General features: G+C 45.0%; 1 long non-coding RNA gene across 1 annotated transcript; it reads left to right on the forward strand.

Moving 5' to 3' along the window:
- Positions 1–22,803: 22,803 nt before the first annotated feature.
- LOC120975422 (uncharacterized) lies at positions 22,804–25,370 on the forward strand. Its single transcript, XR_012180953.1, has 3 exons — positions 22,804–23,360; positions 23,441–24,027; positions 24,815–25,370. It is a non-coding gene; the product is annotated as an uncharacterized lncRNA (long non-coding RNA).
- The last annotated feature ends 46,719 nt before the right edge of the window (positions 25,371–72,089 follow it).

The following is a 72,089-nucleotide window of genomic DNA, read 5'->3' on the forward strand; positions in this document are numbered from 1 at the left end:
AGGAAGTAAGAATGTTGCATTTGAAGACGGAGGAGGTCCTGCTGTTTCTGCTATCTGAAGCCCAGGGTAATCCCGGTTCTTCTTTAGATACCAGTTGAAATTGTCATTAGATTATTGTACTTGCATGTTGTGTCATGTCTCTGAATGGATTATGCTGTAAGACCCCCTATGTTGTCCATGTGTGGTAATGATCCAAATTTTTTAGGCGAGGTATAATCCTCAGTACTTGTATGATTGACATAAGGTGAACTATTTTTCGTGTGAGCATATTGTATTGGATGAAATAACTGTTTGACTCAAAGTGTATCCAACCTACTGAATTCAAAGATCACGGCATTTCTAAATCATAATCATATATAAAGGTGGAATAAATCTTTGTTGTGGTTTTGAAGAAATAAATAACAAAACGTAGAATTATCTGTGGATATTTGTAATCGACTACAAATTGGATTTGAATTTAGTTTGCCAGGGCCCAGGGCAAACATGAATGCTAATTCTCCCAAGTTTTGAACGAAGCGGCTAAACACCCACTATAATTTGTGGGCTGCCCGAAGCAAGTGTTTGCGAGATGGAAATTACTGTCTACCCCTGACACTTACATCATTATCGACCAGATTCACACTGCTATTGATAGGGGTAGACTAGTAACTTCAATCAGACATGACACGACGGCCTCTGAGCCCATTCAGACACGGTGGGCGCCAAACGTGGGTGGCAAAACACATTTGATTCAAGCTCGTCCAAAATACATGTGTCTCTCCCTCCATTTCTCCATTCATACACGATGGGAGGCAAAACAAACTCTCCTCGTCCGAAATCAATGTAGGCTAATATTTTAAATAGGGGCAGATGTGTAACTTCCCTCAGACGTGACACAACCGCCCTACATGTCAGCCCCGTTCATACACCGTGGGCGCCAACCGTGGGCGGCAAAACACCCTCTCCTCGCCCGAAATAGTTGCCGGCAAATATTTGGGAGATGCAGGATTACCGCCCTATCCCCAACCGACGCAATGTCCGAAATTTTAAACGGGGGATAAGTTCGTAACTTTCCCACATTTCAGAGAAGCGCGTCCCAAAGTTTGAGATCCCCCCTCCCCTCCATTTCCCCATTCATACACCGTCGGCGCCATGACAACCTCCCCACTACGGCCAGCCTCCTCCGTCCGCCACCCCATCCTCCACCTTGCCGGAGCTGCTACCCCTACCCCGTCGTCCACTGCAAAGAGATGGACGTCTCTCATCCACGGTGCTGGACCAGGATCCTTTCATCGCATCCTCTCACTTCATCGGCGCCATTGTACACCTTGCCATTGCCGCTCCTACGACCGCCTCGTCCACTGCAACAGGATTTATCCCCCGACCCCGCCATCTGCCGTCTAAAGTCTTCTTCCCCGCCGCCGACAGCCATTGCACCCGCAACACCCTCAACGTATCAGCAGAGGCCTACACGGCATCGCAAGAGAGGTGGTACTCTTCCATATGTGCTTAAGTTATTGATCTCACCTGGAAAATAGATCGTAATTTGTTTACTGTACTTTTCTTGTCCGTACCAAATCGTAGTGGCTAGTTGAAAGCAAACATTGGTTGCGAAGTAGCTTTGTCCAGTTTGCACCTTCAGATCCGCCATGGCACGGGCACTATACTCGTAAAGCTTATGGTTCCCCCCTTTATATTCACTACCATCATCGTAGGTGCTTCGTGTCGTGCTAGCAATGCTCCTCAAGACCTCAACCCAAAGCTTATGTGTTGAAATACAAATCTGATATGATGCTCATATCACTAAAACAGAGAAAGTCTAATTGGTCATCTAATGTTCCTATATTCGTTTCGAAAAGCATGTGTGCCACCCACTGGTCCAGCTAGTTCCACTTTCCTGATTTTTCTCCTGATGCTTAGGGTTTCCCCTTTTATCTACTCTACTATGACCTGCGTAGGTGCTTTCTGTCGTACTAGCATTACTCCACCCTTCAAGCTAAACAACACAACACTCAAAATTCGAAAGCTTAGTTGTTCAAATATGATTGTGATATGATACTGATATTAGTTAACAGACACATTTAATTAGTTAGCTAAAGGTCCCACTTGAGTTTCCAAATGCATGTCGCGACATATAGAGAGATAGCAGAATTACATTTCTTTCTCACTTGTTGACTGTACTTTCTTGTCCATACCAAATCTTAGTTGTTATTTCAAAGCAAACATCGGTTGCTAACTACCCTTTGCGCGGTTTGCAGCTTTAGATCTGCCATCCCACTGCCACGGTCAACATTGTACTCATCATGCTTATGGTTTCCCAATTTTATGATGACCACGATCAGCCTACGTGGTTCGTGTCGTAATAGCACTGCTCCACCCATCAAGCTAAACAAGCTTAGTGTACAAATTCATATATGATATTATGCTGATATTAGTAAAACTGAGAGATGTTTAATTGGTCAACTAAATGTTCCTACTTTAGTTTCGAAATGCATGTGAGCCACATATGGAGAGACCGGAAAAAATAGTATTTCTCTGTGCGCTCTGGTTCATCATGGGTGGCCAACCGACATTGTATTGAAAGACTTGTAATATCTTCAATCTGCTTGCTCTTCTGCTCTTCTTTAAGATGATCCTCTTCTCTTGTGGTCGACTGTTCAGGTCGAGTTGTTCTCCCTTAGTATATTTTGAATCTGCCAGGTCATGTCGACTTGTTCTTCTTTACTATATGTTGAAGCTGTCATCTGCGAAGTGTCATCACTTCTGGAGCTCTCATATTTTGAGTAGTAGGCCACATTATATTAATGCACACACCAAATTACAGCATGCATGGCATCTCTTAAAAGAATTGCAGAGATAGCACAAAGGGATTTACATGGAGGCAGTATTGGATTAAAATCACTTCTGCATTACAAAGATAATCTCACTTGTTTTTATGTTTTCATGCATGTCAGATATTGAACATTATCAAAATGAATATGATTATGGGCGCACGAGAGCAATATTGAGGAACAATCCACTGGCTAACAAAATTGGCATGGTGGAGGATGGCCTATCTTATTCACCCATCAAGGTGCTTGCTCTAACTTGGCAAGGTTGTATTGGTCGCACATATTTTGCATCTGACCTCTTGCATTACTTCTACTTTGTTACACCATCTGCTTAGTTTAAGCATCATATATGAGTATATGCCATACCTATCCATTTTCTGTACCTATTCCATGTGTTGTCATACTATGGTTTTCCAGTCAAATGTTGTTCTTTGGTAATAGATGTCCAAAAGGAAGAGGGTGAGTGCACATCCTCAAGGAGTACAAACTAGGTATTTGGAAAAGGTAGTGATACCTGTTAAATCAGATAGATCAGCAGCCACAGAAAACACAGGCCCAACTGTAACACACTTTACCCCTACTCCAGTGGCTAAACCCCTATTAGAACTGCTGGGAGCCCAGCGTCAGGTACTGTCTATGATATCAATTCAAAATTTGAACTCCTAATTTTCTACATGTGCCTTACCTTCTCTCTTGTATGAAAACTAATTTCAGATGAATCTCCTTGCTCAAAGGATCATACGATCTCACAACAATACTAGGCTCTGCATTGCTCTTGTCAGTACCTCTCTCCCTTTTGCCTTGTAACGCTGTACTTGATTAATTGCTATTTGATTATGTATCATCAGTCTGCACCTGAGCTTCATTATCCTCTGTTTCTTCCAATATTATTTGATCTATATTTACTCTTTGCATAATGTAGAATAATGGCAACGCTTATAAAGAATTTCTTTGGGGAATTTATTGAATTATCCTTCCATCAACATGGAGAAGGGCTTTGTCCAGCCCGTGTTAACATGTAATGTAAGTTCATCCTTCTCAAGCCTTCAAACTTTGTTCTAGTATAGATTTGGATAGGCATCATTTCCTCCACTGCTGTTTGCTTTGCTATTTACATCTGATTGGATGTTTGCAACAACTACCAGTTTCAAATTGTAGTTGTAAAAACATGTTCCTTATGCAGAACAGATCCATTTATTTGCTTATATAATTGCGAAACCTGTTACGTGTCTCCTTGTTTCTCTTTCAGAGTCGTGTCTCTTATTCCAGGCAGAACTTTAGGGAAGATAGTGAGCCAAACCATCTTGAGTACAGCGAGATGACCCCAAGGTCCTGTCTTGATGAAGAGAGTGAGTTGAAGCTACTCACCAGCAGGTGTGAGACAACCTCTGTGCAGTCGCTGCCTCAATCAGTTCGACTTCTTCAGTCTCAACTTAAAGCGGAAAGGCTTGCTTCAGCTCAGCTCCGACTTGAAGTCAAAGACGTAATGAAGATGTCAAAGGACTGCCTTGCGCACCATCATGCCATATAGCTACGGGTGATGCATCTATCGTTGAGACAACTGAGGTCTAATCAGCTTGTTCGGCTGTTTGGGGGGGGCCGACCTTGCCAGGCCTAGTGCCTTCTGAAGTGCTCTCAGTTTTGTATATTCTTTTGTCGGCGCGTTTATTTGCACTGGTGGCGAACTTTGATGCCCAATGGATGTAATATGTGTAACAACCGTGATAACCTAGCGTAAGTTTGCTGCTTATTTATTTCCTTGTTGTCTTGTTTATTTGTTTGCTTGTAGTCAGTGCAGTTCTTTTTCCGCGGTTTGCTAGTGGCCGCAATAACCTATTTTTTAAAACTAGGCCACAATAACCATGGGCTACATATTTACTGTAGTGACACTGGGCCTCCTACGGGCCGTAGAAACAATGGGCCTTCTACGGTCCGTAGAAACAATGGGCCTTCTACGGGTCATAGAAACAATGGGCCTTCTACGGGCCGTATCATCAATGGGCCTTATACGGGCCGTATGATCGATTGGCCAAACATGGGCCAAAAACAGACCGCATTATGTCTGTAAATGGGGTAGAGTTGGAGTCGTCCGTTCATGGGCCGACCATAACGGGCCGTCATTAATAGGCCGTATTTGATGACACTATGAAAACGGCCCAACGTATTAACGGGCCACAAATGGGCTGACTGTAACCACGGGTTGAATTTGGCACACAAGCAAAAAATGGAAGTAACAGGCCGTAAGTAACCGAATGCTGGAAATGAGCCCAATAATAAATGGGCCCTGAGAAGGCAGAAAGATAACATGGGTTGCAAACGGCCCAATGGATTAATGGGCCGTTAATGGGTATAAAGTAATACACTGTTCATTACGGGCCAGTTTCACCATGGAAATTTAATGGGCCAAGAGTTACAAAGGGCCTCATATGGGCCGAAAGACGTCATGGGCCGGAACTTAAAATGGGCTGGAATCATATTGGACGGCCCAGATGACGCTACTGGGCCTAATTCAGATAGGTCGTAACGGGCCCTTGGTTAGTGGGCAGTAAATGGGCTATATGCGAACACGCCATTAATAGGCTTTCTGTGGGCCGGCCCGCCTCATTTTGACCAAGTCAAACGGGCCGGCCTTTTCACAGGAATGGGCCTCTGTTCGGTCGTGCCACGTGTCGACGTATCATAGGCGCATGCGGTCCAATGAGTGGATGACATCTGTCCCAACGGTGAGCCGACACATGTTTCCTCTAGCCAATGATGATTTTACACGTGGAAAATCCCCATTGGTCGGGGCTGTTAGTGGGTTATCGGATCCAAAACCGGACCCGATGGCTTAACAGCGTTCCGTTACGGTGGATGCCACGTGTCGGTCACCCTTGACAAAAGCACTTCTGTGACGCGCGATTTATCGTCATGGAAGTGGACACTTCCGTGATGATAATTTTGGTAATGTCATGGAACACTTCTACGATAGCACAGGTATGACTATCTTGATTCTTTCATAAAATCGTCATGGATGTACATGCATGACAAAAACGCGACCTACTGTGACAAACATGTATCATCACGGAAGTGTAATTTTTTTGTAGTGTGTCGTATATCGCACACACCTTGATCTGGCTGACCGTTTCTTTTGTGTTGCCTAATCACAAACAGTTCATCCGAGTGAACCGTATGCTGTACATCGCACACACCTTCATCTGGCTAACTGTTTCTGTTCTCTTGTCTCAACACAAATAGTTCATCCGAGTGAACCGCATGTCGTATATCGCACACACCTTGATCTGGCTGACCGTTTCTTTTGTGTTGCCTAATCACAAACAGTTCATCTGAGTGAACCGTATGTTGTATATCACACACACCTCCATCTGGCTACCTGTTTCTTTTGTTCCTCCTCATCGCAAATAGTTAATCAAACTGAACCGTATGCCCTGCATCGCACACGCAACTAAATCCGAATCGTGTTTGATGCATCCGTCATCACAAACGTTTTGCACCTTTTTTGACGGTTTTTTACACCACCGTTTGTGATTATTGCATCGCACACAGTTTCGTCGAAGGGTCTCTGGTCGTAGTGTCGCGTTAGCAGCATCCTGCAGTAGTGTACAAGGACAAATCACAATGCAAACTCTCAAAAAGAAAGGATCAAACTAAACTTTTATTCATCTAAAGCAAAAGATAACTATGGATCAAACTAAGATAAGTAAAGGCAAAAGATAGTGGGGGTGATACGATACCGGGGCACCTCCCCCAAGCTTGGCGGAAGCCAAGGGGAGTGCCCATACCCGATACTCAATTTTCTTTTGGTGATGAAGAAGGTGGTGGTGATGAAGTGAGGCGATCCTGTCCTTTATGATCAAGAGATTCTCCAATCTACGAATGACGCTCCGGAGGAAGATGATGTGCTCTTGATGCAGAATATTTTCACGAGTGAGATATTTATTTTGCACATGAATCATTTCAATGATTCGAAAGGCTTCAATCTCAGTCGGGGTAAGATGATCATAGTAAGGTTTAAGGATATCTTCTTATTCTTCCTCAGCAGGCCAGGCCTGCTCAACCAATGGCGCTTGATCTCCGGTAACCTCCTTGCTCTTGTCCCATTTGACGGCTTCTGCGGGCTCTTCTCTCTTCAGCTCGATCTTCATCAACCAAGCATCCTCTTCCACGTTGTTGGAGGAAGAAGAAGACATGATGGCTGGTTCAACAGATCTGACCGAAAACAGCAAGAAGAGAGAACAAAAGATTTCTCCGCGATACGGTGGTCAATAGGCTCGGGGGGTATATAAAGATTTTTTATCTTGGGAAATGTAAGTGCATCTAGTGCCACCCCAAGTTGGTTTTGGAGTATTGACGACAAACTTGGTTGAGGGACCAATGTGTTTGTGAGAATTGCAGGATAACACAGGTAGTAGTCCCTTATTTATTTGGTTTGCCTACCAGAGATGACCCCTAAAAATGTGTGAAGACATTGAATACAATGGTGGTTCGTGAAGACATTCACGATGAAGATTATGGCATGAGAATACATTCATATGAAGACTATGGAGTGCGAAGACATAGTTGTTTCATAGTTTCCTTTTCTTCTTTGTTGAGTCATAGGAACCACCGTATTGTTAAGTGGGGTCCTAGTGAACAAAGTCAGAGTGAATGAAGTGATGCTCAACCAAATCATATGTCTTCGAGCGAAGACAATGAGAGCAAATCTTATGCAGAGCTGGATGAGTCAGCTTTACTTGTAGCCCAAGTCAAGCCGCCGCGTGTGTTTGAAATCTGACCATTCGACACGTGTCGGTTCCTTAGTGACCCAGGGTCATTTTGAACAATTCAGGTCGGGTTGCCTCCTGGCTACAAATAGCCCACCCCCTACACCATAAATTGGTGGCTGCTCAGAGTTAGTGCAAGACTTTTGTCGTTTGAGAGCAACCCACCTCCCAAGCATTTGAGAGAGAGATCCTTGCGAGGACAAAGCCCAAAACACCCAGAGCCAAAGAGTGTTAGGCATCACTGAAGTCTTTCTATCCGCGTGACCTGAAGACTTGTTACACTTGAGGACTTTGAATCCTCCAGCCGGTTAGGCGTCACGTTCTGAGCATCCAAGAGCCATTGTGGATTGCAAGTGAACAAAGTCTGTGAAGGTTTGGAAGTCTACCTTGAAGACTTCCAGAGTTATTGGGCAAGGACTGGGTGTCCTTAGCTAAAGGGGAATAAGGTGATGACATGGTCTTCTGAGTTAAATCTCAGCCTCCCTAACCAGATGTACAATTATCACAGCAACTGGAACTGGTCTACCAAATCCTTCTCTTCACCAAGCAACTGGTTCTATCCTCCACTTCCCTTCTTTACAGTTTGTCTCCGTGAAGTCATTGCCTGCTTGCATGATCTGATTTTCTTCACTGTGTGAAGACTGTTTACTGTTTGGCTTCTGATGACCCACAAGTATAGGGGATCTATCGTAGTCCTTTCGATAAGTAAGAGTGTCGAACCCAACGAGGAGCAGAAGGAAATGATAAGCGGTTTTCAGTAAAGTATTCTCTGCAGGCACTGAAATTATCGGTAACAGATAGTTTTGTGATAAGGTAATTTGTAACGGGCAACAAGTAATGAAAGTAAATAATGTGCAGCAAGATGGCCCAATCCTTTTTGTAGCAAAGGACAAGCCTGGACAAACTCTTATATAAAGGAAAACGCTCCCGAGGACACATGGGAATTATCATCAAGCTAGTTTTCATCACGCTCATATGATTCGCGTTCGTTACTTTGATAATTTGGTATGTGTGTGGACCGGTGCTTGGGTGCTGTCCTCTCTTGGACAAGCATACCACTTATGATTAACCCCTATTGCAAGCATCCGCAACTACAAAAGAAGTATTAAGGTAAACCTAACCATAGCATGAAAAATATGGATCCAAATCAGCCCCTTACGAAGCCACTCATAAACTAGGGTTTAAGCTTCTGTCACTCTAGCAACCCATCATCTACTTATTACTTCCGAATGCCTTTCTCTAGGCCCAAACAATGGTGAAGTGTCATGTAGTCGACGTTCACATAACACCACTAGAGGAGAGACAACGTACATCTCATCAAAATATCGAACGAATACCAAATTCACATGACTACTTATAGCAAGACTTCTCCCATGTCCTCAGGAACAAACGTAACTGATACGTCTCCGTCGTATCTACTTTTCCAAACACTTCTGCCCATGTTTTGGACTCTAACTTGCATGATTTGAATGGAACTAATCCGGACCGACGTTGTTTTCAGCAGACTTTCCATGGTGTTATTTATGTGCAGAAACAAAAGTTCTCGGAATGACTTGAAACTCCACGGAACATCTTTTTGGAAAATATTAAAAATACTAGAAGAAAAATCCACGTCAGGGGGCCACACCCTGTCCACGAGGGTGGGGGGCGTGCCTACCCCCCAGGGCACGCCCCTGCCTCATGGGCCCCCTGACGCTCCACCGACCTCAACTCCAACTCCATATATTCACTTTCGGGGAGAAAAAATCAGAGAGAAGGATTCATCGCGTTTTACGATACAGAGCCGCCGCCAAGCCCTAAAACCTCTCGGGAGGGCTGATCTGGAGTCCGTTCGGGGCTCCAGAGAGGGGGATTCGTCGCCGTCGTCATCATCAACCATCCTCCATCACCAATTTCATGATGCTCACCGCCGTGCGTGAGTAATTCCATCGTAGGCTTGCTGGACGGTGATGGGTTGGATGAGATTTATCATGTAATCAAGTTAGATTTGTTAGGGTTTGATCCCTAGTATCCACTATGTTCTGAGATTGGTGTTGCTATGACTTTGCTATGCTTAATGCTTGACACTACGGCCCGAGTGCCATGATTTCAGATCTGAACCTATTATGTTTTCATGAATATATGTGAGTTCTTGATCCTATCTTGCAAGTCTATAGTCACCTACTATGTGTTATGATCCGGCAACCCCGAAGTGACAATAATCGGGACCACTCCCGGTGATGACCGTAGTTTGAGGAGTTCATGTATTCACTATGTGTTAATGCTTTGGTCCGGTACTCTATTAAAGGTGGCCTTAATATCCCTTAGTTTCCATTAGGACCCCGCTGCCACGGGAGAGTAGGACAAAAGATGTCATGCAACTTGTTTTCCATAAGCACGTATGACTATATTCGGAATACATGCCTACATTACATTGATGAATTCGAGCTGCTTCTGTGTCACCCTAGGTTATGATTGTTACATGATGAACCACATCTGGCATAATTCTCCATCACCGATCCAATGCCTACGAGCTTTTCACATATTGTTCTTCACTTATTTACTTTTTTGTTGCTACTGTTACAATCACTACAAACCCCAAAAATATTACTTTTGCTACCGTTACCGTTACTTCCATATTACTTTGCTACTAAATACTTTGTTGCAGATACTAAGTTATCCAGGTGTGGTTGAATTGACAACTCAACTGCTAATACTTGAGAATATTCTTGGGCTCCCCTTGTATCGAATCAACAAATTTGGGTTGAATACTCTACCCTCGAAAACTGTTGCGATCCCCTATACTTGTGGGTTATCAAGACTATTTTCTGGTGCCGTTGCCGGGGAGCATAGCACTATTCTTTGAGTCACTTGGGATTTATATCTGCTGGTCACTATGAAGAACTTGGAAGACTCTAAAACAAAAATTTATCCCTCAACTACGAGGGGAGGTAAGGAACTGCCATCTAGCTCTGCACTTGATTCACCTTCTGTTTTGAGTAAGCTTGCGACACCCAAACCTGCTTCTGCTATTCATTCTGATATGTCGCATGTTATTGATGATGCCACTTCTGCTATGCATGATACTTATGATGAAACTACTTCTATGCTTGATACTACTGTGCCACTTGGTGAATTTCTTGATGAAACTTGCTAGGGCTAGAGAGAATGAAATTATTGAAACTGATAATATCGATGAAAGTGATGATGAATACTCTCCCCCTAATAACTATGAATTTCCTGTTGTTCCTGAGGGTTATGTTCTGGAAAAAGAAGCTGCTAGAGCTATTTTAGCTTGCAACGATAGATACGAGCTCAAGAGGTAATTAGCTAAATGGAAGCAGCAATCTCTTAATGCTAGAATGAAACCTGACCCTGCTTTTGCTACTTCACCTATCTGTGTTACTGATAAGGATTATGAATTCTCTGTTGATCCTGATATAATTACTTTGGTTGAATCTGATCCTTTTTATGGCTATGAATCTGAAACTGTTGTGGCACATCTTACTAAATTAAATGATATAGCCACCCTGTTCACTAATGATGAGAAATCTCGCTACCTTTATATCCTTAAAATATTTCCGTTCTCCTTAAAGGGTGATGCTAAGATATGGTTTAATTCTCTTGATCCTGGTTGTGTGCGTAGTCCCCAGGATATGATTTATTACTTCTCTGCTAAATATTTCCCTGCTCATAAAAAACAAGTTGCTTTAAGGGAAATATATAATTTTGTGCAAATTGAAGAAGAGAGTCTCCCACAAGCTTTGGGGAGGCTTCTCCAATTACTTAATGCTTTGCCTGATCATCCTCTTAAGAAAAATGAAATACTTGATATCTTTTATAATGGACTAACCGATGCTTCCAGAGATTACCTGGATAGTTGTGCTGGTTTTGTTTTCAATGAAAGAACACCGGATGAAGCTGAAATTCTATTGAATAATATGTTGACAAATGAAAATAATTGGACACTTCCTGAGCCAGCTCCTGAGCCAATTCCTGAGCCTATTCCTAAACCAACTCCGAAGAAGAGGGGTGTTCTATTTCTCAGTCCTGAAGATATGCAAGAGGCAAAGAAATCTATGAAAGAAAAGGGTATAAAAGCTAAAGATGATAAGAATTTACCTCCTATTGAAGAAATACATGGTCTTAATTTACCGCCTATTGAAGAAACATATGCTCTTAATCCATCACCTATTGAAGAAACTCATGGTCTTGATAACCCGACACAGGTAGTAAAGGTAAATTCTCTCTATAAATTTGATGAAGGTGATATTCCTCACTATAAGCCTGCTAGACAATGCTTAGAAGAGTTTGATAATTTTATTGTCAAACAAGAAAACTTCAATGCTTATTTTGGTAGACAATTGAAATCCAATTCCGATACGCTTGAATACTTGGGTGATTATATGTCTAGAGTTAAAGGTGAACTTAAACTCATTAGTAAACATGCTTCTATGGTAACCACTCAAGTAGAACAAGTACTTAAGGCTCAGAATGATTTGCTCAATGAATTAAATAGTAAGAAAAATGATTATGCTGTTAGAGTGGCTACTAGAACTGGTAAAATGACTCAGGAACCTTTGTATCCTGAAGGCCACCCTAAGAGAATTGAGCAAGATTCTCAGAGAAATAATATTGATGCACCTAGTCCTTCTAAAAAGAAGAAAAAGAAAAATGATAGGACTTTGCATACTTCTAGTGAACCTATCGCTGAACCACCTGAGAATCCAAATGATATATCTATTTCTGATGCTGAAACACAATCTGGTAACGAACATGAACCTAGTGAAAATGTTAATGATGATGTTCATGATGATGCTCAACCTAGTAATGATAATGATGTGGAAATTGAACCTGCTGTTGATCTTGATAACCCACAATCAAAGAATCAACGTTATGACAAGAGAGACTTTGTTGCTAGGAAACACGGTAAAGAGAGAGAACCATGGGTTCAGAAACCCATGCCTTTTCCTCCCAAACCATCCAGGAAAAAGGATGATGAGGATTTTGAGCGCTTTGCTGAAATGATTAGACCTATCTTTTTGCGTATGCGATTAACTGACATGCTTAAAATGAATCCTTATGCTAAGTATATGAAAGATTTTGTTACAAATAAAAGAAAGATACCGGAAGCTGAAATTTCCACCATGCTTGCTAATTATACTTTTAAGGGTGGAATACCAAAGAAACTTGGAGATCCAGGAGCACCTACTATACCATGCTCCATTAAAAGAAACTATGTTAAAACTGCTTTATGTGATCTTGGAGCCGGTGTTAATGTTATGCCTCTCTCTTTATACCGTAGACTTGATTTGAATAAGTTGACACATACTGAAATATCTTTGCAAATGGCTGATAAATTAACTGCTATACCTGTCGGTATTTGTGAGGATGTGCCTGTTGTGGTTGCAAACATTACTATTTTAACGGACTTTGTTATTCTTGATATTCCCGAGGACGATAGTATGTCTATTATTCTTGGAAGACCTTATTTGAATACTGCAGGGGCTGTTATTGATTGCAACAAAGGCAATGTCACTTTTCATGTTAATGGTAATGAGCATACGGTACACTTTTCGAGGAAACAACCTCAAGTCCACAGTATCAATTCTATTGGAAAAATTCCATCGATTGTATTTGGAGGTTTTGAATTTCCTCTACCTACTGTCAAGAAGAAATATGATATTTTTATTATTGGGGATGTGCACATCCCCATTGAGGTAACATAGTGTTATTCGAAATTTCTCCGGTTCCATGTTAGTCAGAATGAGTTTGTTAACAAGACTTGAGCAACCTTGTTAGTGGATTCCTTTTGATGAGCATGAGATGGATGAAGTTAGAAGGCACAACCTTCTGTACCCTCTCTCTACTTTCTGTTATTTAGTTGAAATAAAGTAAAAATAGTATTTTTTCTGTTTGTTTTCTGATTTATCCGTGCAATATAAAAATACCCCGAAAATAAAAGTTCTCCAAATGCCCTGAAAATGGAATATGATTTTTTCTGGATTATTTGAGCATATCTGGCACTGAGAACACAGCAGGGGGAGCAAGCACCTGGCCACGTGGGTCCAGGGCGCGCCCACCCCTAGAGGGCGCGCCCCCCTGCCTCGTGGGCCCATGGTGGCTCCCCTCCACTTATTCCTGCACCCACACACTTCTTCTTCCTCCCAAAAAAATCACCATCCAGCTCAAGCACGAGTTCTAGCTCATTTTGCTGCGATTTTCGATCTCCTTGCTCAAAGCACCTCTCACAAAACTGCTTGGGGGATTGTTCCTTGGTATGTGACTCCTCCATTAGTCCAATTAGTTTTTGTTCTAGTGCTCTATTCATTGCAAATTTGTGCTTCCTAGGTGACCATGTTCCTGAGCTTGCATGTCAAATTTATATGGTTCCAAGTAGTTCGAATGCATGATATAGGCTCTAGGCACTTGTAGGAGTAGTTTCTATCACTTTTGTTGAGTTTGGTTCACTTTTATTTGAAGTTACTAAAAATTTCAGAATTTTTTAGAAAATAATGAAGAGATTTTTGAGGGGCTCATCAAGCCGAAGCTCGAAGGAAAAGCAGAGTGAAGAAGCACATAGGCCCAAATATAATCTGCCTCGCACCGCGGAGGTTCGGCCGTGTGAATGGCCTTCCGTTGACTTCTTGAGAGAAGCCGGGATTTATGATGATTTTTATGAATTGGCTGAGAATACGGGCCTCACCGACTTCCTCCGCGACCAACGGGAACAGTATCTCTTACTCATCAATACTTTTGTGCAAAACTTATACTATTATCCTAAGGAATCACCTCCTTCAGTAGAGTTTCATTTATATGATGTGGTTAAGAAGATGCCACTAGATGAATTTTGCAAGGTTTGCAAAATACCTTTTGAGGGTAGTTTAGAGGAACCACATCGTAAAGATGTGGACGGGTTTATTGACACTATTACTGTGGGGGAAACCAGGAAGGTTTCCGATGCAAAAATCACTAGCATACATTTTCCTGTTTTATGCTACTTTGCCATATTTGCTAGTCGTTGCTTAATTGGTCGCGGAAACTCTGGAAACCTTAGTATTCCTAATATTATCATTTTGTTCCATGGTTTATTCTGCGATAACACTGTTAGTATGGGCGGTATTATTGTGAAACGGTTAAGTTTGAACCGTACAAAGGGCACCATCTTTGGAGGTATTTATGCTTCACGCCTTGCTGCACATTATAACATACCTATTAGGCACTATGAAAAAGAAGAAAAATTGCTGCCCAATGTTATTTAGATTATAAGAGTATGATAGCGCATGACTTTATTGTTAAGAATATGGAAGGGGTTCTTAAATACAAATTATTCTTTGATAAACATCACCCTGAGACTATTACCTTGCCTGCTCCCTCCTTGTTTAATTTATCTACAGGTCTGTATCTTGTTCCATTGGCGGCTATTTACGCCTACCGGAACCCTACACCAGCCACGGAGCCGGAACCACAATTTGAGCCTCCACGACAGTCTAACTACCAGTGGGATCCGGAGATGATTTCCAACCAGTGGCAATCAGAGTCTTCTTCATCTCAGTACGACCCCGGCTACAACTATGGATATCCGCCAGGCCATCCGTGGCAATAAACCAACTTAGGCCAAAAGCCTAAGCTTGGGGAGTACGTATTTCCCACCGACATTACATTCATGTTCACACACACTCATTGCTAGATGTCAGTGCTCATACTTTTTCACTGTAATATCCATGCTAGTTTATTTTCTTTTTCTTGCTTTCTTCTTGCGTGTTTGATAAATCTTAAGAAAAACCAAAAAAATTAGTGTAGCTTTTAGTTAGTTTACCTTTCTTGCTGTAGTAGTATTAATTAAAAAGAAAACCCAAAAAGATTTCCTATTCTTCTTTTGCTTGTTGGGAGCTTTCCCGTGTAAATAGTTTTATTTCTTTTCTTTTCTTTGGGGGTCGATAGGAGAAGACCTTAATTAAATTGTTGAAGTGGCTCTTATATGCATTATTGTTGATTTAATCAGGAGCCCATATTACCTTGTCTTCTCCTGTTTATCGAATGCTCGCAGATTCCAGCTTAGTCCGATGCACGTGCACTCTTATTATTATTCACATCGTTCGGTTGTGCAAGTGAAAGGCAATTATGACGATATATGATGGACTGACTGAGATGAGAAAAGCTTGTATGAACTCGACCTCTCTTGTTTTTGTAAATATGATTAGTTCATCGTTCCTGATTCAGCCTATTATGAATAAACATGTTTGCAATGACAATTAGAGATCATAGTTGCTAGTGCCATGCTTGGTTAGCTATGAGTTATAATGGTTTACCTTGCGTGCCAACATGCTATTAAAATGGTTGTGATGTGGTATAGTGGGGTGGTATCCTCCTTTGAATGAATTAAGTGACTCGACTTGGCACATGTTCACACATGTAGTTGAAACAAATCAACATAGCCTTCACGATATTTATGTTCATGGTGGATTATATCCTACTCATGCTTGTACTCAATGTTCATTAATTTTAATGCATGTTCATGAATGTTGTCGCTCTCTAGCTGGTCGCTTCCCAGTCTTTTGCTAGCATTCACTTGTACTAAGCGGGAATACTGCGTGTGCATCCAATCCCTTAAACCCCAAAAGTTATTCCATATGAGTCCACCAATACCTTCCTATATGCGGTATCTACCTGCCGTTCCAAGTAAATTTGTATGTGCCAAACTCCAAACCTTCAAATGAAATTCTGTTTTGTATGCTCGCATAGCTCATGTATCAACTAGGGTTGTCCGTATCTTCCATGCTAGGCGGGTTATTCTCAAGAGGAGTGGACTCCGCTCCTCACTCATGAGAAAATGGTTGGTCACCAAGATGCCCAGTCCCATGCTTTATGCAAAATAAATCAAAATAATTGCAAACAAAACTCCCCCTGGGACTGTTGCTAGTTGGAGGCACTCGTTGTTTCGAGCAAGCCATGGATTGATGCTTGTTGGTGGAGGGGGAGCATAAACTTTACCATTCTGTTTGGGAACCGCCTATAATGTGTGTAGCATGGGAGATATCGCCATCTCTTGGTTGTTATGTTGACAATGAAAGTATGCCACTCAAAATATTATTTATCTCTATTTCAAAACCAAGCTCTGGCACCTCTACAAATCCCTGCTTCCCTCTGTGAAGGGCCTATCAATTTACTTTTATGTTGAGTCATCACCCTCTTATTAAAGAGCACTAGCTGGAGAGCGCAGCTGTCATTTGCATCCATTACTATTAATTTATATTGGGTATGACTATGATTGGATCTCTTTTACCATGAATTACAATGTTTAGTCAGTCCTTGATCTTTAAAGGTGCTCTGCATTTATGTTTTGCGGTCTCAGAAAGGGCTAGCAAGATACCATCCTATTATATCATATCATGATTGTTTTGAGGAAGTGTTGTCATCCGAGATTTATTATTATTGCACCCTAGTTGATTATGCCATTGATATGAGTAAACATGAGACCTAAGAGTTATTGTGAATGTGGTTAGTCATAATCTTTGCTGAAAACTTGAATGCTGGCTTTACATATTTACAACAACAAGAGCAAACAGAGTTTGTAAAAGTTTTTCTTTATCACTTTCAGTTTGTCAACTGAATTGCTTGAGGACAAGCAAAGGTTTAAGCTTGGGGGAGTTGATACGTCTCCGTCGTATCTACTTTTCCAAACACTTTTGCCCTTGTTCTGGAATCTAACTTGCATGATTTGAATGGAACTAACCCGGACTGACGCTGTTTTCAGCAGACTTTCCATGGTGTTATTTATGTGTAGAAACAAAAGTTCTCGGAATGACCTAACTCCACGGAACATCTTTTTGGAAAATATTAAAAATACTGGAAGAAAAATCCACGTCAGGGGGCCCACACCCTGTCCACGAGGGTGGGGGGCGCGCCTGCCCCCCCCCCCCCCAGGGCGCGCCCCCTGCCTCGTGGGCCCCCTGACGCTCCACCGACCTCAACTCCAACTCCATATATTCACTTTCGGGGAGAAAAAAATCAGAGAGAAGGATTCATCGCGTTTTACGATACGGAGCCGCCGCCAAGCCCTAAAACCTCTCGGGAGGGCTGATCTGGAGTCCGTTCGGGGCTCCGGAGAGGGGGATTCATCGCCGTCGTCATCATCAACCATCCTCCATCACCAATTTCATGATGCTCACCGCCGTGCGTGAGTAATTCCATCCTACGCTTGCTGGACGGTGATGGGTTGGATGAGATTTATCATGTAATCGAGTTAGATTTGTTAGGGTTTGATCCCTAGTATCGACTATGTTCTGAGATTGATGTTGCTATGACTTTGCTATGCTTAATGCTTGTGACTAGGGCCCGAGTGCCATGATTTCAGATCTGAACCTATTATGTTTTCATGAATATATGTGAGTTCTTGATCCTATCTTGCAAGTCTATAGTCACCTACTATGTGTTATGATCCGGCAACCCCGAAGTGACAATAATCGGGACCACTCCCGGTGATGACCGTAGTTTGAGGAGTTCATGTATTCATTATGTGTTAATGCTTTGGCCCGGTACTCTATTAAAAGGAGGCCTTTATATCCCTTAGTTTCCATTAGGACCCCGCTGCCACGGGAGGGTAGGACCAAAGATGTCATGCAAGTTCTTTTCCATAAGCACGTATGACTATATTCGGAATACATGCCTACATTAGATTGATGAATTGGAGCTAGTTCTGTGTCACCCTAGGTTACGATTGTTACATGATGAACCGCATCCGGCATAATTCTCCATCAGCGATCCAATGCCTGCGAGCTTTTCACATATTGTTCTTCGCTTATTTACTTTTCCGTTGCTACTGTTACAATCACTACAAAACCCAAAAAATTACTTTTGCTACTGTTACCGTTACTTCCATATTACTTTGCTACTAAATACTTTGCTGCAGATACTAAGTTATGCAGGTGTGGTTGAATTGACAACTCAACTGCTAATACTTGAGAATATTCTTTGGCTCCCCTTGTGTCGAATCAACAAATTTGGGTTGAATACTCTACCCTCGAAAACTGTTGCGATCCCCTATACTTGTGGGTTATCAGTAACTACTCACAAATCATATTCATGTTCATAATCAGAGGGGTGTTAATATGCATAAAGGATCTGAACATATGATCTTCCACCAAATAAACCAACTAGCATCAACTATAAGGAGTAATCAACACTACTAGCAACCCACAGGTACCAATCTGAGGCTTTGGGACAAAGATTCGATACAAGAGATGAACGAGGGTTTGAGAGGAGATGGTGCTGGTGAAGATGTTGATGGAGATTGACCCCCTCCCACTTAGAGGATCGTTGGTGATGACGATGGCGATGATTTGCCCCTCCCGGAGGGAAGTTTCCCCGGCAGAACAGCTCCGCCGGAGCCCTAGATTGGTTCCGCCAAGGTTCCGCCTCGTGGCGGCGGAGTTTCTTCCCGAAAGCTTGCTTATGATTTTTTCAGGGTAAAAGACTTCATATAGCTGAAGATGGGTACCGGAGGCTTGCTAGGGGGCCCACGAGGCAGGGGCACGCCCAGGGGGGTAGGGCGCACCCCCCACCCTCGTGGGCCCCCTGGCAGGCCTGGGTGGCCCCCCTCTGGTACTTTCTTCGCTCAGTATTTTTTATTAATTCCAAAAATAACTTCCGTGAAGTTTCAGGACTTTTGGAGTTGTGCAGAATAGGTCTTGTTGGGGATATTACCACTGGGCGTAAACCGGTCAGGAGAGGCCGGGTTAACCCCATAAGTAGTTCATCTGTATCTGAAGCCTATGAAGACAGGCGGTGACGCTTCATGAAGGCCCAGGGCCCAAAGCCGGTTTAAGGCCCGTAGACACAAACCGGCATTGATATGTAAACTTGTGTTGTAAGATCGAGGTAGCAGAGACCGATCCGGACACGATTATGAGCCGGCCTCGGAGTCTGTAAACCAACGGGCGTCAACCCATGTATATAAGGGGACGACCCGGCGGCGGTTCAGGGACAACAGACAACACCTCAAGACTCAGGCAAAGCGTATTCGCTCCCTGGTCATCGAAATCCCATCAATTCCATCACAACTAGACGTAGGCTTTTACCTTCATCGTAAGGGGCCGAACTAGTATAAAACTCTCTTGCGTCCCTTGTCTGCTCTAACCCCTTTAAGCTAACCCGTAGCGATGGCTCCACGACTAAGACCTTTCTCTAGGACATCTGTCGTGACAAAACCACGACAGTTGGCGCCCACCTTGGGGCGATCGCACGATGGTTTCAAGTTCTTGGAGGGTAACTTCGAAGGACTCAAGGATTACGCTGTGGGCCGGATGACCAAAAGTCGTCGCGGCAAGCTCTACATCGACGATGCAGGCTGGGGCCCCGAGGCCGGCTCAATCGAGTACGGGTACCGGGTCCCCTTTGGTGGCATACACGTCTTCATTGGCAAGATCGGCGAAACGGGCCCTGAGCCGGACATCTGCACCAACCTCGTCGAGACGGCTCAGCGTGCGAGATCTGCCCGGGTCAAGCCTGTCATGAAGCGTGCCTTCGTGGGAGTTATCCATGGCGGGGAATCTGAGGATGGATCGAAATCTGGTGGTGAGACTGTCGTTTATTCTGGCGACGAATCATCGACCGGAGAGACCGAGTCGTTATATCAGTTACAAGATGGCCGGATTGGGGGCTGTTCCGATGGCGACAGTATTCCGGACCCCTTTGATTTGCCAAACCGGGTTGCAATCTTCATGGCCGGCACGCAACCGGCGCTCCACTCTCCGAGCGCAGCGGCGATGATTTCCGGATCAGCAGCGGCGGCAGCCGCCGGGGCAGGAGGCCCTGTGCGACCACCAGCTTGGGTTCTATCTGATTTGTTTGACGCGTTGGCAGCGCTGATGGCGGAGGTTAACCCGGCGGATCAGGATGCACACAATGCAGAAATCACGAAAGTGAAAGATCAGATCACCCAGGCCAAAGCCGACTTAGCAGCTAAGGATACCAGGATAGCCGTGGAGCGGGCCGCTTTGGATGCACAAGCTTACCGGATTATGCTGGATCAGAGTGCGTCGAACGAAGTCCTGAAGAGGAGGTACCGATCTCGTCTGCCGCTGGTTTATGACGCTAGAAATCTCTTTAATACCCCAGGAGCAGGGACTAGTAATCCGCCGGTGGAAAACCGGACGGAGGCACCAGGGGCAGGAGCGCCGGTTCAGCCACGTTTGGTGGATCCGCCTCGTCAGGACAATATGTGGCACCGCATGTCCCCACACCACTGGGTCATTATTCTAACCCGATGGACAACATTGTCGCTGCCGCTTCACGGCTGGCGGCCATCCCGATCGAAGGCGATTCTCCAGCGGCAGTCGAGATGCGTCGGGTTAAGGAGCTTCTTCAGACAACCTTGATTCAACAGGAGGCTTATTCCTATAGTCGCGATCGGATTCATTCCACTCCCCGTCCAAGCAGGAGTCACAGCAGGCATATGGATGAACCGGCAGTGTCAAGCAATGCGCGGAACCGTGATCAGCCCCGTGGCAATAACCCGGCGGGTGGTGCTGGTGATGCTCAGGAGGTGGTGAACCGGGCTCGGGCATGCAGAGAGGCCGAGTTAGCGGCGCAGCATGAAGCCCGTCAGCTTACTCCGGTTCGTCCAACCACATCAGTGGAACCAGGAGTTACCTCTAGTTCCTTGGGAGTGCCATGTCTGGTCCCAGCATTACGCAATGTGCGCCTGCCCAAGGATTTCAAGGGCCCGCGCAAGGTGCCGAATTACACCGCTGATTTATCCCCAGAAACATGGGTCGAAAGCTACGAGATGGCCATGGAGATGCTGGATGTGGATGATGTGGCTTGTGCGAAATACTTCACCATGATGCTAGAAGGGACAGCCCGCACTTGGTTAAAGAGCTTACCGGCTAATTCTATCAGGTCATGGGCCGAATTGAGAGCCTGGTTTATTCAGAATTTCAAGGATACATGCAAGCAGCCCATGTCAATTGTGGACTTAGCTGCCTGTGTCCAGGAGGAAGGAGAATCAACAACCCATTGGGTGCGCCGCATTTCGGAGATTTTGCATTCATCGGACCGCATCAACGCTGACACCGCAGTTTTAACCTTGGAAGGCAATTGCCGGTTTGAACCCCTGAAGTTGAAGTTGGGATGGCTCAAACGTCATTGTAATGACATGGGAACCCTCATGGCTGCACTGGTGAAGTATGCCGATTCTGATAGTACCAAGGATCCCGAGTCTGACGATGATAAGACAGGGAAGGGAAAGAAGAGCGGCAACGCCAAGGGGCAGCACCACAACCCGGCGGGTCATGGAAACGGCGACAAGCGTAAAGCGGACCGCGGTTTAGACTTTGTGGCTAACACTAATACACATGACAAGGGCCAGCGGTGTAAGGGTAAGCCGCCCCAGCGCGATGGAAGGCCAGATCCTAATCCGGACCATTTGTCTTATCTGTTGAACCAACCCTGTCCAAAGCATGGGACGAAGGAGAACCCGTCCACGCACCTCTGGAAAGATTGTTACATCATGCAAGAGTTCAAAAATTCTGATTCTTTCCGGTTTGATCATGGGCGAGGAGGCAGTTCGGGCCCCGGATCTCATGGGTCGGGTTATGGTGGAGGAAATTCCGGCTCAGGCTTCCACGGTAATCAGGGTGGACATCACAATCAAAGTAATCAGGGCAATCAAGGTGGCTATAATCATCAGGGCAATCAGCAGCAGCAGCAGTCGGGTTACCAGAGCAAGCCGAAGTAGTTGAATAGCGGACAGTATCATGTATTCACCACTTGCTTGGACAAGCGCGATCAGAAGCTTCATAAAAGGGCGGTGAATGCCGTTGAACCGGCGGTACCCCGTTATTTACGTTGGTCCGAGCAGCCGATTGTGTGGAGTAGAGAAGATCATCCACCCCGGGTTGACAATCCGGGTCATCTGGCTCTGGTGGTGGCACCTCAGGTGGGAGGTTATAAGTTCACTAAGGTACTCATGGATGGAGGGAGTAGTATCAATATCCTTTATTACGAAACTTTCCATCGCATGGGGTTAATAGATAAAAAATCTTAAACCGTCCCATACGGTGTTCCATGGTGTGGTGCTGTGACGCCCCGAGACCGACGCTCCGATTGCCTTCCTTGTTTGGCGAGTCAGCTGTGTTTTATTTGTGTGCTGCATTCATCATCGCATCATTTGCATTGCATCGGCACTTCGTTGCCGCCATGTTGTAAAACTTGCATCCCCTCGTAGTGGCCGTGCCCCCCCCCCCTTGCTTCCGCTGACCCTTCCGAGACCAACCTCGTTCTTCGTTTTCCCTCTTGCTTAAACCGGAGTCCCTCTTTGCACAGTGCATCGCCCCCTCGCGCGCGTCCGAAATTTGTCCCGAACCCGAACCGGACTTTCGTTACCGTTGGGTCCGGATCATCCCCTAACATCTACAAAACATCACCGTTTTCTTTGTTGGACGCTCTAGCCTACTTATTCTCGACCGCCCGATTATAATCGGAGGGCCCGAGTAGCCCCTAAACTAATCTACCTGCTATATAATCAGACCAAACCCTATTTTCTAGGGATCCTCCCCTGTCCCATCCATCTCACCGCCGCCGCCACTGTTCTCTCGGGATCCATCCCGAGCCAACCGCCGTCCCTCCTGCCCGATCCATCCATCCAGCGCTCCCCACTGCTCCTCCTCGATCTAGGTGCCCGTGCCCCCGATCCAAACTCCCTCTCGAGCTCTCCCTGCCAACTAGTGCCTCCCCTGGATCCCGTCGTCTTCACGTGCCACGCCGGAGTTCCACCTCGCCGGAGCACAGGACCCCTCTGCCGCCGGTGAGATGCCCTGCTGCTGCTCCACCATTTTCCCCTGCACCTCCCATGCCTCACATCTCCCTCTCGACCTCCTAATGCAGCGCCATGGATGGCTGCAGCCCAAGGCGCGTCCTCGCCGGGTCTCTCGCGTGCCCGAGCTCCAGCTTGCCTGTCCGTCTCCTCGTCCTCGTGGCCGAAGCAACCGAACAGGAGGCCGAGCGCCCAAGCCCAGCAGCCGTGCGCCTCCTCCCTCGACCAGCCGGAGCTTCTTCCAGCCTCGCGCGCCCGAGCCCCCGAGCTCCTCTGGTCGCGCACGAGCTTCGTGACCCCCCAACGGCCACTTCATCAGCCTCGTCGCCGTCACGTGCCCCCTCCTCCCGTCCTTCTCCTGCTCGTCTTCCCCTCTGTCTCTCATCCCTCTCGTTTTCTCTCTGACCAGGAGAACTAGCTGCCGCCAACATCGCCGGAGATGGACCCCCGACGCCCAGATCCGCTCGCCTTCACTGCCTCGGCGCCGTCCCTGTCGCCGTCGTCTTCATCGGTTCCTGACGAGGACGGCGCCCCTCCAGTTCGTCTCGAGCGCCATTCTTTGCCCGATCTGGTCCCCGTTGACCGCGAGCATTGGCTGGGTCACAGCTGCGCAGGCCCTTCGCCCGCGAGCCCAGCTCCGCGTCCCTGCAGGCCCAATGTGAGCCACAGCCCAGTCCCTGGCCCAGCAGTGTGCTAACTCAGCCCGTGTTGTGTTTTTTTCCTCTGGACGAATTTGTCTATTTATCCAGGGAATTACTGTTTTACAGAAAACCCCTTGCACTTCATGCATTTAATAACTCCACAACCGTGCATCGGATTAAAACAAACTAAATATGTAAAATGCTTAGAATTTTGTGTAGTTTAATAATATGCCACTTTCACCCATGTTAAAATTGTTTAAAATGTTGTTTGATTAAATTTGCTCGAATAATATGTTAAAATGATTTATTTCATAACTAAATAACCGTAGCTTGGATTTTAATAAATTATATATGTAAATGGGGTAGAAAAATGCCTAGTTTAACTTGGTGCACTTCTTTTTGCTGTTTAACAACAATAAAATATGGGTTTAGGCAGAACAGTACCAATCCCAAAATATGCATATGAGGATTTTTCGGAAATTGTTGTTTGTTGTTCCGGCCTCATTTAAATTGCCTAAAATAGTTAGTTTACTTATGCTTCACCCCTTGCCATGTTTAATAACATTTAATATTGTTGGGTACATAAACAAGAGCGAACTAAATAACTGGAATGTGGTGTTTCGTCAATTTGCAACTCGTTGCATATTGAACTCCACTTAATTTGTAGTGTTGTTTGTTGCACTTTGCCTTGCCTTGAATCATTAAACCGGACATGCATCATACTTGATTGTGCATCATGCCATGTTTCTGTGTTGGTTGTTTTACTATGTTGTTTGTTTCTTTCCGGTTTGCTTCTCCCGTTAGCTTCGGTTTCGTTCCGGAGTTGTGAGGATTTGTTCGACTACATCTGTTTGTCTTCTTCATGGACTCGTTCTTCTTCCTTGCGGGATCTCAGGCAAGATGACCATACCCTCGAAATCACTTCTATCTTTGCTTGCTAGTTGTTCGCTCTATTACTATGCTGCGCTACCTATTCACTTGCTCTTCAAGCCTCCCAAATTGCCATGAACCTCTAACCTTTGTCACCTTCCTAGCAAACCGTTGTTTGGCTATGTTACCGCTTTGCTCAGCCCCTCTTATAGCGTTGCTAGCTGTAGGTGAAGATGAAGATTGCTCCATGTTGGATTATGTTTATGTTGGGATATCACAATATCTCTTATTTAATTAATGCATCTATATACTTGGTAAAGGGTGGAAGGCTCGGCCTTATGCCTGGTGTTTTGTTCCACTCTTGCCGCCCTAGTTTCCGTCATACCGGTGTTATGTTCCTTGATTTTGCGTTCCTTACGCGGTTGGGTGATTTATGGGACCCCTTGACAGTTCGCTTTGAATAAAAGTCCTCCAGCAAGGCCCAACCTTGGTTTTACCATTTGCTACCACCTATCCCCTTTTCCCTTGGCTTCTGCAGACTCAAGGGTCATCTTTATTTTAGACCCCCCGGGCCAGTGCTCCTTCGAGTGTTGGTCCGAACCGAGCAGCCTGCGGGGCCACCTCGGGGAAACTCGAGGTCTGGTTTTACTCGTAGCTTGACTTATCCGGTGTGCCCTGAGAACGAGATATGTGCAGCTCCTATTGGGATTTGTCGGCACATCCGGGCGGCTTTGCTGGTCTTGTTTTACCATTGTCGAAATGTCTTGTAAACCGCGATTCCGAGACTGATCGGGTCTTCCCGGGAGAAGGTTTATCCTTCGTTGACCGTGAGAGCTTATAATGGGCTAAGTTGGGACAGCCCTGCAGGGTATTATCTTTCGAAAGCCATGCCCGCGGTTATGTGGCAGATGGGAATTTGTTAATGTCCGGTTGTAGAGAACTTGACACTTGACTTATTTAAAATACATCAACCGCGTGTGTAGCCGTGATGGTCTCTTCTCGGCGGAGTCCGGGAAGTGAACACGGTTTCTGGGTTATGTTTGACGTAAGTAGGAGTTCAGGATCACTTATTGATCATTGCTAGTTCACGACCGTTCCGTTGCTTCTCTTCTCGCTCTCCTTTGCATATGTTAGCCACCATATATGCTTAGTGCTTGCTGCAGCTCCACCTCACTACCTTTTTTCCTTCCTATAAGCTTAAATAGTCTTGATCTTGCGGGTGTGAGATTGCTGAGTCCTCGTGACTCACAGATACTTCCAAAACAGTTGTAGGTGCCGATGAGACCAGTGCAGATGACGCAACTGAGCTCAAGTGGGAGCTCGATGAAGATCTTGTTCATTACTATGTTTCTTTTCATGTTGATCAGTAGTGGTGCCCAGTTGGGACGATCAGGGATCTGGCAGTTGGGTTGTCTTCTTTTCTTTTGGTTCCGTAGTCGGGCCTATGTGTGTATCTCTGAATGATGTATGTTTTATTTATGTATTGTGTGAAGTGGCGATTGTAAGCCAACTCTTTATCCCATTCTTGTTCATTACATGGGATTGTGTGAAGATGACCCTTCTTGCGACAAAACCACAATGTGGTTATGCCTCTAAGTCGTGCCTCGACACGTGGGAGATATAGCCGCATCGTGGGTGTTACAGGTGCCTGGTAAGTCGGCATATCCTGTTGGTAAAATAGCTCTGGATGTGGCTTTTGGAGATGAGCATGACTCGAGATCAGAAACCTTGACCTTTGAAGTGGTGAAAATCAGCAGCCCGTATCATGCCCTATTTGGACGGCCAGCTTATGCTAAATTTATGGCACGGCCTTGTTTTGTTTATCTACAGCTCAAGATGCCGGGTCACAAGGGAACTATAACCGTGCATGGAAGCCGCAAGATTGCTCTGGAGTGTGAAGAAGGTGATGCGGCTTATGCTGAGTCGGTTTGTGCAACAGAAGAGTTGAAGTATTACAAGGACAATGTTGATCCGGCAGATATGACTTCATTGAAGAAACCAACTACAGAGCATGATACGACCCTGAAGTTTAAATCGGCTGATGAGACTAAGCTTATTGACTTCGTGCCTAGCGATTCGTCCAAGCAGTTTAGCATCAGCGCTAACTTGGATCCGAAATAGGAAAGCGCGCTCATCGAGTTCATCCATGAGAATCGGGACATCTTTGCGTGGAAGCCTTCTAACATGCCAGGTGTACCGAGAGAACTCGCTGAGCACACTCTCAATGTTGATCCCAAGTATAAACCGGTGAATCAGTTTCTTCGCTGGTTCAATGAAGAAAGACGCAAAGCTATTGGAGAAGAAGTAGCCAGGCTCTTGGCGGCTAGATTTATCGTTGAAGTATTCCATCCTGAGTGGTTGGCTAATCCGGTGCTGGTCCTCAAGAAGAATGGCACTTGGCGTATGTGTGTGGACTACACAGATCTCAACAAAGCTTGTCCAGCAGATCCTTTTGCCCTTCCCCGTATTGATCAAATTATTGATTCTACGGCGGATTGTGAGCGTTTAAGTTTTTTGGATGCATATTCTGGTTATCATCAGATCAAAATGGCAGTTAAGGACCAGGAGAAGACAGCTTTCATAACTCCCTTTGGAGCCTTCTGCTATGTATCCATGCCCTTTGGGCTCAAGAGTGCCCAGGCAACTTATCAAAGGTGTGTGCAGAATTGTCTGCACGAACAGATCGGCCGCAATGTTCACGCCTATGTGGATGATATTGTGGTAAAATCAAGGAAAAAGGAGACATTGATTGATGACTTGAGGGAAACCTTTGATAACCTGCGGGTTTATAAAATGATGCTTAATCCGTCCAAGTGCATCTTTGGTGTACCTGCAGGCAAGCTCTTGGGTTTTTTGGTGTCTAACAGGGGCATTGAAGCTAATCCAAAAAAAATCAAAGCCATCACCTCCTTGGCTAAACCGAAGTGTATCAATGATGTTCAACGCCTGGCAGGCCGGATTGCCGCATTGAGCCGGTTTGTCAGTCGCCTTGGCGAGAAGGCCATCCCTTTATATCAGATGCTGAAGAAAACGGATAACTTCGTCTGGAGTGACGCTGCTAATGAAGCATTTGAGGACATAAAGCGGCAGCTGGCTAATCCGCCAATTCTCGCTGCTCCAGTGGACAAAGAACCATTGTTGCTATATGTGGCAGCTAATGCTCAGGCTGTTAGTGTGGCTATTGTGGTGGAGCGCAAGGAGGCAGGAAAGGAATATCCGATTCAGCGGCCGGTTTACTATATCAGTGAGGTACTTATTGAGTCCAAGCAGAGGTACCCGCATTGGCAAAAATTGGTGTATGGGGTTTTCATGCAAGCCGGAAGCTTAAGCAGTATTTCCAAGGTCATCCCATTACGGTGGTCAGCTCTGCTCCTTTGGGGGATATCATCCAGAACAGGGAAGCAACTGGTCGAATTGCTAAGTGGGCTATCGAGCTCGGGCCTCACGGGTTGAAATACATATCCCGAACGGCGATCAAATCTCACGCACTTGTGGATTTCATTAATGATTGGACAGAATTACAAGCGCCAGAGGAGAAGCCGGATCACACTTATTGGACTATTCATTTTGATGGGTCCAGGCAATTGGAGGGCTCAGGGGCTGGAGTCGTATTAACTTCCCCACGAGGTGATAAGCTTTGTTATGTTCTCCGTTTAATGTTCCCTTGCACTAACAATGTAGCTGACTATGAGGCTTTACTCCATGGTCTTCGGATGGCTAAGGAGATGAACCTAAGCCGAGTTAAGTGCTTTGGTGACTCGGATCTGGTGGATCAACAATTGTCCGACACTTGGGATTCCAAGGACCCACTAATGGCAGCATATCGTCGTGAGGTGGATATTGTTGCAGGTCACTTTAAGGGTTATCAGGTGGATCATGTAGACCGGCGGAAGAATGAAGCAGCGGACGCTTTAAGCCGCCTGGGTTCCCAACGTAAACCGGTTCCACCTAATGTCTTCCTGGATGTTTTGCATAATCCGTCCGTCAAGCTCCCTGGTGAAGAGGATTTGGCTGTTCCTGATCTGGAGGCCCAGTTGGTGGCGGCTCTTCATGTTATCCCGGACTGGACGGTTCCATATCTGGCATATATAAACTAGGGCAAGTTACCAGAGGATGAAACTTTGGCCAGGCAGATAACCCGGCGATCCAAGTCCATGACTATTATCAATGGAGAGTTACATCATTGTAGTGTGACAGGGGCGTTTCAACGCTGTGTGTCTCCTAAGGAAGGCCGTGAAATTTTGTGTGAGATCCACGAAGGAGATTGTGGTCACCACGCCGGTTCAAAATCTTTGGTGGCCAAGGCGTTTCGTCACGGTTTCTATTGGTTGACAGCTCATGCTGATGCCGAGGACTTGGTCAAAATATGTGATGGTTGTCAGAAATTCTCAAGGCGCGCTCATGTACCAGCTCAAGAATTGAGGATGATTCCAATCACCTGGCCGTTTGCAACTTGGGGGCTGGATATGGTTGGGCCTTTCAAGAGGTCCAAGGACAAGAAGACCCACCTTTTGGTGGCGGTTGATAAGTTCACGAAGTGGGTGGAGGCAGAGCCAGTAGTAAGTGTGATGCAGCCACGGCGGTTCAATTCATCAAAAAGGTGATCTTCCAGTTTGGCTTTCCACACAGCATTATAACAGACAATGGTACCAATCTGTCTAAGGGTGCCATGAAGGAGTTCTATCAACGTGAGCACATCCGGCTTGACATGTCATCAGTGGCTCATCCTCAGTCCAATGGTCAAGCGGAGAGGGCCAATCAAGAGATCTTGAGAGGCATCAAACCCCAGCTTATGGTTCCTTTGCAACGGACGCCGGGTTGTTGGGTTGAGGAGCTACCTTCAGTGTTATGGAGCATCAATACCACACCCAACAGATCGACAGGATATACACCGTTCTTCATGGTTTATGGAGCGGAAGCGGTTCTTCCTAGTGGCATCAGTCATGACTCACCTCGTGTAGCGGCATACGTTGAAGCTGACAACGAGAAGGCACGGCAGGAAGCTCTTGACCTGTTAGATGAGGAGCGTGACATGGCGGCAGCCCGTTCGGCGATTTATCAGCAAGATCTGCGTCGTTATCATAGCCGCCGGCTTAGAACCAGAACCTTTCAAGAAGGTGATTTGGTGCTTCGGCTCATCCAGGATCAGATGGATATGCACAAGCTATCCCCCCTTGGGAAGGACCCTTTGTGGTCAGCAAGAATCTACAGAATGGGTCGTATTACCTAATTGATGTTCGAGAGCGCAAAGACTCACGTAAATCGGAGGAGGAGACCAACCGGCCATGGAATATTGCTCATCTTCGGCCCTACTATACTTGAGCTACAGGCTCTGCTTATGTACATATTATGACATTGTATATATTATGATCAATATAATAAACCGGAACCTCAGCTAAAGCGGGGTATCTGTTATTTTCTTATATCATGTGTGGTTACATGGAGCTTACAAAGCGGCGTCCGATTCACCCCTTGATTTAGCCTCTCAAAGCTTAATATTAGGTCACTTGGGGGCTTGGTCGTATCCGAACCATAGCTACACCTCTTGATCGGCGTAAGGCCACAGCATCACTTGGGGGCTTGGTCGTATCCAAACCATAGCTACACCTCTTGATCGGCGTAATGCCACAGCATCACTTGGGGGCTTGGTCGTATCCGAACCATAGCTACACCTCTTGATCGGCGTAATGCCACAGCATCACTTGGGGGCTTGGTCGAACCCGAACCATAGCTACCTCTTGATCGGCGTAATGCCACAGCATCACTTGGGGGCTTGGTCGAACCCGAACCATAGCTACACCTCTTGATCGGCGTAATGCCACCGCATCACTTGGGGGCTTGGTCGAACCCGAACCATAGCTACACCTCTTGATCAAATTTGGGGCCTGGCAGCCCGTGAAAAGCCTCGACTACAACGATTTTTATTTGCCTTTTGCTGAGTTTTCTTCGTTCTCATAACATTTGTGACGTTTTCAAACTGGTGTTTTTCAACCCGGTTAGGCTGGCAACTACAAGTTGTCAGTACATGATCAAGTTATAATCCGGAGACTATCAGCCCGGTCTGGTTTTGACTCATAGTCACCAGTAGGAATAAACTGGTGTTTAACACAACCCGGAACGGTTTTATTGTAAACTGGCATCATATAACAGGAGTTACTTATACTCCGGATTAGGGCTATTACCCTCATTACAAGGTTGGTTAGCCAACACTATGTCTATAGGTCACAGGTATCATATATTTCCATACTTGATTATCTTTTACAACCTTGGTTATAAACCTTGGTCATATATGTATTTGGGTATCGTAACCCGCCCGGTGGTAAACTGCCAGGGCGCTTTAAGCTTCTTATCTGCAGGAATAGCTTGAGTAAATAGTTATGGATTATGAACATCATATCTTAAGCATGGCTAACACGCATCAGTTGCAGATAAATATGCACGAAGGCATAACAGACAAAGTGTTTTAACTAGCCTATTACAAGGCATTTCAGTGCCCAAAAGAATAATTGTTTCTCAGTAAGCATTGCAGTAAGTGAAAGACTAAACCGGCCCCCAGATTACGATTGCTTGTCAGCTTGACCTGACGGCTGTGGATCATCTTGCACTGGTTCATCTTCTTCGTCTCTACCCAGCGGCTGGAAGTCAACAGTTGTCCAGTCGATCCCAGTTAAAGCTTGGAACACAGCTTCGTCGCTTATAAGGGTTGACGGTTCAATATCAGGGGCATAAGTGTGCTTACGGATTGGAGGGATCAGATTTTGCGCTTCTGGAATTGGCGCCGCAACCCGTCTGTTCTTTTCATCATAGCTTGCCTGATAGTGTGAGAGATCAACTTCTTCAGCCAATTGACAAGCCAGTGGACGTACTTCCCGGTTTATGGCGCGGAGATCCTCCTGGCCAAATTCTGATCCATCTTCTTTTAAGCTTGGGAAGCCTTTAGCCACGTCCACCGGATCAAGATCAGGCACCCACGCCTTTGCCCGGGTTAGAGCGGTCAGAGCGCCAGCCCTTGCAGCAGACCTCTTTAGCTCTTCTACCCGGGCAGGTAGCATAGATAGCCTGTCTAAGGTATCCTTGTTTGAAGTCGGGGGCGGCTTATTGTGAGAAGCGGTGCAGATAATTCGTTGAGCACCGGTATACAGTTGTTCTATTAGCGTGTAGGCAGCCTTCAGCTTCTTCTGAACATCAGAGCCCAGATGACTAATGCGAGTTCCTGCATCATTGCAAACATCAGTAAACCGGCAACGCATGGGAAGATATGTTAAAAGTATTAAGGAAAAGATGCTTACCAAACACAGCTGCGGTCATCGCATGTACTTACCACTTTACACCAGTCAGCTCGTCTACCACCGGTTTGAGAGCTGCTTCTGCGTCCTCAGCTCTTTTCCGCAAAGCGGATGTCTCTGTGTTCCAATCCGCCCGTTCCTCGGCAAAGCTCTCTTTTAGCTTTTCCATAGCGGCTAAGGCGCTCGTCAGTTCATTTTTTTGCTTTGGATGTTTCGGCCTGTTGGGACTTGATGTTCTCTTGCAGATCAGCGGTTTGGCTTTCCTTCTTGCTCAGCTCAGCTTATAAACAGACAGATACATAATGAGTTGACAATACATAGTTCAAGTACCAAGCACATAACAAGTTATCCCCTTGATACTTGGGGGCTAATGCATATTTTCTCCTTATCAGACATTTCTACAAGTCCCAAGCACAATACAAGTATTAATCTTGGCACTTGGGGGCTAATGTGTGTTTGCTCAAAAACTGTTGGTATGGGAATTCTTCTACAGTCCCGGTTCATCTTTATAAAATTAAACCGACCCTTGGAGGATATACCGGTGAAAGAGCAGTATGGCAAATTTTAAGGAACCGGTTCATCTAAAAAAGGTAATCCGGTCCCTGGAGGCTAAAACATGCAAGGTTAAGTTATGACAAAAGTCCCGGTTTAGATTGGAATCATAAACCGTCACTTGGGGGCTACTAGGAGTTGATAAACTGCAATTGGACAAAAGAGAAAAATAGTAGTTACCTCATATCGCTCCTTCATCAAGTTTACCAAACTAGCTTCATAATCACGGCTGGTATACAGACGGTTCAAGAAGCCAGAGTGAATGTCTTGAGCATTGAGATTAGCGTAGCTTGATAAATCGGCATTCCACTTGCCTTAGCCGATAGCAGAAAGCTCCTCCTTGGCGGTATGCTTTGACAAAGCGACAGGGTTGCCAGGAGTGGTGTGGTCAGTGCCAGTAATCATAACGTCATCATCTTGGTCATTAGCAGCCTTTGATGGAGTTGGCGGTTTATGAGTACCTTTAACCGGGCTGGCCGGTTTGTCATCAGTTCGGACAGGGCTGGTTGGCCAGCCTGCATGGATGGTAGTGTCAACTTGCACTTGTTCGGCAAGGAAGTCATGGTCTTGAGGCGGCGGATCATTAAGCATGTCGTCAGCTTCGGTTTCTTCCGGATCTGGAGTTGCTTCCGGTTCAGCAGCTACATTATCATCAGCCGGTTTGTTTAACTGAGCCTTCTTGATGGGTCTTGGCTTGGCGCTGAGAAAAGATAGACATATGGATCAGTACAGTATGTAAAGATAACACATCGAGAATAAAGACATGTGCATAGCTCACCCAGGAACTGTTTTGAGGGGTGGAAGCTGTGTGGCTGATGATTTGCCAGAGGATGAGTGAGAAGTACCCTGATAATTTGAATCAGATGGGTTAAGAGGATGGCGAAAACAACCTGCTTTTGGGCATGAAGTATCAATGGGATAAGAGACCTCTGATCAGCGTTTCTGAACCGGACTGTTCGGTAAACCGGCGGGGTAACTACCTGGCCGCTGTGCCGGGTTGTACGGCGAGCCTCGTGCTGCTGCGTCTTCAAAAGAAAGTTTGGGTCCAAATAAGCAAGAGGGTGAGAAAATTTTACTTTCCGGTTTGCTTGATGAATTTTTTATGTTGGCAGAGGATCTGAATCGGAGGAAAGAATGGTTACCTCTACGTCCTCAGCATGACTGCCTTCAGCGTCGTCCTGATAATAATCATTGTCAATGAGATGTACGAAAAATGAACCAAGAGAGTCAAGTTCTACCTCTAGTTCTGGATTACCCACATCATCATCAGCTGGTGGATCGGAGGATGCAGTAGTCCTTCTCTTGGCAGGTTTTTTAATAACCTTGGTCTTTGGACGAACTGGCTTGACCGGTTTGTCTTGCGGCTTCGCCGGTTTGTCTTGTGACGGTTTCTTGTTCCAGAACGGATCGTCACCCTGTCAGAAAATAATCACACTTTCAGAGAATATTTGGACAGAAGCAACGTCATGTAAAAAGATTATATGATTCTTACAGCTGGCGGTTTGTTGAAGGTGCAGAAAGGGAGTAGCCCGGTTTGGGCACAGACAGCCTCCGGTTCATTCAGTATCTTTTTTACAGCTTTAGTGACTTCAGCATCTGTGAGCTGAATGTCAATATGCCGCTGAGCATCCTTCAAACTCCCCGTGTACTCACACATCAAACCGGGGCGCCGGCTTAAGGGCAGAATACTCCAGCTTATCCAGCAACGAGCAAGATCCACTCCTGTCAAACCGTTCGCCATGAAGGTTCTAAGCTTTGATAATTGGGGAGCATAGTTGGCCCTTTCTCTTGCTGTCAACCTTTGAGGAAAAGGATGTGTGTTGCTAAGGCGTTCAGGGCGGTAACCCGGTAGGGGGTTCTCATCAGATGGAGATGTATCCATGCAGTAAAACCAAGTCTGGTTCCACTCTTTGGGGTGACTGTCGAGTTTGGTATGAGGGAAGGTGACTTCCTTCCTTTTTTGAACCGCCATTCCACCCAATTCCGTATTGGGTCCATCTGAGAATTTTGTGCGACGGTTAAAGTGAAAGAAATCCCTAAACAGTTCGACTGAAGGTTCCTCTTGCAAATAAACCTCACAAAAGACTTGGAAGTGGCAGATGTTGGTCACAGAATTGGGACCGATGTCTTGAGGGCGCAGCTGAAAATTGGCCAGTACATCCCAGAAATTTTTTGAACCGGGAGGGCTAAAACCTCATCCAAGATGATCAGTGAATACGACTACCTCTCCATCCTTGGGTGTAGGAGGATTTTCCGGGCCAGGGACCCTCTAGTGGATGACATCTTTCTTAGCTAAAGCGCCCGTTTTTACAAGGTTGCTTAACTGCTCCTCGGTTACTCGAGAGGGAGCCCAATTGCATTCATAGACTTGCTTGGCCATGACAAGGGAAATCTGAAACATGATTATTGCCGGTTTAAGAATTACAGTGGACAACTATACAACGGTATGAGGATACAAGCACATTGACAGACCGGATTTGGTTATTCATAAACCGGAGTCTGACAATGGAAACAATGTAATGCGTTGGCGGTTCAACAGGGGACTAATGGTATCTACTGGGTCATCATTTGGTATATAAAGTTAAACCGCCCAATCTAGTGTTAAGGATGTATAAGTGAAGAGAAAACATGTTTCACAAGTTGGCATTGTAATTTTGGATCTACCGCATGTCAGAAAATGAAAATATATTCAGACCTAAATATTGGTACCGAAGCAGTTGATGAAGATTCAGTTGGGATTTTCTACTTAAACGAGATGAGTTGGATATCAAACAGGTGCTAAAACTACCACCGCACGAGATCTATGTGGTTCTTGGATCTAATCCATGGATATAAGTAAGGATAAAGAAGGTTCGGGCGAAGAACACTGATGAACGACAGAAACCCTAAGTGCAGATCTATGGTGAGAGAAGGGGAGACTTATGGAGTCTGTCGAGCAGCGGCGGCGCGCGGAGGAGCTCTGGTACGTTCAGGTCGATGCAGCGGCCAAGGTTGGTGCAGCAGTCGAAGGTCGACAGCGGCGGCTGAGGTCGAATGCTCGGGCGTCGCGAGGATGACGATGATGCGAAGAGGTACGAGGGAGAAAATGGAAAGACCCCCAGGCCCTATTTATAAGGGAGATAAACGACAGGCGCGAAAATCGAGGAGCCGAATTTTTTTTGAGGCGGAGCTGTCGCCTCGATTGTCAGAGGCTCATTAATGAAGGTGGATTATACAGAGTTTTAAATAGCAGGTGACGTCACGGCGGTTTATCATGATCCTAGAAGATGACATCACGATGGTTTACAAGATTATATGAAGATGTTGAAGAAGCAAATTTCTTAAGTATTGAGGATTGACATGAACCAGTTCAAATCAATCTGGGGCCTAATGTTGGGGATATTACCACTGGGCGTAAACCGGCCAGGAGAGGCCGGGTTAACCCCATAAGTAGTTCATCTGTATCTGAAGCCTATGAAGACAGGCGGTGACGCTTCATGAAGGCCCAGGGCCCAAAGCCGGTTTAAGGCCCGTAGACACAAACCGGCATTGATATGTAAACTTGTGTTGTAAGATAGAGGTAGCAGAGACCGAGCCGGACACGATTATGAGCCGGCCTCGGAGTCTGTAAACTGACGGGCGTCAACCCATGTATATAAGGGGACGACCCGGCGGCGGTTCAAGGACAACATACAACACCTCGAGACTCAGGCAAAGCGTATTCGCTCCCTGGTCATCAAAACCCCATCAATTCCATCACAACTAGACATAGGCTTTTACCTTCATCGTAAGGGGCCGAACTAGTATAAAACTCTCTTGCGTCCCTTGTCCGCTTTAACCCCTTTAAGATAACCCGTAGCGATGGCTCCACGACTAAGTCCTTTCTCTAGGACATCTGCCGTGACAAAACCACGACAGGTCTCTAATATTTGCTCCTTTTCTAGCCCAGAACTCCAGCTGCCGGCATTCTCCCTCTTCCTGTAAACCTTGTAAAATAAGAGAAAATAGGTATAAGTATTGTGACATAACGTGTAATAACAGCCCATAATGCAATAAATATCGATATAAAAGCATGATGCAAAATGGACGTATCAACTCCCCCAAGCTTAGACCTTGCTTGTCCTCAAGCGGAAGCCGAGAACGAAAAATATGTTCACATGTTTAGAGATAGAGGTGTCAATAAAATAAAATACGGACATGAGGGCATCATGATCATTCTTATAACTGCAACATATATGGATATTTTCATACGATTTATTATGCTCAGGTAACAATCTATTCACAATGTCAAGTATGAATCAGAAACTTCATTGAGAACTAACAAACTATGATCTCGGTCATTGAAGCAATTGCAATTTATCATAACATCGGAAAGATTCAATATAAGAGCTTTTCAGCAAGTCCATATACTCAACTATCATTTAGTCTTTCACAATTGCTAACACTCACGCAATACTTATGGGTATGGAGTTTTAATCGGACACAGAGAAATATAGGGGCTTATAGTGTTGCCGCCCAACCTTTTACCTCAAGGGTAATGTCAACAATAATAGTTCATGCTAACTTACATCCAATTGGATATATATATATATATATATATATATATATATATATATATATATATATATATATATATATATATATCAGGATCTTTCCAACACAAGGTGCTTGCCAAAGGATAAAATGTAAAAAGGAAAGGTGAAGATCACCATGAATCTTGCATAAGGTATAAGACAAAAGTAAAAGATAGGCCCTTCGCAGAGGGAAGCAGAGGTTTTCATGTGCTTTTAGGGTTGAAAGCATGAAATCTTAATGCAAAAGAACGTCACTTTATATTGTCACTTGTGATGTGGACCTTTGTTATGCAGTCCGTCGCTTTTATTTCTTCCACATCACAAGATCGTATAAAGCTTATTTTCTCCACACTAATAAATCATACATATTTAGAGAGCAACTTTTATTGCATGCAACATGACAACTTACTTGAAGGATCTTACTCAATCCATAGGTAGGTATGGTGGACTCTCATGGCAAAACCGGGATTAAGGATATTTGGAAGCACAAGTAGTATCTCTAACTGGTGCAAAGAATTTGGCTATCATGAGAGGGAAAGGCAAGCTCAACATGTTGGATGATCCATGACAATATACTTTATTTCGGATATAAGAAAACATAACCCATTACGTTGTCTTCCTTGTCCAACATCAACCCTTTAGCATGTCATATTTTAATGAGTGCTCACAATCATAAAAGATGTCCAAGATAGTGTATTTATATGTGAAAACCTCTCTTTCTTTATTATTTCCTATTAATTGTAACGATGACCAAAACTATGTTTGTCAACTCTCAACAACTTTTATTCATCATACTATTTATATGTGAAGTCATTACTCTCCATAAGATCATTATGATCTCTTTTATTTCTTTTTATTATTTCTTTTATTCTCTCAAGATCGTAGCAGGATAATCAAGCCCTTGACTCAACACTAATCTTTATTATATATAGCTCACGGACTCGATTACATAGGGGGTCATAAAGCAAAACTCAAAACTAAATCATACCAAAACTTTATTCTACTAGATCAAGATATTACTAAAAGGATCAAACTAAGAAAAATGGTAAAGATAGGAGTGTGATGGTGATACGATACCGGGGCACCTCCCCCAAGCTTGGCAGTTGCCAAGGGGAGTGCCCATACCCATGTGTTTATTGCTCTTTCTACGGGGGTGGTGATGTGATATTCTTGGCGATGATGCCCCTCAGGATGCGATTCTCTTCCTCGAGCTTATTGACTTGTTGCTTGAGATCCATTACTTCCTTACGGAGCTTACCCGTGACGGCTAAAGCTCCTTGCACCCATGGATGTTGCATAGCTACGGGAGAACAAGTAACACTCTTTTTCATATTTTCATAAGAGAGAAATTTAACATTGGAGGGGATGACCGAGTTTGGAATAGCTGAGCTCTGTAGTTCCCCCATCATGAATCCGGCTCGGAAACGGGACGTAACTTCTTGATTCTCCTCCATGGCATCTATCCTTTTCAAGTCGGCCTCCATCTCCTCCGTTGATGGCCCAAAGTGGTCAGCATCACTGTTTGCTCTTGGCCCCAGTGTCGGATTAGACACCCGGCTCTCCCCGACTGACTCTTGAGAAGACATCTTGCTCTAATCTGCGGCAGAAATAGCTCGAAACAAAAATAGGGGATATTTTTGTGATACGAGGGTCAAAACCTTCGGGAGATTATATAATGAATTTTTACCGACCAAAAGAAGTATCGTGCAAGGAAACGGAGTCCGGAGAGCATACGAGGTGCCCACGAGGTAGGGGGGCGTGCCCAGGGGGTAGGGCGCGCCCTCCACCCTCGTGGACGCGTTGTGTCCTTTCCGGACTACTTCTTATTTTCATATTTTCTTAAATATTCCAAAACGGAGAAAAATTGCCATTAGAACTGTTTTGGAGTCGGTTTACTTACCGTACCACATACCTATTTCTTTTTGGAGTCTGAAACGTTCCGGAAAGTGTCCCTTATGTATTCCTCCGGGGTTACGGTTTCAATAACATTGTTTTCAACATTTATAGGATTACCTGAGATATAGTGTTTGATTCTTTGACCATTAACCACCTTTGGATTTGTGCCTTCAAAGTTTTTGATTTTTATGGCACTAGAACGATAGACCTTGAAAGTGCTAGTTATCGACTAGAGGGAGGGTGAATTGGCGATTTTTATGAAAGTCTTCAAAACACGGGAGTTTCGAAGACAAACAATAGAAATGAACCTATTGATATGCAGCGAAAGGTAGACTACACTAAGCAAGCCATAGTCAAGTATTCAATGAAGTGAAAGCACGAAGACTAATAGCACCTAGGTAGTGAAGATCAGGATGGAAGATAGTATGAAGCCAAACAACAATAGTAGTCACACAGTGAAGTCAAACAGGTAGTGCAAACAGGCAATGACTTCACGAAGACAAACTGTAGGTAAAGAGAGGGAGAGGATAGAACCACTCACTTGGTGAGGATAAGAATTTGTTGGACCAGTTCCAGTTGCTGTGACAATTGTATGTCTGGTTAGGGAGGCAGAGATTTAACTCAGAAGACCGTGTCTTCACCTTATTCCCCTTGAGCTAAGGACACCCAGTCCTCGCCCAATCACTCTGGTAAGTCTTCAAGGTAGACTTCCAAACCTTCACAGACTTCGTTCACCGGCGATCCACAATGAATCTTGGATGCTCAGAATGCGACGCCTAACCGGCTGGAGGATTCACAATCCTCAAGTGTAACAAGTCTTTAGGTCACGCGGACAGAAAGACTTCAGTGATGCCTAACACTCTTTGGCTCTGGGTGTTTGGGCTTTGTCCTCGCAAGGATTTCTCTCTCTCAAAAGCTTCGGAGGTGGGTTGCTCTCAAACGACAAAAGCCGTGCACTAACTCTGAGCAGCCACCAATTTATGGTGTAGGGGGTGGGCTATTTATAGCCACTAGGCAACCCGACCTGATTTGTCCGAAATGACCCTGGGTCACTAAGGAACTGACACGTGTTCCAACGGTCAGATTTCAAACACACGTGGCAGCTTGACTTGGGCTACAAGTAAAGCTGACTCATCCAACTCTGGATAAGATTTGCTCTCATTGTCTTCGCTCGAAGACATAGGATTTGGTTGAGCATCACTTCAGTCACTCTGACTTTATTCACTGGGACCCACTTAACGGTACGGTGGTTCCTATGACTCAACAAAGAAGAAAAGGAAACAATGAAACAACTAAGTCTTCGCGCTCCATAGTCTTCACACAATGTCTTCTCTTGTCATAGTATTCAATGTGAATATCTTCACATAGCACCATTGTCTTCAATGTATTCATACATTTTTAGGGGTCATCTCCGGTAGGTAAACCGAATCAATGAGGGACTACTACCTGTGTTATCCTGCAATTCTCACAAACACATTAGTCCCTCAACCAGGTTTGTCGTCAATACTCCAAAACCAACTAGGGGTGGCACTAGATGCACTTACAATCTCCCCCTTTTTGGTGATTGATGACAAACTGGTTGAAGTTTTCAACGGGGATAAAAGTATGTGAAATTGTAAAGGATTAAGGTATTGTCTTCATAAGTAGCAACAGGCTCCCCCTGAAGATGTGCATATAAGTAATTTGCTTTTGGAATGCAAATGCACATGGCAGGTTGTACTTGTGGAGATCCTCTTCAACTTATGAAGACAATTCATCATGCATGATTTGATATAACGAAGATAATGAAATGCATAATGAAAAATGGACGTCTGCAATATGACTTCATGCGGGATTTATCATCGCACATGCGGAATTTATCATCGCATCACAGAATAGCAAACAAGTAGGAGACGACCATCAAGTTTTAGTGTTACAACTCAAAGAACCAAATGTTTCAAAAGCGAGAGTTGTAAACACTAGGCAAAACATAAAGCAACCGCCCATGTGGACCCGCTTGAAGACTATCAACTCATATGCTTCTCCCCCTTTTGTCAGTAAGGACCAAAAAGGTTTGAAGACATAGAGCCTCTACTCATTCCCAGAAGGAGTAGGTGAAGCTGTCGGGACAGCGTCGGGGTTTGGCGGTGCAGAAGAACTTGGCGCAGTGTCGACACGCGCTGAAGTTGGAGGAGGTGAAGTAGCATCATCTTGGTCATCTATGACTCTGGCATTCACCATTGCAGCTAAGGAGGAATAGTCGGAGTCTTCAAGAGAGGGAGTCCGACGCAAGACAACATTCCTGGGAGGAGTGGAGTCAAACTTGAATCGTTCAGTGAAGCCATCGTCTTGAAGATCTTCTTCAGCACTCAGTAATGTCAAACTCTTCCATGACCTCCAACAGGTTTCATGAGTGACAAATGCATTCTTGGTGGCAAGATTGCGAATGCGATTGATGTCCACCAAGAGGCTTTGCATCTGCCGCTTCAGCCAGTAGTGATGCTTATCCTGTTTCTGATGCAGGGCAATGAGAACCTCTCGGTCATTGAGAACATGAGATCGCTTCCAAGGCCTTTGAGCAATAGTGCTTTCAGTGGCTTCAGTATGGGCACAGTGAGGGCCACGAGTATTGCCAGCCAAAGGATAAACACGAGTGACGGCCTGAACTCCTTCAATGGGCTGGGTGAAGCTTTGGTGATCAGCATTGTGAAGATAAATGGGCTCCTTGGCAGGCTCTGGGTATATGGCTTCAACTGACATATCAACCTCTGGCAAAAATATCAGTTGGTTGCAAGCAGAAGGCAGATAGTTGACAGTTGAATGCAGCTTGATAAGTCGCATAACCCATGGAGCGTAGAATTTTAGACCAAAGAGGTCAGAGCCTGATGCAGCCAATTGCCTGATAAATAAGTCTTGAGCATTGAAGCTGATGCCATTGAAGATATAAAAGACCAATGTCTTCATTGCTCCTTCAAGATTCGCTGCAGAAGAATGTCCCTTGATGGGCCATAGAGTTCGCCTTATGATATGATAGATCATGCGGGGCAGATACTCTTGGTCTTCAACAAAGAACTCTCTTGGGTATTCAGCTTCGCGTGGCAGAGGCTTCATCATGCTTAGCATTTGGCTCATGTTGGGCTCTGGCTTCTGAAAGATGCTCTCTAATGCATTGCGATGAAGCTGACAACCAGGCTCGAAGAGTTCACCTGGAGTGGGCAGGCCAGTTAGCTCAATCATATCAAGAGCTTTGGCTTCATGATGGATATTGCATGTCATCCACTCAAGGACCGAAGTCTTCGGATCCCTGTTGTAGCCGCGAATGTGGAGGGTAGCATAAAATTGTAGCAGAAGCTCTTCATTCCAATGCTCCTTATCAGTCACAAAGTTCTGAAGTCCAGCATCACGCAAGCAGTCAAGGGCTTCTTCAAGGCAGGGCAGTCCAGCAATGGCTTCACAGTCTAGACACATATGTGGGAAGATGCGCCCTTGGTTATAGAGAACACAGGAATAGTAGCTGCGCCGCTGATAGCTCTAGAACCGATCAGAAGAAATCCTTGGCTTGGAATAGGGGTTCTTGGCACTACCAAAGAAAGTGTTGTGCCCAATGAAGCCATTTACATTGAATGACCCTGGTGAAGTGGCAGTACCTGGAAACCTGGGCAACCTTGGCTTAGGCTTCTGGACCTGAGGCCTGTGCTCGACATGATAGTCAAATTGCGGACCAGCAGCAGGTGGAGGAACTAGAATGGGCCATCTGACAGTGACCAACTGACCATGATCAAATGCTTGCTCGTGGTGTGTCTTGGAGGTGGTACAAGAGAAGTGGTAGTGGCAGTGACCTCAGGCTGTAGATTTGCATCAGGTGTAGCATTGGCTTCAGGTGCAATCACTTCGGGCACCACATTAACTTCAGGCGCCACATTAGCTTTAGTCATGACAATGTCATTGGCTTCAGTATTTGTGTTGGTGGTCGCCTCAATGTTATCAACCTCCACTCGAGTAGCTGGAGGGTCGGACACGTTCTCCTCGAGAACACTTCAGGGTTGGTTGGGGGTGTAGCAACACATTCTTCTTCATCTCTTGGTTCTTCTTGTTCATCGCCTGATGCAGACGGAATATCTTCAGCCACTTTGGCTTCAGACTCGGGGATGTTCGCAGTAGGAGAGGCTTTAGGAAATACTTGGCGTGATACTGATTGGTGCTCTTCTCCTTCTGGAACACTCGACAGAGTGACTTGTGGCCTTGGTCCTTTGCGAAGCCTGCGGAACGCTGGCGATGCTTGTGGAGATGGAGTAGGTTGGGCCTCAAAGTCATCATCTTCAAGCACCAGAGTGGTGACTTGAGTTGGGGGAGTAGTTGGTGATTCTTCTTCACGGGGGGAGTTTTGAGGGTGATCATCCCATGAATCATCCTAAGCGATTGGCGTCAAAGGACGACCAATGCTGATGAGTTCGCTGTTCGTGAGAACAGGTGATGATACCACATTGTGCTCGATCTGAGGAAGGACTTCATCATCTTCTACATTGTCTTGGGGACCAATGTCTTCAGCTGCGGTGGGGTTGACAGCTGGAATGTCTTCAGCTTCTTAGGCTTCGGTGGTGCAGGCGCTTCGTTAGAATCAGCTTCATCTGTGGAGTGATCCACGGCTGTCCCTTGAACCATAATGTGAGTGATGAGACCTGCTAGGTTGTAGAAGGGCCCAACAAGACTGGGTTCAGCTTCGCGTGTGCCATCGGCATGAGGAGCAAAGGGACCGGGGTTGAAGTCTAATCCCCGCGACTTCTTGTTCTCTTTGGCCGAGTTCTTGGCAAACTGAAAGTTGCGCTTGAACAGATTGTCGTCACGACACCAGAGCAACGAAGATGGGTCGGCATCAGCAGGCTGTGGTCCACGGACCATGCAAGGGTAGAAGCCTTGAGCAATGGCTTCAGCTCTGGACCTGGGTGGAAGATTTTTGTACAAGATGTCTCCCCAGGGTCGCTTGATGGCATTCTTTTCAGCATATTCCTGGGTCACGAACCTATACTTGTACCATTGTTCTGCCCAATATCTTCGAATCCATTGGATTCGAGTTTTGCGCTGATTGTAATCCTCCTCTGGATCTGTCTTGTATAGCTCATAGAGATCGGGTGGCAAATCTCTTGATGTACCCCCATGGTGCTGTCTGCCTCCCTTCCTTGCTGACTTATCTGTGGCCATGTAGTTCAGACTGAATGGCTTCAACACTGTCAAAGGCTTCCGTCTGCTGGTCAGACAGGAACTGGCTTCGGGAGAGTTGATATGATGCTGTAAGAATTCTGCAAATGAATGCAGACTATGAGAACCAAGGGATTCTCCCACGGACATGTACCTATGACAGCATTAGAGATGCGAGGGAAGGGGAGGATGTCATATGCATTCTCAGAAGATTTTGAAGATAAATCAGTTTAGAAGACATTGACCTCATAGCGCGAAGACATTCACTTATATGTTGAGAGTTGGTTCCAGATTTGTACGAATCTAAGAATAGGTACAAGTGAGGAATCTAACTACGTGTGAAGCATAAGTGAATATACTAGCCATCATATGAGATGCAAAACAGGATAGATCCAAATTTGTGGAGACAGAAACCACTTTTGGTAGGAAGGATGGATCTATCGGATCAAAAAGACAGAAAAAGAGAGTTTTAATATACCACACAGATGAACTGCTAGACGGAGTAGAAGATGAGGCCGAGCAGTTCGATCTTCCGTGCCCTAACTTGGTGACGGAGGACACCTATGGCGGCGGTGGAGAAGACGATGTCCGCGGCCGGCGTGAAGACGGCGTCGGTGAGGTCGCGGCAGCTAAGCGCTTCGTTGCCGGCGTCGTCGAGAGCTAGCGGTGGTGCTAGGGTATGTTGAGGTGGAGAGGTGGAAGAAGTATTTTGATCGCGATGTGATGTGTATTTATAAGGAGGGGGACGGCACAGCGCAATTAGGCAGGTGCCCCTGGCGGTTCCCATCTGAGGGACACGTGGCGAACATGCAACACATTGGAAGTTGTTCCATGTTCCCACGCACGCCTGGACTGCCGGGTAGTCGTTCCGGCTTCTCCGGGTTTCAGGCAATAAGGATTGAGCATTTAAAACAGATTTAATGTTTGTCTCTGTATCTTCTACTGACGAGGACGCAGAGAAGACGTTCGACGGTTTCAATAGAATGCATATGATTTGGATAGATAGATTTGAGAGGGGAGCATAGAGAGGTTAGGGTCCGATCACATCCACTTAGTCCAAAAGATTAAAATAAGAAGACATAGCTATAAGTGAATGCTGTAGAGGACAGAACACTAATGTAAGTATATATCAGAATAAGACCAAATCAACATTGTGAAGATAAACATGAAGTCATGACAATATTGAAGACAAACCCAATGCAAAGACTTTGCAAATGTAACGCCAAGTGAAACACGTCAAACAAGATTTTGGTGGTGGCGTTACCCACCGTATAGGAACCCAGACACGGCGCACAATTATCGTGGTGCTCCGAAGTCAAATTCCGCATTAATGTATTCACACTCAGAGTGTAAGTCTTCATTGATTGAAGATATACATTACTTTGTGTGTTTCACATCTAAGTCATCAACATGCATAAGTGTTAGGACGTGTACCTGATCACAGGACATTCGAGGATTCCAAGATATTTAGCTCATACCGCAACTTGCAAAACCTTTTCTCATCCAAGGGCTTTGTGAAGATATCTGCCAATTGCTCTTCAGTGTTGATGTGAATGATATCAATATCTTCCTTCATAACATGATCTCTGAGAAAGTGATGACGAATTTCAATGTGCTTTGTCTTCGAGTGCTGAACTGGGTTGTTGGCAATCTTGATGGCGCTTTCATTGTCACAATAGAGTGGTACTTGTTTCAGATGGATGCCATAGTCCTTGAGTGTTTGCTTCATCCATAGAAGCTGAGCGCAGCAAGATCCAACAGCAATGTATTCAGATTCAGCAGTGGAGAGTGATACACAGTCTGCTTCTTTGAAGACCAACAGACAAGTGATCGTCCCAGAAAGTGACATGTGCCTGATGTAGACTTGTGATCCACCTTGGCACCAGCATACTCAGCATCCGAGAATCCAACTAGATCAAACTCTGAGCCCTTTGGATACCATAATCCTAGTGTTGGGGTGTAAGCCAAATATCGAAGAATTCGCTTCACAGCTAAGTGATGCGATTCCTTTGGTGCCACTTGGAATCGAGCACACATGCAAACACTAAGCATGATATCTGGCCTAGATGCACATAAATAAAGTAAATAACCAATCATGGAGTGGTATACCTTTTGATCAAACTCTTTACCATTAGCGCCAGGACCCAGATGACTCTTGGTTGGCATTGGCATCGTGTAACTTTTGCAGTCTTGCATTCCAAACTTCTTCAGGCAATCTTTGAGATATTTCTCTTGATATATGAAGATGCCATTGCTTTGCTGACGTATTTGAAGACCAAGGAAGAACTTCAGCTCACCCATCATGGACATCTGATATTGCTCTTGCATCATGTGTCCAAACTCATCACTGTATTTCTGGTTGGTGCAGCCGAAGATAATGTCATCCACATATATTTGGCACACAAATAGTTCACCATCATATGTCTTGGATCTAGGGAATCCGGTTTGAAGCCTTTGCTCTTTAGGAAGTCTTTGAGTGTGTCATACCAAGCGCGAGGGGATTGTTTGAGGCCATACGGTGCCTTGTTAAGCTTGTATACCATGTCAGGATGTTTTGGATCTTCAAAGCCAGGAGGTTGTGCAACATACACTTCTTCTTCAATCTTGCCATTGAGAAAGGCACTCTTCACATCCATTTGATACAGAAGGATGTTGTGATAATTTGCGTAGGCTAGCAGTATGCGAATAGCTTCAAGCCTAGCTACAGGAGCAAATGTTTCATCGAAGTCAATCCCTTCAACTTGAGTGTATCCTGGGGCAACGAGACGGGCCTTGTTTCTGACGACTTGACCATGCTCATCTTGCTTGTTGCGATATCTCCATTTTGTGCCTATTATGTTGTGCTTGCGAGGGTTAGGACGCTTGATAAGTTCCCAGACATTGTTCAGCTTGAACTGTTGAAGCTCTTCTTGCATAGCTTGAATCCATTCAGGTTCCATGAAGGCTTCAGCAACTTTCTTGGCTTCAGAAATTGAGACAAATGCAAAGTGCCCACAGAAATTTGCTAGCTGTGTTGCTCTTGAACGAGTGAGTGGACCAGGAGCATTGATGCTATCATTTATCTTCTCAATCTGTACTTCATTTGCAACACGAGGATGAACTGGACGAAGATTTTTGCACTTGCTGATCATTGTCATCGTTAGGGGGATTGTCTTCGGGCTGACCATTGTCTTCAGGTTGATTAGGTGCAGAAATGATAAGTTCCTCTTCAGGCTGTGCTTTAGACGGTATGATTTCTCCAGTTCCCATGAGCTTGATGGATTCACTAGGTGGAACTTCATCTAGCACATTTGGCAGGTGCTCTCTTTGCGAGCCGTTAGTCTCATCGAACCGCACATCCATAGTTTCAACCACTTTATAGTGAAAGAGGTTGAAGACTCTGAAGGAGTGCGAATCCTTTCCGTAACCAAGCATAAAACCTTCATGTGCTTTCGGTGCAAATTTTGAAGTGTGATGTGGATCCTTGATCCAGCACCTAGCACCAAATACTCTGAAGTAACTTACATTTGGATTTTTACCAGTTAGGAGCTCATAGGATGTCTTCTTCATAAGCTTGTGAAGATAAACATGGTTGATGACATGGCATGCAGTATCAATAGCTTCAGTCCAGAACTTTCTTGGAGTCTTGTATTCATCAAGTATCGTCCGAGCCATCTCAATGAGTGTTCTGTTCTTGCGCTCCATGATGCCATTTTGCTGAGGAGTGTACGGAGCTGAGAACTCATGAGTGATCCCCAATGTATCCATGTAAAGGTCGAGGCCGGTGTTCTTGAACTCTATGCCGTTGTCACTTCTGATATGCTTGATCTTGACGCCATAGTTGTTCATCGCACGATTGGAGAAGTGTCTGAAGACATCCTGCACTTCAGTCTTGTAGAGGATTATGTGCACCCAAGTATATCTTGAATAATCATCAACAATGACAAAGCCATAGAGACAAGCACTAGTAGTGAGAGTAGAGTAGTGAGTAGGACCAAATAAGTCCATGTGTAGCAGCTCGAAGGGTTGAGATGTCGTCATGATTGTCTTCGAGGGATGCTTGGCCCTTGTCATCTTTCCAGCTTCGCAGGCACCGCACAAGTGATCCTTCTAGAACTTGATGCCCTCGATGCCTATGACATGCTTCTTCTTTGCGAGAGTGTGTAAGTTCCTCATGCCAGCATGCCCTAGCCTCTGATGTCAGAGCCAGCACTCTGAAGCTTTTACAAGAAGACATACGGCAAGCTGTGGTCCTGCTGAGAAATCTACCATGTACAAGTCATCCTTTCGATACCCTTCAAAGACTAGAGACTTGTCAGATTCCATTAGTACAAGAGAACGATATTTTCCAAATATCACAATCATGTTCAAGTCACAAAGCATTGAAATAGACATTAAGTTGAAACCAAGGGATTCAACAAGCATCACTTTATCCATGTGCTGATCTTTTGAGATTGCAACTCTACCTAGACCCAATACCTTGCTTTTACTAGTGTCAGCAAATGTGATGTGACTCTTGTCAGATGGACGTAAGGTTGAGTCCATGAGAAGACTTCGATCACCAGTCATACGATTAGTGCATCTGCTGTCCATAATCCATGTTGAAGCATGAGGTGTCATACCCTACAATATAGTTAGGGGGATAGGCTTCACCAAGAGTATTGTGAAGCATAAACATTTGACGCACAAGAGGATTGTCAAAGCTCGGATCAAGATTAGGACTGATAGGATGATTGGCAGGCGACTCAGGAACAAAATACATAGTGAGACCATTTGGGCATTTTATCTTGCGCCCGACAAGATGTTTTAGGTCCCCAGAAATAGCATCAGACGCCTTTGATTTCCGGCTGGAGACCTTTCCCTGCAAAAGAAAGTTAATTCTTCTTAACCACCCACATCTTCAGGGGTGGCTTAGAAGCAATGAGTCTAAGTGCAGCATCTGAGAACTTCGGCTTTGGAGCCCTAGCAAATAGCCTTGCAGGAGATGAATGATACTCATATGAATAAGCAGAAAAGTTCTTAGTTTTATGAACATAGCGGTTTGAAGAAACACGCTCATATTCATAAGTGCCTTTGGACCATATGAAGCTTTTGGTCTGGGATTTGTTTTCTTCCCTGGCGGTGTCATGATGACATTCACAGGAAGATTCTCAAGACATCTTTTGAGAACCCAGATCTTCTTCATAGGTGGCCCATTCCTGCAGTTAGTACCAATATACCTGGCAAACACTTCACCATTCTGATTCTTAAACAGTTTATAGTTTGCATCGAAGGATTCATCAATGATAATAGGGTTAGCACAAGTGAAGCCAGATAAGGTGGATGGATCCACTGAAGGTTCCTTTGCAGCAACCCTGTGGTTTTGGGGTACTGCTCAGGCTTCCAGTAAGAACCATCAACATTCATTTTCCTCTCGAACCCAACACCCTCTTTCCTAGGGTTTCGGTTCAGAATCTGCTTTTTGAGGACATCGCACAGTGTCTGATGCCGTTTGAGACTTTTGTACATCCTTGTTTCAAGCAATGTCTTCAACCTAGCATTTTCATCAGAAATAGTGGTGGCACCCTCAGTAGAGGGGTTAGTTACCACATAAACAATCGAAGATATTGCAACAGTAGCAGCAGTAGAACATTCAGCAACAGAAGTAGCGTTATCACGCTCAAGACATTTTAGACATGGTGGTTCAAATCCTTCCTGAGCGGTACTGATCTGTTGAGCGCGAAGTGACTCATTCTCCTTTTGAAGATCTTCATGAGCCGTTCTCAATTTCTCAAGATCTTGCTTCCTTTGAAGAGAATCATAGGAAGCTTTTCATGAGTGGTTGAGATTTTGTCCAACAGGTCATCGCTTTTGTCTAACAGTTTTTTAGTGTGTTCCATAGCTTTCTGTTGTTCAGTTGCAATTTTAGCAAGTGTTTTGTAGCTGGGTTTGGATTCACAATCAGAGTCATCTTCACTTGATGTTTGAAAGTAAGCATCGCGTGATTTTACCTTGGCACCACGTGCCATGAAGCAGTAGGTGGGAGCAGAGTCGTCCTTGTCATTAGCATCAGCGTTGGTGATGGGGCCATTGTCTTTAGTGTTGAAGATGGACTTGGCCACGTAGGCTGTAGCTAGAGCCAGACTTGCAACGCCAGAGTCGGATTCCTCCTCAGGCTCCACCTCCGCCTCCTCAGAAGCAGACTCCTCCTCTGAATCCATCTCCTTGCCAACAAAAGCACGAGCCTTGCTAGATGAGCTCTTCTTGTGTGATGAAGACTTGGACGAAGACTTGGAAGAAGACTTTGAGGATTTCTTCTTCTTCTTGTCATCATAATCATATTCCTTGCTCTTCTTCTTGTTGTTCTCATTGTCCCACTGTGGACATTCAGAGATGTAGTGTCCAGGTTTCTTGCACTTGTGACATGTTCTCTTCTTGTAATCATGAGTGGAAGCTTCATCATTTCTTGAGCTGGATCGTGATGACTTTCTGAAGCCCTTCTTCTTAGTGAACTTCTGGAACTTCTTCACAAGCATAGCAAGCTCCTTTCCAATGTCTTCAGGATCACCAGAACTGCAGTCTGATTGTTCTTCAGATGAGGAAACAGCTTTTGCCTTCAAAGCGCGAGTTCGGCCATAGTTTGGACCATAGATAACTCTTTTCTCAGATAGCTGGAACTCATGTGTGTTGAGCCTCTCAAGTATGTCAGACGGATCGAGTGTCTTGAAGTCAGGGCGTTCTTGTATCATCAGGGCAAGGGTGTCGAACGAGCTATCAAGTGATCTCAGGAGTGTCTTGACGATTTCATGCTTGCTGATCTCAGTGGCGCCAAGAGCACGAAGCTCATTTGTGATGTCAGTGAGGCGATCAAACGTGAGCTGGACATTCTCATTGTCGTTTCTCTTGAAGCGGTTGAAGAGGTTGCGAAGAACACTGATCCTTTGATCTCTCTGGGTTGAGACGCCTTCGTTGACCTTGGAGAGCCAGTCCCAGACTAGCTTCGATGTTTCCAGAGCACTCACACGGCCATACTGTCCTTTGGTCAGATGACCACAGATGATGATCTTGGCAGTAGAATCCAGTTGAATGAACTTCTTGACATCAGCAGGGGTGACACCTTCACCAGTCTTGGGAACACCATTCTTGACGACATACCAGAGGTCGACATCAATGGCTTCAAGATGCATGCGCATCTTATTCTTCCAGTAGGGATATTCAGTTCCATCGAAGACGGGGAACGCAGCGGAGACTTTGATTATCCCTGCAGTTGACATAGCTAAACTTCCAGGTGGTTAAACCGAATCACACAGAACAAGGGAGTACCTTGCTCTGATACCAATTGAAAGTGATAGTTATCGACTAGAGGGGGGTGAATAGGCGATTTTTATGAAAGTCTTCAAAACATGGGATTTTCGAAGACAAACAATAGAAATGAACCTATTAACATGCAGCGTAAGGTAGACTACACTAAGCAAGCCATAGTCAAGTATTCAATGAAGTGAAAGCACGAAGACTAATAGCAGCTAGGTAGTGAAGATCAGGATGGAAGATAGTATGAAGCCAAACAACAATAGTAGTCACACAGTGAAGTCAAACAGGTAGTGCAAACAGGCAATGACTTCACGAAGACAAACTGTAGGTAAAGAGAGGGAGAGGATAGAACCAGTCACTTGGTGAGGACAAGAATTTGTTGGACCAGTTCCAGTTGCTGTGACAACTGTACGTCTGGTTAGGGAGGCTGAGATTTAACTCAGAAGACCGTGTCTTCACCTTATTCCCCTTGAGTTAAGGACACCCAGTCCTCGCCCAATCACTCTGGTAAGTCTTCAAGGTAGACTTCCAAACCTTCACAGACTTCGTTCACCGGCGATCCACAATGACTCTTGGATGCTCAGAACGCGACGCCTAACCGGCTGGAGGATTCACAGTCCTCAAGTGTAACAAGTCTTCAGGTCACGCGGACAGAAAGACTTCAGTGATGCCTAACACTCTTTGGCTCTGGGTGTTTGGGCTTTGTCCTCGCAAGGATTTCTCTCTCTCAAAAGCTTCGGAGGTGGGTTGCTCTCAAACGACAAAAGCCGTGTACTAACTCTGAGCAGCCACCAATTTATGGTGTAGGGGGTGGGCTATTTATAGCCACTACGCAACCCGACCTGATTTGTCCGAAATGACCCTGGGTCACTAAGGAACTGACACGTGTTCCAGCGGTCAGATTTCAAACACACACGACAGCCTAACTTGGGCTACAAAGAAAGCTGACTCATCCAACTCTGGATAAGATTTGCTCTCATTGTCTTCGCTCGAAGACATAGGATTTGGTTGAGCATCACTTCAGTCACTCTGATTTTGTTCACTGGGACCCCACTTAACAGTACGGTGGTTCCTATGACTCAACAAAGAAGAAAAGGAAACAACAAAACAACTAAGTCTTCGTGCTCCATAGTCTTCACACGATGTCTTCTCTTGTCATAGTCTTCAATGTGAATATCTTCACATACCACCATTGTCTTCAATGTCTTCATACATTTTTAGGGGTCATCTCCGGTAGGTAAACCGAATCAATGAGGGACTACTACCTGTGTTATCCTGCAATTCACACAAACACATTAGTCCCTCAACCAGGGTTGTTGTCAATACTCCAAAACTAACTAGGGGTGGCACTAGATGCACTTACATACCTCCTCAATAACGTAAGGACCTTCCTATTTAGAGAGAAGTTTTCCTCCAAAAAGTCTTAAACGCGAATTGAATAGCAACACATAATCACCTACATTAACCTTTTCTTTAAAAAGTTTGGCATTCTCATAGGCCTGGGTTCTCCATTCATCAAGTGAGCTAATGTCAAATAACCTCTTCTCACCGGAAAGTTTGAAATCATAATGGAGCTCTTTAATGGCCCAATATGCCTTATGTTCTAGTTCAAGAGGTAAGTGACATGCTTTTCCATAAACCATTTTATACGGAGACATACCCATAGGATTTTTATATGCAGTTCTATAGGCCCATAATGCATCATCAAGTTTCTTGGACCAATTCTTTCTAGATCTATTAACAGTATTTTGCAAAATTAATTTGAGCTCTCTACTACTCAATTCTACTTGACCACTAGACTGCGGGTGATATGGAGATGCAATTCTATGATTAACATCATACTTAGCAAGCATTTTACGAAAAGCACCATGAATAAAATGTCAACCACCATCAGTCATTAAGTATCTAGGGACTCCAAACCTCGGAAAAATAACTTCTTTAAGCATCTTAATAGAGGTGTTATGATCAGCACTAGTAGTTGGAATAGCTTCTACCCACTTAGTAACGTAATCAACAACAACTAAAATATGTGTATACCCATTAGAGGAAGGAAACGGTCCCATATAATCAAAGCCCCAAACATCAAATGGCTCAATAACAAGTGAATAATTCATAGGCATTTCTTGACGTCTACTAATATTACAAATCCTTTGACATTCGTCACAAGTCAAGACAAACTTACGGGCATCTTTGAAGAGAGTAGGCCAATAAAAACCGGATTGCAATACCTTATGCGCAGTTCTATCTCTGGCGTGGTGTCCTTCATAAGCTTCAGAGTGACACTTGCATAGGATCTGTTCCTGTTCATGCTCAGGTATACAACGTCTAATAACACCATCTACTCCTTCTTTATAAAGGTGTGGGTCATTCCAGAAGAAATGTCTTAAATCATAGAAAAACTTTTTCTTTTGCGCTATGTGAAACTAGGTGGTATAAATTTAGCAACAATTTAATTAGCATAATCAGCATACCATGGAGCAGCACGAGAAGCATTTATGACGGCTAATTGTTCATCAAGAAAGCTATCATCAATAGGTAGTGGTTCATCAAGAACATTCACTAACCTAGACAAGTTGTCTGCAACGGGGTTCTCAGCTCCCTTTCTATCAATAATATGCAAATCAAATTCTTGTAACAAGAGAACCCATCTAATAAGTCTAGGTTTAGCATCTTTATTTTCCATAAGATATTTAATAGCAGCATGATCAGTGTGAATAGTTACTTTAGAATCAACAATATAAAGTCTGAACTTATCACAAGCAAATACAACTGCTAAAAATTCTTTTTCAGTAGTAGCATAATTTCTCTGGGCATTGTCTAGAGTTTTACTAGCATATTGGATAACATTTAATTTCTTATCAACTCTTTGTCCTAGAACAACACCTACAACATAATCACTAGCAACACACATAATTTCAAAGGGTAAATTCCAATTAAGAGGCTGAACAATAGGTGCAGAAATCAATGCTTTCTTAAGTATTTCAAATGCTTCTACACAATCATCATCGAAGACAAAAGGAATATCTTTTCGTAAGAGGTTAGTCAGAGGCCTGGAGATTTTAGAGAAGTCCTTAATGAACCTCCTATAAAAACCGGCATGACGAAGAAAACTTCTTATACCTTTAATGTCCTTGCGACACGACATCTTTTCAATAGCATCCACTTTAGCTTTATCAACATCAATACCTCTTTCAGAAATTTTATGCCCCAAGACAATACCTTCATTAACCATAAAGTGGCACTTCTCCCAATTCAAGACAAGGTTAGTTTCTTCACATCTCTGCAAAACTCGATCAAGGTTGCTCAAGCAATCATCAAAAGAAGTTCCATATACGGAGAAATCATCCATGAAAACCTCAACAATCTTTTCACAAAAATCAGAGAATATAGCCATCATGCATCTTTGAAAGATAGCAGGTGCATTACATAAACCAAAAGGCATATGTCTATAAGTAAAGGTACCGAAAGGGCAAGTAAAAGTGGTCTTTTCTTGATCCTCTTTTGACACAGTTATTTGAGAGAAACTGGAATAACCATATAGAAAGAAAAAATGCGTATGTTTGGATAATCTTTCTAGCATTTGATCAATGAAAGGTAAAGGGTAATGATCCTTTTTAGTAGCTTTATTTAGTTTGCGGAAATCAATTACCATTCTATAACCTGTAACAATTCTTTGTGGGATCAATTCATCTTTATCATTAGGAACAACAGTAATACCTCCCTTCTTAGGGACACAATGGACAGGACTTACCCACTGACTACCAGCAACGGGATAAATTATACCTGCCTCCAGAAGCATTAGTATTTCTTTTCTTAATTACCACTTCTTTCATCTTAGGATTTAACCGTCGTTGGTCATCAACAACTGGTTTAGCGTCTTTCTCCAATTTTATTTTGTGCTGGCATAAAGTGGGACTAATGCCCTTAAGATCATCAAGAGTATATCCAATAGCAGCATGGTGCTTCTTTAAAGTTTTCAATAATTTATTTTCTTCATGCTCTGAAAGGTTAGCAATAATAATAACAGGATATATCCTTTTCTCATCAAGATAAGCATATTTAAGAGTACCAGGTAATGGTTTAAGCTCAAACACGGGATCACCCTTGGGTGGAGGAGGATCCCCTAGGATTTCAACAGGCAAGTTGTGTTTCAAAATAGGTCCTTGTTTAAAAAATACTTCATCTATTTCCCTTCTTTCATTCATAAACATATCATTTTCATGGTCTAGCAGATATTGTTCTAAAGGATCATTAGGAGGAATGGCAATAGAAGCAAGACCAATAATTTCATCTTTACTAGGCAATTCCTCGTCACGGGGTTGTCTACGAAATTTAGAAAAATTAAACTCATGGGACATATCCCCTAACCCAATAGTCACAACATCCTTTTTGCAGTCTATCCTAGCATTAATAGTATTCAAGAAGGGTCTACCAAATATGACGGGACAAAAGCTATCTTGTGGGGAACCAAGAACAAGAAAATCAGCAGGATATTTAACTTTCCCACACAAGACTTCAACATCTCTAACAATCCCAACTGGTGAAATAGTGTCTCTATTGGCAAGCTTAATTGTGACATCAATTTCCTCTATCTCAGCAGGTGCAATTTCATGCATAATTTCTTTGTATAAGGAATGAGGTATCGCACTTGCACTAGCACCAATATCACATAAGCCATGATAGCAATGATCTCCTATTTTAACAGAAATAACAGGCATGCCTACAATAGGTCTATGTTTATTTTTAGTATCAGGTCTAGCAATTCTAGCAGCTTCGTTACAGAAGTAAATAACATGCCCATCAATATTATCAGCCAAGAGATCCTTAACCATAGCAATACTAGGTTCAACTTTAATTTGCTCAGGGGGTTTGGGTGTCCTAATATTACTTTTGTTGACCACAGTTGAAGCTTTAGCATGATCCTTTATTCTAACAGGGAAAGGTGGTTTCTCAATATAAGCAGTAGGAATGACAGGATCATTATAAGTGATAGTCTTTTCTTCAACTTTAATAGGTGCAACTACTTTTACTTCAATGGGAGGATTATATTTAAAACACTTCTCCTTAGGGAGATCAACATGAGTAGCAAAGGATTCACAGAAAGAAGCTACTATCTCAGAGTCAAGTCCATATTTAGTGCTAAATTCATGCAAAACATCAGTATCCATAAAAGATTTAACACAATCAAACTTAGGTGTTATACCTGACTCCTTACCTTCGTTGAGGTCCCAATCTTCAGAGTTGCGTTTAATTATTTCCAATAAATCCCATTTGAATTCAATAGTCTTCATCATAAAATATCCAGTACAAGAAGTATCCAGCATGGAGCGATTATTGAGAGAAAGCCGAGCATAAACATTTTGAATAATAATTTCTCTTGAGAGCTCATGATTGGGGTATGAATATAACATTGACTAAGCCTCCCCCAAGCTTGAGCGATTCTTTCTCCTTCGCGAGGCCAAAAATTATACATATAATTACGATCACGATGAACAAGATGCATAGGATAAAACTTCTGATGAAATTCCAATTTCAATCGGTTGTAGTTCCATGATCCCATATCATCACATAGCCTAAACCATGTCAATGCCTTTCCCTTCAAAGATAAAGGGAAGACCTTCTTCTTGATAACATCCTCGGGCATACCTGCAAGCTTAAATAATCCACAAACTTCATCCACATAGATTAGGTGCAAATCGGGATGTAATGTTCCATCTCCTGTAAAAGGATTAGCTAGCAGTTTCTCTATCATACCTGAAGGGATTTCAAAGTAAACATTTTCAGTAGGTTCAGTAGGTTGAGGAGAAACTCTTTGCTCTACTGGTTGGGGCGAAGATACCCCGAACAAGCCCCTCAAATGATTATGTTCCATAGTAACAAGTGACAGTAAATTTCAGCAAACTATATAAATTTTTCCTTACCAAAGGCGCTTCACTCCCCGGCAATGGCGCTAGAAAAGAGTCTTGATGACCCACAAGTATAGGGGATCTATTGTAGTACTTTTGATAAGTAAGATTGTCGAACCAAACGAGGAGCAGAAGGAAATGATAAGCGGTTTTCAGTAAAGTATTCTCTGTAGGCACTGAAATTATCGGTAAGAGATAGTTTTGTGATAAGGTAATTTGTAACGGGAAACAAGTAATGAAAGTAAATATGGTGCTGCAAGATGTCCCAATCCTTTTTGTAGCAAAGGACAAGCCTGGACAAACTCTTATATAAAGGAAAACGCTCCCGAGGACACATGGGAATTATCGTCAAGCTAGTTTTCATCACACTCATATGATTCGCATTCGTTACTTTGATAATTTGGTATGTGGGTGGACCGGTGCTTGGGTGTTGTCCTCTCTTGGAAAAGCATACCACTTATGATTAACCCCTATTGCAAGCATCCGCAACTACAAAAGAAGTATTAAGGTAAACCTAACCATAGCATGAAACATATGGATCCAAATCAGCCCCTTACGAAGCAACTCATAAACTAGGGTTTAAGCTTCTGTCACTCTAGCAACCCATCATCTACTTATTACTTCCCAATGCCTTCCTCTAGGCCCAAACAATGGTGAAGTTTCATGTAGTCGACGTTCACATAACACCACTAGAGGAGAGACAACATACATCTCATCAAAATATCGAATGAATACCAAATTCACATGACTACTTATAGCAAGACTTCTCCCATGTCCTCAGGAACAAACGTAACTACACACAAATCATATTCATGTTCATAATCAGAGGGGTGTTAATATGCATAAAGGATCTGAACATATGATCTTCCACCAAATAAACCAACTAGCATCAACTACAAGGAGAAATCAACACTACTAGCAACCCACAGGTACCAATCTGAGGATTTGGGACAAAGATTGGATACAAGAGATGAACTAGGGTTTGAGAGGAGATGGTGCTGGTGAAGATGATGATGGAGATTTACCCCCTCCCGCTGAGAGGATCATTGGTGATGAAGATGGCGATGATTTCCCCCTCCCGGAGGGAAGTTTCCCCAACAGAACAGCTCCGCCGGAGCCCTAGATTGGTTCCGCCTCGTGGCGGCGGAGTTTTTTCCCGAAAGCTTGCTTATGATTTTTTCAAGGGTAAAAGACTTCATATAGCAAAAGATGGGCACCGGAGGCCTGCCAGGGGCCCACGAGGCAGGGGGTGCGCCCCCCACCCTCGTGGATGGTGGGTGGACCCCCTCTAGTACTTTCTTCGCTCAGTATTTTTTAATAATTCCAAAAATAACTTCCATGAAGTTTCAGGACTTTTGGAGTTGTGTAGAATAGGTCTCTAATATTTGCTCCTTTTCCAGCCCAGAACTCCAGCTGCCGACATTCTCCCTCTTCATGTAAACCTTGTAAAATAAGAGAAAATAGGCATAAGTATTGTGACATAACGTGTAATAACAGCCCATAATGCAATAAATATCGATATAAAAGCATGATGCAAAATGGACGTATTAGCTTCATACTGTCTTCCATCCTGATCCATACTACGTAGCTATTGATAGCCTTCGTGCTTTCACTTCATTGGCTACTTGAATATGGCTTGTCTAGTGTAGTCTACCTTCCGCTGCATATCAATAGGTTCATTTCTATCGTTTGTCTTCAAATACCTCATGTTTTGAAGACTCTCATAAAAATCGCCTATTCAACCCCCCCCCTCTAGTCGATAACAAGCACTTTCAATTGGTACCAGAGCAAGGTGATCCCTTGTTCTATGTGATTCAGTTTAACCACCCAGAGTTTTAGCTATGTCGCCTGCAGGGATAATCAAGGTCTCCACTGCATGCCCTGTCTTCGATGGCACTGATTACCCCTACTAGAAGAATAAGATGTGTATGCATCTTGAAGCCATTGACATCGACCTCTGGTATGTCGTCAAGAATGGCGTTCCCAAGGTCGGTGAAGGTGTCACCGCTGTTGATGTCAAGAGGTTCATTCAACTGGATTCAACTGCCAAGAACATCATCTGTGGTCATCTGACCAAAGGACAGTACGGTCGTGTGAGTGCACTAGAAACTGCGAAGCTAGTCTGGGACTGGCTCTCCAAGGTCAACGAAGGCATCTCAACTTAGAGAGACTCAAGGATTGATGTTCTTCGCAACCTCTTCAACCGCATCAAGAGAAACGATAATGAGAATGTCCAGCTCATGTTTGATCGCCTCACTGATATCACAAATGAGCTTCGCGCACTTGGCGCCACTGAGATCACCAAGTACGAAATCGTCAAGATGCTTCTAAGATCACTTGACAGCTCATTCGACACCCTGGACCTGATGATTCAAGAATGTTCTAACTTCAAGACTCTCGATCCGTCTAACATACTTGAGAGGTTCAACACACATGAGTTCTAGTTATCTGAGAAGAGAGACATCTATGGCCCCAACTATGGCCGAACTCGCACTTTGAAGGCAAAGGTTGTTTCCTCATCTGAAGAAGAAGAATCTGACTGCAGTTCGATGGATCCCAAAGACATTGGAAAGGAGCTAGCTATGCTCGTGAAGAAGTTCCAGAAGTTCTCCAAGAAGAAAGATTTCAGAAAGTCTTCAAGATCTAGCTCAATAAATGATGAAGCTTCTACTCGTGACCACAAGAAGAGAACATGGCACAAATGCAAGAAACCAGGTCACTACATCTCTGAGTGTCCTCAATGGGACAATGAGACAAAGAAGAAGAAAAAGAGCAAGGAATATGATTCTGATGACAAGAAGAAGAAGAAATCCTCAAAGTCTTCTTCGAAGTCTTCATCTCAAGAAGAGCTCATCAAGCAAGGCTCGTGCATTTGTTGGCAAGGAGATGGATTCAGAGGAGGAGTCTGCTTCTGAGGAGGCGGAGGTGATTCTGAGGAGGAGTCCGATTCAGGCGTGGCAAGCCTAGCTCTAGCTTCAACGTATGTCGCCAAGTCCATCTTCAACACAGAAGACAATGGCCTCGTCCCCAACGCTGATGCTGATGATGAGGATGACTCTACCCCTACCTACTACTTCATGGCACATGGTGCCAAGGTAAACTCACGCGATGCTTACTTTCAAACATCCAGTGAGGATGACTCTGAATGTGAATCTACACCTAGCTACAGAACACTTGCTAAAATTGCAACTGAACAACAAATGGCTATGGAACATATTCAAAAGTTGCTAGACAAAAGCAATGACCCGTTGGACGCGGAAATGACACGAACTCGGTCCTTAATTGAAGACATTAAAAATCTTCACGTTAAGTACGAGGAACCTGAAAGTCATCATGAAACGCTCTCAACTACTCATGAAAAGCTTTCCTATGATTATCTTCAAAGGAAGCAAGAACTTGAGAACTTGAGAGCGACTCATGAAGTTTTTCAAAAGGAGAACGAGTCACTCCACGCTCAACAGATCAGTTTCGCTCAGGAAGGTTTTGATCCACCATGTCTAAAATGTCTTGAGCGTGATAATGTTGTCTCTGTTGCTGAATGTTCTACTGCTGCTACTTTTGCAATATCTTCAACTGCTGATGTGGCAACTAACCCCTCTACTGAGGATACCACTACTATTGCTGATGAGAATGCCAGGTTGATGACATTGCTTGAAACAGGAATGTACAAAAGTCTCAAACGGCATCAGACACTATGTGATGTCCTCAAGAAACAAATTCTGAACCGAAACCCTAGGAAAGAGGGTGTTGGGTTCGAGAGGAAAATGAATGTTGATGGTTCATACTGGAAGCCTAAGCAGTACCCCAAAACCACATGGGTTGCTGCAAAGGGACCTTCAGTGGATCCATCTACCTTATCTGGCTTCACTTGTGCTAACCCGATTATCATTGATGAATCCTTTGAAGCAAACTATAAACTGTTTAAGAATCAGAATGGTGAAGTGTATGCCAGGTATATTGGTACTAACTGCAGGAATGGACCACCTTTGAGATCTGGGTGCCCAAAAGTTGTCTTGAGAAGCTTCCTGTGAATGTCATCATGACACCACCTGGGAAGAAGACAAACCCTAGACCAAAGGCTTCATATGGTCCAAAGGCTTCATACAAACAGAGGACTCACCAGAGTCACCCTAACGCCAATGTTTTGAAGGGAAACCATACTCAGACTTATGAATATGAGCGTGTTTCATCAAACCACTATGTTCATAAGACCAAGAACTTTTATGCTTATTCTTATGAGTATTATTCACCTCCTGCAAGGCTATTTGCTAGGGCTCCAAAGCCGAAGTTCTCGGATGCTGCACTTAGACTCATTGCTTCTAAACCACCCCGGAAGATGTGGGTGGTTAAGAAAAATTAACTCTCTTTTGCAGGGAAAGGTCTCCAGCCAGAAATCAAAGGCTTATGATGCTTATGCTGGGGACCTAAAACATCTTGTGTGAGTCAAGATAAAATGCCAGAATGGTCTTACTATGTATTCCATCCCAGGATTTCTTGACAAACATCCTATCTACCCTAACTAGGATCTGAACTTTCATAATATGCTTGTTCGTCAAATGTTTATGCTTCACATTTCCCTCGGTGAAGCCTATCCCCCTAACTGCACTGTAGGGTACGACACCAAAGGCTTCTGAGTGGATTATGGACAGTGGATGCACTAACCACATGACTGGTGATCGAAGTCTTCTTATGGATTCAACCCTACATCCATCAGACAAAAGTCACATCACATTTGTTGACACTGGTAAAAGCAAGGTATTGGGCCTAGGTAGAGTTGCAATCTCAAAGGATCAGCACATGGATAAAGTGATGCTTGTTGAATCCCTTGGTTTCAACTTAATGTCTGTCTCAATGCTTTGCGACCTGAACATGATTATTATATTTGGAAAATATCGTTGCCATGTGCTTATGAAATCTGACAAATCTCTAGTCTTCGAAGGGTATCGAAAGGATGATCTGTATATGGTAGATTTTTCAGCAGGACCACAGTTGGTCGTATGTCTTCTAGCAAAAGCTTCAGAGTTCTGGCTCTAGCATCGGAGGCTAGGGCATGCTGGCATGAGGAACCTATACACTCTCGCGAAAAAGAAGCGTGTCATAGGCATCGAAGGCGTCAAGTTCAAGAAGGATCATCTATGTGGTGCCTGCGAAGCTGGAAAGATGACTAGGGCCAAGCATCCCTCGAAGACAATCATGACGATGACACGTCTCTTCGAGCTGCTTCACATGGACTTATTTCGCCCTACTCACTACTCTACTCTCACTACCACTGCGTGCCTCTATGGTTTCGTCATTGTTGATGATTACTCGAGATATACATGGGTGCGCATGATTCTCTACAAGAATGAAGTGCAGGATGTCTTCAGACGATTCGCCAATCATGCCATGACCAACTATGGTATCAAGATCAAGCACATCAGAAGTGACAACGGCATAGAATTCAAGAACACCGGCCTCGACACTTATCTTGATACTTTGGGCATCACACATGAGTTCTCAGCTCCTTACACGCCTCAGCAGAATGGCATCATGGAGCGCAAGAACAGAACCCTCATTGAGATGGCACAGACGATGCTTGATGAGTACAAGACACCAAGGAAGTTCTGGCCTGAAGCCATTGATACTGCATGCCACGTCATCAACCGTGTTTATCTTCACAAGCTTCTAAATAAGACATCATATGAGCTCCTGACTGGTAAGAAGCCAAACGTCAGCTACTTCAGAGTATTTGGTGCTAAGTGCTGGATCAAGGATCCGCATCACACTTCAAAATTTGCACCGAAAGCACATGAAGGTTTTATGCTTGGCTACGGAAAGGATTCACACTCCTAAAGAGTCTTCAACCTCTTTCACTATAATGTGGTTGAAACTGTGGATGTGCGGTTCGATGAGACTAACGGCTCGCAAAGAGAGCACCTGCCAAATGTGCTAGATGAAGCCTCACCAAGTGAATCTATCAAGCTTATGGGTACTAGAGAAATCATACCTTCAGAGGCACAGGCTGAAGAGGAAATCATCATTTCTGCACCTAATCAACCCGAAGACACTGCTCAGCCTGAAGCCAATGTTGAAGATGAAGACAATGATCAGCAAGGGCAAAATCTTCGTCCAGTTCATCTTTGTGTTGCAAATGAAGTACAAATTGAGAAGATAATTGATAGCATCAATGCACCTGGTCCACTCACTCGTTCAAGAGCAACACAGCTAGTAAATTTCCGTGGGCACTTTGCATTTGTCTCTATATCTAAACCCAAGAAAGTTGATGAAGCCTTCATGGAACCTGAATGGATCCAAGCTATGCAAGAAGAGCTTAAACAGTTCGAACTGAACAATGTATGGGAGCTAGTGAAGCGTCCTGATCCTCGCAAACACAATATCATTGGCACCAAGTGGATATATCGCAACAAACAAGATGAGCATGGTCAAGTCGTCAGAAAGAAGGATCGTCTTGGTACTCAAGGTTACACTCAAGTTGAAGGGATTGACTTCGATGAAACATTTGCTCCTGTGGCTAGGCTTGAAGCTATTCGCATTCTGCTAGCCTATGCCAACTACAACAACATTCTTCTGTACCAAATGGATGTAAAGAGTGCCTTTCTCAACGGCAAAATTGAAGAAGAAGTGTATGTTGCTCAACTACCTGGCTTTGAAGACCCAAAGTGTCCTGACATGGTATACAAGCTCAACAAGGCACTGTATGGCCTCAAACAAGCACCTCGAGCTTGCTATGACACACTCAAAGACTTCCTGAAGAGCAAAGGCTTCAAACCTGGTTCTCTAGATCCCACTCTCTTCACGAAGACATATGATGGTGAACTGTTTGTATGCCAAATCTACGTGGATGACATTATCTTCGGCTGCACTGACAAGTGATACAGTGACGAGTTTTGGCATATGATGCAAGATCAATATCAGATGTCCATGATGGGTGAGCTGAAATTCTTCCTCGGTCTTCAAATTCTTCAGCAGAGCAATGGCATCTTCATTTCACAAGAGAAATATCTCAAAGATTGTCTGGAGAAGTTTGGGATGCAAGACTGCAAAGGGTACACGACGCCAATGCCAACCAAAGGTCAATTGGGTCCCGACGACAATGGTAAAGAGTTCGATCAAAAGGTATACCACTCCATGATTGGTTCTTTGCTCTACTTATGTGCATCTAGGCCAGATATAATGCTTAGGGTTTGCATGTGTGCCCGATTCCAAGCAGCACCAAAGGAATCGCATCACTTAGCAGTGAAGCAAATTCTTCGATATTTGGCTTACACCCCAACACTAGGATTATGGTATCCAAAGGGCTCAGAGTTTGATCTAGTTGGATTCTCAGATGCTGATTATGCTGTTGACAAGGTTGATCGCAAGTCCACATCAGGAACATGTCACTTTCTTGGACGGTCTCTTGTATGTTGGTCTTCAAAGAAGCAGAATTGCGTATCCCTCTCCACTGCTGAATCTGAATACATTGCTGCTGGATCTTGTTGCGCTCAACTTCTATGGATGAAGCAAAATCTCGAGGACTATGGCATCCACCTAAAGCATGTGCCACTCTACTGCGACAATGAAAGCACCATCAAGATTGCCAACAACCCTGTTCAACACTCGAAGACAAAGCACATTCAGATCCGTCATCACTTTCTCAGAGATCATGTCATGACGGAAGATATTGATATCATTCACGTCAACACTGAAGAACAATTGGCAGATATGTTCACAAAGCCCTTGGATGAGAAAAGGTTTTGCAAGTTGCGGTGTGAGCTAAATATCTTAGAATCCTCAAATGTCATGTGATTGGACACACATCCTAACGCTTATGCATGTTGATGACTTAGATGTGCATCACATGAAGTAACGTATATCTTCAATCAATGAATGTATACACTCTAAGTGTGAATACATTAACGCGTAATTTGACTTCGGAGCGCCATGATAATTGTGTGACGTGTCCGGTTCTAATAGTTCCTATACGGTGGGTAACGCCACCACCAAACTTTCTCGAAGATTTTCTTTTGGCGTCATGATTGCATTATCTTCGCATTTGGTTTGTCTTCAACATTGATTTATCTTAAAGGTTTATCTTCGCAATGTTGATTTAGTCTTTTATACACATATATATGATGTTTTGTCCTCTACATCATTCACTTATGGCTATGTCTTCGAACTTGCCTTTTTTCTGAACTAAGTGAATGTGATCGGACCCTAACCCCTTATGTGCTTCTTCCTTAAACTCTATCTATCTAGTCATATGCGTACTATTGAAACTTGTCAAATGTCTTCACTGCATCCTTGTCAGCTGAAGATACAGAGACACACATTTAAAACTGCTTCCAATGATATATCTCTTTTGCATGAATCCCGGAGAAGCTGGAACGATCACCCGACAAACCAGGCGTGTGTGGGAACATGGAACAACTTTCAATGAGTTGCATGCACGCCACGTGTCCATCAGATGTGAACCGCCAGGGGCACCTGCGTAATTACGTTGTGCAGCCCTCTACCTTATAAACTGCGCGATCATTATCTTTTCTTCCACCTCGCCACCTCACTCAAACCCTAGCGCCTCTGCTAGCTCGCATCGACGCCGGAGACGAAGCGCTTTGCTGCCGCGACTTCTTCGACGCCGTCCTCACGTCGGCCGCGGACCTCATCTTCTCCACCACCGCCGTAGGTGTCTTCTGCCTCCATGTTAGGGCGCGGGAGATTTAACTGCTAGGCTTCCTTCTCTGCCTCGTCTAGCAGTTCATCAGTGGTAATTAAATCTCAATTTTTACTATCTTTTTTGATCCGTCAAATCCATCCACTTCAACCAAAAGTGGTTTCTATACTTCCAAATCCGGATCTCTCTCTGTCTGCATCTCATATCATGCGAAGGATATTCACTTATGCTTCATAACTGGTTAGATCCCTCACTTGTACTTATCCAAGGATTCGTACAAATCTGGAACCAACTCTCTTCATATACGTGAATGTCTTTGCTCTATGAGGTCAATGTCTTCAAACTGATTTATCTTCAAAATCTTCTGAGAATGCATATGACCTCTTCCCCTTCCCCCACACCTCTAATGCTGTCACAGGTACATGTCTGTGGGAGAATCCCTTGGTTCTCATAGTATGCATTCATTTGCAGAGTTCTTACAGCATCATATTCACTCCCCTGAAGCCAGTTCTTGTCTGACCAGTAGACGGAAGCCTTTCACTATTCTGAAGCCTATCAGTCTGAATATCATGGCCACTAAGAAATCAGCAAGGAAAGGTGGCAGGTAGCGCCGAGGCAATACAGCTCTAGATCTGCCTCCGTGTAACACCCTGAGGATCATGCTACAGTAACCCTCTGTGATTAAGCTAATCATGTTGCTAAACAGGGCTTGATCACATTTGGAACACATTTCTTTTCAAACTCCTAATTCAAACTTCAATTAAATTTAAAGTGGAAAATAAAAGTTTTCAAAAATTTAAACAAAAATGTTCGGGGACTGCCAGAAATTGCACTGATAATTATTGTGGAGAAAACACATTTTTATAAAATACCTAAATACTTTTAAGTGAAATAAAACAGAAAAGGAAATAAACAAATAAAAAGAAAACAGAAACAGAACAGGCAAAGGAAAAAAAAGGAGAAGGCCCTTCCCCCCCCCCCCCGCTGGACCCCTGGCCCGACTGGGCCGACCCCCGGCCCAGCCGGCCTAGCCCATCTCCCACTCCCGCTCGCCCCCTTCCCTGTTCCCCCGACCGGGGTCGGAACAGGGGCCGTCCCCGCCGCACCCCCTCGCCGGCGACCGGGAGGATAAGGGCGCCAGCTCCCCCCGCCTCCCCAGGCCTCACTCCCACTCACCCCCCGCTCTCTCTCTCGGCCGCTGCGCCTCCCCCGTCAGATCCACCTCCCTCTCCCCTTCGATCCCCACCGCCCGACGTGCTCGCCGCCGTTCCCGTCGTTCACACGGCCACCGTGCCCCAATCGCCACCTCGCCGTGTCATACGCCGTCGCCGCCCTCGACTACACCACCTCCGCCTCTCCGTTGAAGCTCGGAGCCACTGCAACGGCCTCCCCGAGCTCGTCTTCAACTTCGGACGCCGGCGACCCCCTTCTTCCCCGGCGACGACCTGCTGCTCCTAAGCTCTCACCGGCCTACGTGTGCCGCGCGGTGAGCCTCTTCCCCCTCCTCCCCTGTCCTTTCTCTCTCGCGCGCCCCCTAGCTTCTTCCCCGTGCGCGCCCGAACGCCGCGCCGCGAGCTCGCCGCCGGCGGGTCTCCGGTGACCTTTTGGTCACGGGCTCAAGCCCGCAGCACTCCCCACCGCACGTAGAAGCTTCCCAGCCCCTCCGCTTGCTCGACCGCCCGCCGTAGCCACGTTTCCGTCGGGCACCCGTGCGCGTCGCCGCCTCCGCCACTCGCCGGCGCCGATTCCGTCCAAGTCCGGCGAAGCCCCGGCCACCCCTGGATGCGGCGCTGCGAGCCCTTTCGAATGGGCCTAGCCCCGCTCCTCCCCGAGCCCCGTAGCGCGATTCCGGCCAACTCCGGCGAGGGGCCGCCGCTGATTTGGTCGCCGGAGTTGCTCCGGCACCGGCCGCCGACGTGGCTGGCCTGGCCCCCCCCCCCAGTGCCACTGCCAGTGGGCCCGTGGGTCCCATTTGACTGGGTTGACCCAGTCAACTGCTGACTGGGCAGGCCCAGCCACTGACATGCGGGCCCCGCCGCAAAATTAAAAAAAAAGAGAAAAAGAAAAATGTTTTATAAATAAAAATAATTAATTAACTTAATCACTCACTGACAGGTGGGCCCAGTAGTTAATTAACTAAAAATTAATTAGTTTAATCTTCTGTTTAACCCACTGTCTATGACAGGTGGGTCCCCCGTGTCAGTTTTGACCAGTCAACCGGACTGTTGACCGCTGACGTCACTCATACGTCATGCTGACGTCATATCCCTTTTCTGTTAATTAAATAATTCCAGAAATTCAAATAAACCGTAACTCGGATGAAAATGTTTTCTATATGAAAGTTGCTCAGAACGACGAGACAAATCCGAATACGCATTCCGTTCGTCCACCACACCTCCCTAACCTATCGAACTAGCAACTTTCCCCCTCCGATCCGTCTGTCCGAAAACGCGAAACATCGGGAATACCTCCCGGATGTTCCCCCCCTTCGCCGGTACCACCTACTGTCGCGTTAGGGCACACCTAGCACTGTTCATTGTCATGTCATGCATCGTCATGCTTATGATTGCATTGTATTTACTGTTTCTTCCCCGCTCTTCTCTCCGGTAGACTATGAGACCGACCCTGCTGCTGCCCAGTTCGACTACGGAGTTGACGACCCCTCCTACTTGCCAAAGCAACCAGGCAAGCCCCCCCTTGATCACCAGATATCGCCTATTCTTCTCTATACTGCTTGCATTAGAGTAGTGTAGCATGTTACTGCTTTTCGATATCCTATCCTGATGCATAGCCTATCCTTGCTACTACCGTTGATACCTTTACCTGCAATCCTACATGCTTAGTATAGGATGCTAGATTTCCATCAGTGGCCCTACATTCTTGTCTGTCTGCTGTGCTATACTATCGGGCCGTGATCACCTGGGCGGAGATCACGGGTATATACTTATATACTACATACATGACACATGTGATGACTAAAGTCGGGTCGGCTCGTAGGAGTACCCGCAAGTGGATCTTTGTGGCGGAGCGACAGGGCAGGTTGAGACCACCTAGGTGAGAGGTGGGCCTGGCCCTGGTCGGCGTTCGCGGATACTTAACACGCTTAACGAGATCTTGGTATTTGATCTGAGTCTGGCCATTTGGTCTATACGCACTAACCATCTACGCGGGAGTAGTTATGGGTATCCCGGCGTCGTGGTATCAGCCGAAGCCTTCTTGACGTCAGCGACTGAGTGGCGCGCGCCGGATTGGACTGGAACGCCACTAGGCTAGGTCTGCTTCCGGCCGCGTACGCAACGTGCAGGTGTGCATAGGGCGATGGGCCCAGACCCCTGCGCGCATAGGGTTAGACCGGCGTGCTGACCTCTCTGTTGTGCTTAGGTGGGGCTGCGACGCGTTGATCTTACGAGGCCGGGCATGACCCAGGAAAGTGTGTCCGGCCAAATGGGATCGAGCATGTTGGGTTATGTGGTGCACCCCTGCAGGGAAGTTTATCTATTCGAATAGCCGTGTCCCTCGGTAAAAGGACGACCCGGAGTTGTACCTTGACCTTATGACAACTAGAACCGGATACTGAATAAAATACACCCTTCCAAGTGCCAGATACAACCCGGTGATCGCTCTCTAACAGGGCGACGAGGAGGGGATCGCCGGGTAGGATTATGCTATGCGATGCTACTTGGAGGACTTCAATCTACTCTCTTCTACATGCTGCAAGATGGAGATGGCCAGAAGCGTAGTCTTCGACAGGACTAGCTATCCCCCTTTTATTCTGGCATTCTGCAGTTCAGTCCACTGATATGCCCCTTTACACATATACCCATGCATATGTAGTATAGCTCCTTGCTTGCGAGTACTTTGGATGAGTACTCACGGTTGCTTCTCTCCCTCTTTTCCCCCTTTCCTTTCTATCTGGTTGTCGCAACCAGATGTTGGAGCCCAGGAGCCAGACGCCACCGTCGGCGACGACACTTACGACACTGGAGGTGCCTACTACTACGTGCAGGCCGCTGACGACGACCAGGAGTAGTTAGGAGGATCCCAGGCAGGAGGCCTGCGCCTCGTTCGATCTGTATCCCAGTTTGTGCTAGCCTTCTTAAGGCAAACTTGTTTAACTTATGTCTGTACTCAGATATTGTTGCTTCCGCTGACTCGTCTGTGATCGAGCAATTGTATTCGAGCCCTCGAGGCCCCTGGCTTGTATTATGATGCTTGTATGACTTATTTATGTTGTAGAGTTGTGTTGTGATATCTTCCCGTGAGTCCCTGACCTTGATCGTACACATTTGCGTGCATGATTAGTGTACGGTCAAATCGGGGGCGTCACAAGTTGGTATCAGAGCCAGGTTTCGATCCTGGGACCTGTGGGTTACAGGCCCACGTCGCCATTGGGTGGTACTAGGATCTTTTACTCCTCGACCTTTACTCTGGGACTCTGAACTCTCTTCTACTCGGGTTAAACGAATTTACTAACTTTAACACTAGGATCCCGTGACCGCATTCACCCCAAAGTTGGATAAGCCATAGTTGTTTCCTAGAATAGTATATTGACCAATTCACACACTGTCGTTTGACTCCTTTGAAACGTCTTTGCTTTCAGATGGAACCCACGAGGCAGGTCGTTCGACACACGACGGCCATTGGTGCCTCGGGATCACCTGCGGTGCTAGCTGAGATGATGACCTATCTGGGTTATCGCTGGCACCCTGAGTACACCGTCTACGAGGAGTACCAGGACTTTAACCAGGAGCAGTACCGTGCCATCGTCCACCTCTACTCTCGGGAGTACGACTCCACTACTGTGCTGCACACCGCACATGGTGTTGGTGTGACCATCGATATGGCTGTCCACGATGCTGCCTATGCTGCTCTGACACGTCTTCGTGGAGAGTATCAGGAGTTGGGCACCTCCCGTTTCAGGCACATTGCTATCGCATCTGATGTTGGTGCGGAGGGATACTATACTGCTGCCTACTCCACTGTCACCCGAGAGCCCTTCTACCATCAGCACCTGGTTCTGCATGCGGATGGGCTGGATCGAGCTAACCGGGCTCTTCGCCACGAGATGTACACCACCCGTCAGCACCTTTACCGTGCTCTGACGCTGCTGCACCCCTTTGTCTGATCTGGACAGGTACCGCGTACTGCGATCTACCCAGCCAGGACCGTGATGCCCCACGGTGTCGGTTGGCCAGATGTGGGAGGCTACTCTCCCGCACTTGGCCCTCTTCTGCCACCTGAGTGTCGGGCTCTACACCTGAGTATCCGCGGCCCCCAGTCTGCTGACGTGGAGGGCTATCCGTTGCCTCACTACCAGCTGTCGGGCTACGATTACCTCCACAGTACCTCTTGGGACTGATGTAGGCTTGCTTGTAGTATTAGTTGCAGTCGCCGCGAGCCTGTGTGCCGCCTATGTTGTTTTAGTCTATGTACTGAACTCTATGTACTGAACTCTATGCATGCCCCCTTTCGTAAGATATGCCGACTACTATGTAGTAGCTATCGTGCTCCTTTCGTTATGCATGTTTCATCATGAATGATTCTTGTCTTTGCACATATTTCTCAATGCTGAACTACCCCTGTTATATATTAGCAGGATGGTTAGACCAGGTGGTCGTGGTCGTGGTGGCGATGCCCCACCACCACCTGAGTACATGGCTGGTATGATCCAACAGTTTGAACTGAACCGCCAATTCATGGAAAATATGATGGCTCAGTTTCCTCGCCCCAATATGAACCAACAGCCAGCTCAAGTGACTCTTCAAGATTTCATACGCCTCAACCCAACCATCTACCGCAGCTCAACTCAGCCTCTGGATGCTGATGACTGGCTCCGTGACATCACCTATGAGATGGAGTCTGCTGATGTAGCCCCTGCCAGCTATGTCACCTTTGCTTCCTTCTTCTTGAAGGGACCCG

The sequence above is a fragment of the Aegilops tauschii genome, chromosome 3, assembly GCF_002575655.3.
Source record: "Aegilops tauschii subsp. strangulata cultivar AL8/78 chromosome 3, Aet v6.0, whole genome shotgun sequence".
Lineage (NCBI taxonomy): Eukaryota > Viridiplantae > Streptophyta > Magnoliopsida > Poales > Poaceae > Aegilops > Aegilops tauschii.